Here is a 72089-nt window from a genome sequence, read left to right as displayed (position 1 = left end):
TATGTGATCGATTCGCTCAAAATTTACTGAACGGATTTTCATGCGGTTTCAACATTGTAGAGAGGACTCCACCATTGGCAAGAGGAAGGTTTACGGAACGGCTAAGCCGATTTTGATGAGAGTTTCACTGGAAGTTTGCCGGCAAAACTTTGTGACACACTAATTTCAACGCGGGCGAAGCCGCGGGCACAGCTAGTCTATAATATATATAAAAGCGAAAGGTCACTCACTCATCACGAAATCTCCGAAACTATAACACCTACAAACTTGAAATTTGGCAGGTAGGCTCCTTATAGGACGTAGACATCCGCTAAGAACGAATTTTACGAAACTCGACCCCTAAGGGGGTAAAACGGGGGTTGGAAGTTTGTATGAAAGTCCTATGTTTTTGAAGTAAGAGACCTGAAATTTAAAATGTATGCCCTATAGATGGTGAGAAAGTGTCCAAATAATGTATCTTTAGAAATCAACCCCTTTTTGGGGTTGAAACGGGGGATGGTACGTTGATTCACTGATCACGAAATCTCCGAAACTATAACACCTACAAACTTGAAATTTGGCAAGTAGGCTTCTTAAAGGACGTAGACATCCGCTAAGAACGGATTTTACGAAACTCGACCCCTAAGAGGGTAAAACGGGGGTTGGAAGTTTGTATGAACGTCCTATGTTTTTGAAGTAAGAGAGTTGAAATTTAAAATGTAAGCTCTATAGATGGTAAGAAGGTGTCTAAATAATGTATCTTTAGTAATCAACCCCCTCTTGGGGTTAAAACGGGGGATGGTACGTTGACTCGCTCATCACGAAATCTCCGAAACTATAACACTTACAAACTTGAAATTTGGCAGCTAGGCTTCTTAAAGGACGTAGACATCCACTAAGAACGGATTTTACGAAACTCGACCCCTAAGTGGGTAAAACGGGGGTTGGAAGTTTGTATGAACGTCCTATGTTTTTGAAGTAAGAGAGTTGAAATTTAAAAATGTATGCTCTATAGATGGTAAGAAGGTGTTTAAATAATGTATCTTAAGAAAACAAACCCCCTCTTGGGGTTAAAACGGGGGATGGTAGGTTGACTCGCTCATCACGAAATCTCCGAAACTGTAACACCTACAAACTTGAAATTTTGCAGCTAGGCTTCTTAAAGAACGTAGACATCCGTTAAGAACGGATTTTACGAAACTCGACCCCTAAGCGGGTAAAACGGGGGTTGGAAGTTTGTATGAACGTCCTATGTTTTTGAAGTAAGAAAGTTGAAATTTAAAAATGTATGCTCTATAGGTGGTGAGAAAGTGTCTAAATAATGTATCTTTAGAAATCAACTCCCTCTTGGGGTTAAAACAGGGGATGGTAGGTTGACTCACTCAGCACAAAATCTCCGAAACTATAACAGTTACAAACTTGAAATTTGGCAGATAGGTTCCTTCTAGGGCGTAGACATTCGCTAAGAACGGATTTTACGAAACTTAACCCCCAAGGGGATAAAACGGGGGTTGGAAGTTTGTATGAAAGTCCTATATTTTTGAAGTAAGAGACTTGAAATTAAAATGTATGCTCTATAGATGCTGAGGAGTTGTCCAAATAATGCATTGTAATATTATATATATAAGGGAAAGGTCACTGACTCACTCATCACGAGAACTCAAAAACCGCTAGATGGTCCCATCCAACCAGGATGGACAAAGACAGGTGAAATTGGGCAGGGAGGTAGATTATAGTTAGTAGACTTCCGCTAAGAACAGATTTTGTGATATTCCACCGCTAAGGGGGTTTAATTGGGGTTGATAGTTTGTATGACACATATACAGCAGCTATAAGTTCGCCTGATAGGCTATTTTTACTGCAGCCTGAAAATAAAACTAAAAATGTGGTGAATAGAGAGGTTTTTTAAAAATAACCATTAAAGCATACTAAATTGTGCCTTTTAAAAAGTTACTCAGTGTGATAAGCATTTCAAGTGACTGAAATAAAAAAATAATTTGCGTTAAACATCTTAAAAGTAATGCATATCTTCATATATATCATCTGCAACCACGCGGACGTAGTCGCGGGCAACAGTTAGTGTATTATAAAACAAAGTCCCTAAGAGTGTATGTGATCGGTTCCCTCAAAATCTACTGAACGGATTTTCATGCGGTTTCACCAATGGAGAGAGGGCTTCAAGAGGAAGCTAAGCCCATTTTGATGAGAGTTTCACTGGAAGTTTGTCGGCAAAACTTTGTGACACACTGATTACAACGCGGGCGAAGCCGCGGGCACAGCTAGTAATATATATAAACGCGAAAGGTCATTCATTACGAAATCTCCGAAACTATAACACCTACAAACTTGAAATTTGGCAAGTAGGCTCCTTATAAGACGTAGACATCCGCTAAGAACGGATTTTACGAAACTCAACCCCTAAGGGGGTAAAATGGGGGTTGGAAGTTTGTATGAGAGTCCCATGTTTTTGACGTAAGAGACTTGAAATTTAAAATGTAAGCTCTATAGATAGATGGTGAAAAGGTGTCCAAATAATGTATCTTTAGAAATCAACCCCTTTTTGGGTTAAAATGGGGGATAGTAGGTCGGCTCACTGATCACGAAATCTCCGAAACTATAACAGTTACAAACTTGAAATTTGGCAGAAAGGCTCCTTATAGGGCGTAGACATCCGCTAAGAACCAATTTTACAAAATTCGACCCTTAAGGGGGTAAAACGGGGGTTGCAAGTTTGTATGAAAGTCCCATGTTTTTGAAGTAAGAGACTTGAAATTTAAAATGTATACCTTATAGATGATGAGAAGGTGTTCAAATAATGAATCTTTAGAAATCAACTCCCTTTTGGGGTTAAAACGGGGGATGGTAGGTTTACTCACTCATCACGAAATCTCCGAAACTATAACACCTACAAACTTGAAATTTGGCAGATAGGCTTCTTATAGGGCGTAGACATTCGCTAAGAACGGGTTTTACAAAACTCGACCCCTAAGGGGGTAAAACGGGGTTTGGAAGTTTGTATGAAAGTCCTATGTTTTTGAAGTAAGAGACTTGAAATTTAAAATGTATGCTCTATAGATGGTGAGAAGGTGTCCAAATAATGTATATTTAGAAATCAACTCCCTTTTGGGGTTAAAACGGGGGATGGTAGGTTGATTCACTCATCACGAAATCTCTGAAACTATAACAGCTACAAACTTGAAATTTTGCAGATAGGTTCCTTATAGGGCGTAAACATCCGTTGAGAACGGATTTTACGAAACTCGATTCATAAGGGGATAAAACGGGGGTTGGAAGTTTATATGAAAGTCATATGTTATTAAGGTAAGAGACTTGAAATTTAAAATGTATGCTCTATAGATGGCGAGGAAGTGTCCAAATAATACATCGTAATCTATATATATAAAAGAGAAAGGTCACTGATTGACATCACGAGAACTCAAAAACCGCTGGATGGTCCATCCATCCAAGATGGACAAAGATGAAATTTGGCAGGGAGGTAGATTATAGTTAGTAGACGTCCGCTAAGAACGGATTTTGCGATATTCCATCGCTAAGGGGGTTTAATTGGGGTTGATAGTTTGTATGAAACATATACAGTAGCAACAAGTTCGCCTGATAGGTTATTCATACTGCAGCCTGAAAATAAAACTAAAAATGTGGTGTATAGAGAGCTTTTATAAAAATAACTATTAAATTATACTAAATTGTGCCTTTGAAAAAGTTACTCAGAGTGATAAGCATTTCAAGTGACTGAAATAAAAAAATAATTTGCGTTAAGCATCTTAATAGTAATGCATATCTTCATAACCACGCGGACGTAGTCGCGGGCAACAGTTAGTGTATTATAAAACAAAGTTCCCAAAAGCGTATGTGACCGATTCCCTCAAAATCTACTTAACGGATTTTCATGCGGTTTCACAAATGGAGAGAGGGCTTCAAGAGGAAGGTTTACGGAACGGCAAAGCCGATTTTGATGAGAGTTTCACTGGAAGTTTGCCGGGAAAACTTTGTGACAAACTGATTTCAACGCGGGCGAAGCCGCGGGCATAGCTAGTTATATATAATATTAATATTAAAACCCATGGTGAAAGACGTTACAATGAACATTCTTCTTCATTTTATTAATAATTATAATGTGTGTTTAATATTTCTTTGAATGTAAAACATAATAGTTGAGAGTCATGCATTTATTTATGCAGAACAAAACAAGAAGCATACAAGAACAAAGGGAATGAAGACCACACCGCGCCATGCGCGCAACCAATTTGCATTGTGACTCGGCTAGTAAACGCTTAAATTCTTATTTTGAATTTCGAACAGTTGGTCTTCTGCATAATAACATCCGTAAGGCAATGGCAATTGCTTGGCCAATAGCAGCGCTCAGCTCGTTTTCGTGGGCGTAGTGGCGGACTACGATTGGTCGGTTCGCGCGGGTTTATCACTCGATTTGTTCGGAGCACCGTCACCGCAGTCGCGCCGCACGATTGTCGATTGTCGCCATTGTGCTGAGCGGCGTACGAACGACGGTCGTATATTCGCGATACGTGTTTTTTTATCGATATCAAATAATAGAACTAATCGATTGTTAAATAATGAATAATAATAATAATAATAGAATGATAATTTTGAGTTCGTTTTGAATATCGAACAGTGTGTTACCGTGTGCAGTGCGGCGAACTATTCAGTTTTTTTATAGTTGTTTGTCGGCTACACCGTGGATCTGGAGCTCCATCAGCGTGCCAGCGGCCACTTGATGAGGTACGTACTTGAAGCATGTGTAAGAATCATTCAATTGCCTCTTAAAGCCACCTGATTGTTGCCTCCTTTTTAATTTAACCGGTGTCAATGAACTTTTAGTCATTATATATGTAATTTTTTGTTTCTTTTTTATATCCAAAACAATATAACAGCTACGGGACGTATTGGTTAAAAAAAGCCTGGTAAGTGTAAGTTAAACTCCCAAACAGTTATTTCTAACAAAAGTTATTTCTAAAAGATAAAAATCGTCGGCAAAATATTTTTTGTATGTAGTCATTGTAAATATATTATAGTTATATAAAGGTAAGGTAAGGTTTCCAATAATTAGCCATGTCAGACAGAAGAGAAGATTGATAGACATTGAGGCCCTCGTATTAATGTTCTATCGGAACCATTTTGCTACGAACCTTAAAAATGCATTAAAATTAATTTTGTTTAAAAGTGTCGATTTGTCAGTCGTTAAAGGTCAGTTCGTATCGTATTTTGATCTTGCAGTAAAGATCGTTTTTACGTAAATTTGTTCGAAAATAACGCGTGATAGTCGCAGTACGGAGCATGAGTACACTTGCCGCAGCACCGGAATTAAGGTAAAGTCAGAAATAACAAAAATTTAACCTCCGATAAAAAAATCTACCTATATTGTACATTATAGCCAAAGATACAGTACATAATCTGTTTAAAGTAATTGTTTTTTCATAAATTTATTATCCATGATAATTTTTAAGTATGTTAATAAGATTTTTATTTTTGTATTAACTTAGTACAATATTTGGAAGTTGGTAATGTTTTCAAAGGGGTGTAAGGAAGAGGGTAACTTTTCCCTATTTTCCGCACGCGAAAACAATGTTTCTGTTATATACCGTAAAATTCTAATAAGATTTTTGACACTTAAGTATTCGATACTTGAAGTTAGAATTTATTTCAGTTTTATATACGCTATTGAGCTCATTTATTATATAAACCATGATTCACGATTCATGATTCAGCCTGTAACTTCCGCTGGGCATAGGAATATTTCTCCATGTAGAAAAAGGATTCTAGCTTAATCGACCACGCTGCTCCACTGCGGGATACGTATGCCTTACCATGAGTAATGGATGCTATCAAGTATTTATGATAACAACTGGGACCGACAGCTTAACGTCCTCTCCGAGGCTTGGTTTAAAGCTACTCGCTATAATAAAACTAATTTACCCTAGTCCGTGGTAGATATGTTGCCGTAGTCATCACAACACTGAATGCGTAAGGTGGTAATAGTTCGATCTCCGTTCAACATTGTAGTATATCTACTGTTTGTCTTACTTTTCGTAACTTTTGACACGAGTTTATTATATATGTATATGTTTTACTATGTACCTAAGCTTTGCTGTCGGTAGTTATTACAGTTACTGTTAATTCTTATATGTTTTAATCTAACAAGAATTTCTTTTTATTAATATGTTTGCGTTTCCTTAACATCCTCCAGCCTGCTGTACTGACGATCTACGTATACGATTGCCGGTGGATGCTGGATGTAAATTGCGGAAAAACGCCACGTTTTGAGCGAACTTGGGGAAACCTATGTCCAGCAGTGGACGATAGGTTGAAGTGACGAACTAACTGAATAAGTCTAGTTGGAAAGATTACGTGAATGCCTAAGTAGTTAACACATATTATCTGTAATATGTAGTAGTGTATACCGTTATTTTGCTGAGGTACCTACATACCTACTAGGAAAAATTAATAACATTATCATCTGTAGGTACTTATCTATACGCTTTGGCGACAGGTATGTTTAACTGAGGTAGGGCACAGTAGGAAATGACGAAAAGTTGACCAACTGGGGAAGTATCTCGACCTTACAGAAGAACAGTTATATAATACTGCTTTCAAGCAGTGTTATGTTCTGTGGTGAGTAAATCATTTTACTTCCAGGAGCACTAGATGGGATAGGGTCGATAAAGCGTTTGCGATGCTTCTGGTGTTGCATGCGTCTATAAGCTACGGTAATAACGCTTACCATCTTACCGTCAACTTAGTTATATAAAAAAAAAACCAAAGTGCAGCAGTAATATCTAACTGTTTATTATGTTGAATATCGTAGGTTAGTTTTAATTCATGAAAAATAGATATGTGGGAGATCGTGTTTGTAACCCCAACAAAAGACATCGTTCCAATGTTCTGTATCATATAAAATACAGACCTATTATTTATTTTATAATAATTATTATTACAATGAAAATTAAAATAACCAGGTTCTCATTTAGGGCGTTACTTTACGAATTAGTTGAGTATAAGTAACAGGGCTACCAATAACGGGTTTCAAAACACAGGAAAGCACAGGTTCCAAAACCGTGTGACCAACACAAACGGGAATTGAACCTGCAACAGCTAGTTGCGGATATGAGCACGCACGCCATCTCGTGAATTATTTTGTTCAGATATAATTATGATTGTTAGTCTTATTAGCAAAAGTTTTAGCACCTCCTTGACGTGAAAACCACTAACTATAGGTACCTACATAACTTTTTAAAGTAAAAAGTTTTAAGTTTATTAATCTATACCTATGCTGTGTGGTTACGGCATCAAAGAATATAGCCAACCCCTCTCTTCCCGTGGGTGTCGTAAGAGGCGACTAAGGGATAACACAGTTGCTGACTGAAACACACTGCTACCTTGGAACTTAAAAAGACGACCGACGGCGGGATAACCATCCAACTGCTGGCTTTGAAATACACAGGCCGAAGACGGGCAGCAGCGTCTTCGTTGCTACAAAGCCAGCCCTACGGTCACCAACCCGCCTGCCCAGCGTGGTGACTATGGGCAAAACACACGAGTTCAAGCCATTTTTGGCCCGAACTTGTAGAGGCCATGTCCAGTAGTGGATGCGAAAGGCTGATGATGATGACTGATGAATCTATACCTATCTATAATTAAAATTGCAGTGTCTGTCTGTGATTTCAAAATAACTGTGTTTTTTCAAGTAAGTAAATATAAGTATTTACACGATACAAACAAACGATTTTAAAATTTTTGTCTGTCTGCCTGTTTTTCTCTTTCTGTCTGTCAGGGCTAATCTTCGAAACAGTAGAAGCCGATTTTTATGGAACTATCACTGGAAGATAGAGGACGTTGCGAAGTCAGATCTATATCTACTCTATCTATATATCTACTTTTTAGTCTGAATTCTCACAAAATCGCCATTTATAACCTATACACGGAAAAAAAAACTTTTTTTTATATAAAAATGTTTTCATATGATTATCTATACCTATGTCTGTTTATCTATTTCTCAAACGGCTAAAGTAAAATAAAGGAGGTCACATGGCACCATATACTTTTTATCCCATAATTCGCACGGGATCAGGACAACGCTGGAATAGAGATAATCCACGCGGAAGAAGTCGCGGGTACAGCTAGTTTAAAATATAAATCAAAGATTTATTGTGACCATAAATGTTATGGAAGGCGAAGTCACGTGGGCTTGTTTGTTTGTTAGTATAGTTTCTTTTACGTACCTACTCTTATATAAACTTGTAAATCTGAATGTAGCAGAGCAATATAGCTGCGATAGTATTAACATTCGCAGAGTGCTAATTTTACTACCATTGACTATCGTGTAGTGGCGCGACAAGTTGCTTTAACGCCGACGGTCACGGGTTCGATCTCCGTTCATAGCATAGCAAAAAAAAAATCTCGAATGGGTAAGTCTTTGCATATTTTTACCATAAAGGCGCCGAGACCCAGTCGTTATTAAGTATACCTATAATACTAGAAGGTAATAGTTAATCATAGTAAACTACCCGCCAACCCGCAGTAGATTTAAGTTGTGGTTTAATCTTTTTCCCAATGAAAAGGAAGTCTTCGCCCAGCAGATATGTTTACGGCCTGTATTATTTCCGTTTTACCATTGTAATCATGATAACTATTTGGCAATTAAGATAAAAACTAAATTTTTAAAAAAGTTTGTAAAAAGTTTTTTGTCTTCTTGTGGTGAGTATATAGTATAGTAGCAATAGTATACAACAATGAGATACAACGTAGATCGGCCAAAAAATATTCAAGTAAATACGCTTTATTAGATATAACTCAAAAATTTCTTGTCAGATTTCGATCAAATTTAAATGGAAGCATTGACAAGCACCGCTTTTCAATAAAATAAAATAAAACAATTATCAAAATCGTTCCACCAAGAAAGTTACAGTCGAATTGAGAACCGCCTTTTTTTGGATGTCGGTTAAAATTGGGTCTATTAAAGCATTACCAACGGATTATAATGTATATATTATATAACATTAACTTTAGTCATTAACTATAGGTAGGTATGATAATGGTGGTACATAATGTTGAACTTAATGTTTTGTTGCATTGTGTACCTATTTGTATCTTCTGAAACCATAAATTCTTTATGAAAATTTCTTCGTTTTAGAGAAACATGAACATACATACACTCATACATACATACGTAACTATTTGTGGAAAATAAATGCTGATAATACCACGAATATACTTCAACTATTTAATAAAACGACTGCTCTGGTGTAGTGATGCGAGTATAGCCTAAAACACCGACGGTTTACGGCTTCGATTCCCGCTCGGGATGGATATTTGTATTTTTACAAATATTTTTTCCTGGATTGGATGTCTGACCTTGTCTCACATCCCCACCGTGTCTCAGAGAACGACGTTAAGCCATCGCTCCCAGCTGTTATACGTTTTTACCTGATAACGATCGTTACTTATATTAGGGAACATATCCGCCAACCCATAGTGGAGAAACGTGGTGTATTAAGCTCCAATCCTTCTTCTACATGGATAAAGATGGCCATGCCCATCAGTGGGATGTTACAAGCAGAATGCGAATGCGATGCGATTTAATATAGATAACAACAATTGACATAAACTCGACGAGGGAATTGAATCCACTTTCCTATGGTATTGTGTAGTTTCAGTTATTATTACAGTATCTGTCTTCATTATCTGTTGTCTATAATAGTAACTAAAAGTTAAAGATTCCAATAAGATGGAATGTGAGTTAATTTAGTTGTTACCAAGAAAAGGTAATGGTGGTAGCTCAGATCTTTGTATGAGCAGAGCAGATCTATGATATGTCTTATCAGTTCCAGTTTTTTATTTCGCATTTAGCCTGTAGAATAACACTGCTGGGTATAGGCCTCTTCCTACATGTAGGAGGTTAGTATTTTATATATCAACTAGCTGTCCGGATACCCGACTAGAAATTTTTTCGTCTTCCTTAGAAGGACCGGACCAGGCATGCCTGATCAGGACAAGACAAGGCATGTAACGCAAATGATTGGTCTAGACCTGATCAGGATGAGATGAGATTTCCTGATCGGGTCCAGATCAGGAAATCTCATCTCATCCTGATCAGCCGGTTCGGTCCGGTCTTTTTAAAAAACACGAATGTATATTCTTGAAAAAATTGTTTAACAAAAAAAAAAAGCGAATTGATATTATAAATAATATGTTACTTAACATAATTACTATGATATTTATTTCCGTTTAATTTTTCCAATGTATTATTTATTTATGTTTTTACTTTAAATATTAATTATTTTTATTTATTTTTATGTAATTAATTAATTATTATTATTAATTAAATTTTATTTATTCACTTCTAATAATTAACTACTAATTAACTATTTCCTATTACTTACGACTGCTCCACTGTGTAGAAATGGACTCCCCGCTAGACTGTTCTGATAACTGTGTATATACTAAGTGCGCTTAAAAACATTAATAGCGCGATTCAGGCTCAGTTTGCATAATTTCCTTCAGGCTATCCTGATCTGGACCGGACCGGGTCCTGATCCAGTATGCCTTACCATATTTGATTATATTTTACATCAGGCTATCCTGATCTGGACCAGACCGGGTCCTGAGCCAGTATGCCTTACCATACTTGATTATATTTTACATTACAATTTTTGTTTACACATACCTAATTCTATTATGTCAGTGAATACCTAATATGTAATTGTCCTTTCATTTTTATTATTCTTGATTCACTTCAGTAATTTGTCTCCTAATAATTCGCGTAGGTATAAAATAATTTAAAATAATCTTAAGTCCAGCTGCACTGTAACACTAATGCATGAAAGGTGAAGTTGCAGGGAAACACTAGTTCATAAGCATCGTTATTAGCCGTAATACGGAACTCGGGCCATTAAATCGTAAATTCGGACAACTTAATTGAATACACTGAACTGTGGAATTTTGCACATTGTGAAGATGAACCCTGAACGCAGGTGTTATTTATTTTATTGTGACTGAAGGGCCGTATTTACACACGGTAGGCTTTATTACAGTATAAAACAAACTCTCCCATCGCGTCTTTGTATCTGTTTGTTCGTGATAAATTAAAAAACTATTGAACGGATTTTGATGTGCTGTTCATATTTAGACAGATTGATTCACACGGCTTAGGTATAAATTTGGTATTGATTTCTCATTATAGCCTATCACAATCCACTGCTGGACATGGGCCTCCACAAGTTCACGCCAAAAATGGCGTGAACTCCATGTGTTTTGCCTTCTACCTGTGTATTTCAAAACCAGCAGTTGGATCGTTATCCCGCTATCGGTTGGCTTTATAAGTTCCAAGGTGGTAGAGGGACATTTATCTCTTAGTCACCTCTTACGACACTCACGGGAAGAGAGGGGGTGGCTATATTCTTTACTGCCGTAGCCACACAACAGTTTTGTTATCTATAAATTTGTTTTTTTTGTGTAACTAGATCGGCAAACAAGGTGAACTGTATCACCTGATGGTAAGCGATTACCGTAGCTTATAGACGTCTGCAACACCAGAAGCATCGCAAGCGCGTTGCCGACCCCATCCCCAGTTCCCCCCAGGAAGCTTACTCATCAACAGGAACACAACACTGCTTGAAAACAGTATTATTTAGTATTGTTTTCTAAAAATTTGTTGTTTTTTTTTTTTGTAACTAAATCGGCAAACAAGGTGAACTGTATCACCTGATATTAAGCGAATACCGTAGCTTATAGACGTCTGCAACACCAGAAGCATCGCAAGCGCGTTGCCGATCCCATTCCCAGTTCCCCCCAGGAAGCTTACTCACCAACGGGAACACAACACTGCTAAAAACAGTATTATTGAGCTCTGATCTTCTGTAAGGTCGAGGTACTGCCCCTCCTGCTCAATATTTTGAGCAGGAAATTTCCTGCTGTGCCCTACCTCAGTTAATTTGTTGATGTTTGATGACAATCGTTGAATATTGAATAAATCAAGCCTGTGGGTTTTATTTTCAAAAAATATTATGAGTTTTATTAATTTAAAAAAATATAACCAACTTTAAAAAACTCTTTGGTGCCGCATAGCGGATTAAGCTCTTCTCTTTTAAAGTCATTTTTAGTAAACGTTAAATTAAGAGTCTGCTACAGTTCCACAGCTGTAACAGTAGGTACTGAGTTTGAATGAGTCATAATAGCAAAGCTTTTACCAATATCAAGTTGCATACTTTGTTTTAATAAGCAAACCATTCTCGCTTTGCCATGTTTTGTATTAGAGCGTATGTAATTTATTTCATTTCTCAAATTTAATTAAAAATTTAATAAAAAATTGTAATTAATTTTGTTTTCGCAAAGACAACTTTAATTCAATAGGCAAACAAATCTTCTAGCTTTGTATTATTTTATTCTAGGTGTACATAAAGATAACGATTATCGCTTTGTATTTGACAATTATTAATTTTCTATATAAACTCTTTTCTTATTAATATTGCAACTTATTGGTTAAACTCTTTTCTTATTAATAACTAATTTGTGTTCCAAATTCAAAAGTTAATTATAAATAAATACTATTCAATATGATAAACATTAAAGAAAAACAGCACCATTTGGTGTTTCAATATCAAAACAAAAAAAGGATCACACGAATCCAAATTGACCAATGTTTTATAAACCAATTAGGGTTCTTTGAAGGCACAATCGCTGCATATTTACAACAGCGTCATAAACGTTTATTATTTCTACACTTTTACAATGGCGAATGCACTTTGAAACACCGACGGTAACACTTTATTATTACTTATTTGGATTTAAGTTATTGACCCTACGAAAAAACTATCGCGTTGAAGTTCTAATAGTTTTTTATTTCAAGGAAGTTATTAATATGTATAATTAGTAATAATTTTTAATATCAAATTTGTCATAATAATCCCATCAAACATCTCACCAAATGCCTGATAACTAAAACTCCATACTAGCATGTGAATCCTATTTAGGGGATCCAGACTACGGCAAACAGCATTTACAAACATATTATCCGGGACCGCTAGTATAGTAGCATTAGCGTGTATTCTCGTTGCTCGTGACCACTACGCCACACGACATATCATATGTATACATACAGAGAAAATTTCAAAATTAAACAATTACTAAGACAAGTCTTAACAGGTTCAAACGTTAAAACAATCCGCCGCCTCTGTACTCGCCGACGACAAACATCGATCAGTATGCGTTTGCGCATCAGATTAACGTCCGCATACGATTTAACTTGAACCAGCTAATAGCATGTCGATATGATCTGTCATAACATTGATTGATTTGAGAATCCAGTCCAATTGGAATTGTTTTGTTAATCTTAATCCGCTTATTTACTAGACCTTTGAAGTTCCCATACCGTTTATTATTGAACCTATTTTGATACGCAAGTAGGTATTCAAATATTTTCTCACGGTATTAATAATCTACATCTAATTTTGCTTAAGCTATAGATTTGTAATACAACTGGTATGGAGTTTTTGTCCAAACTGTTTTTGAAGGTAGCAAAATAAAAGATAAGTAAAATATTTAGACCGACCACTACACTGGCCACTTGACATCAGAAATATAAAAATAAATTCTAAAACACGTGTAATCTTTAACATTCAATTGAGAATGTCATCTTCACCCCACCAATTAGTTTCCGTCTCTTCTTTATTATATGTGACGTCGGCGAAGTCATCTGTGAGCGGATCGGATGCATTTTTTTTTGTACTATTGAAATTCATTATTCTAAGTGTAGCATTTGCATATATTCAGTATGTGAATTCTGCTGTGTGGTTAAGGCAGTAAAGAATATAACCACCTCCTCTCTTCCTGTGGGTGTCGTAAGAGGCGATTAAGAGATAACAGTCCCTCTACCACCTTGGAACTTAAAAAACCGACCAATGGCGGGATAACTACCCCACTGCTGACTTTGAAATACACAGGCCGAAGACGGGCAGTAACGTCTTCGGTGCGATAAAGCCAGCCCTGCGGTCACCAACCTGCCTGCCCAGTGTGGTGACTATGGGCAAATCACACGAGTTCACGCCGTTTTTGGCTATCTTTACCATTGTTTTCAAAGAACTTCAATATAAAACTTAGTATAACGCGGCGAAACAGTAGTCACAAAGACAACGATGATGTCCACACTAACAGACGCTAACAAGCAAGATAAACGATATAAAAAAATTACGAATGTTTCGTATCCAGAGAAATATTTCGAAGTTGTTAATTTGTTGAACAAAGTAAGCGGTCGAGCGGCGTCGTCGACTATGTAACTGCGGTAGCTTGTTTGGTTAAGTCTTGCGACCATATTTAAATGTTCATACAAACCCACCTACTTTACCTTGTATGACTTTGTTTAGATGAGTTTGTATGACTCTAAATTGGAATTGTTTTCTTTTATCTTCAAAAGGTGAATACAATATTTCGAATGTTCTGTTACTATTATGTTCTGTTAAAATACAGTATCTGGAAGTAAATAAATAAATCAATACATATAATGAACATGTAATGAGCGCTGTCTGTACATTTAAGATATATGAGAAAAAATATTGGGACCTTTATCAACGCAGTTAGCACCCAAAACAATGACTGTCAGAATTTTTGTCTGTTTGTCAGTGCGTTTGTGCACGCTAATCTGATTTAGATGTGGTTTTTACTAATATATTGTGGCAAGCTTAGTTTAACATTTTGTGTTTGTTTCATGTCAATCGGTTCATAAATAAAAAAGTTATGCCAATTTAAAGAATCACATGAAAAAAAAGAATAAACATGAAAAGCTACTGTTCCGCGGACGAAGTCGCGAGAACAGCTAGTAATAAATAAATGTCTTATAACATTCACACACGATCGCCTGTTCCTAGGTAGGTAACACAAGCATTAAGGTAACTTAATGGTTGTAGGTAACAGCCGACTGATATAGCTATTTTTTTTTTCATAAATATACATAGAAATAGAGTCATATATAAATACCAATATTACACCCAGACTCAGGCGGGAATCGAACCCGCAACCCGCGGAACAGAAAGCAGGGCCACTACAAACTGCGCCAACGGGCTAGTCAATATCACCAACATAACGTTTTTCCATCAAACAGTTATTATGTGTAATTTCGGGCTTTATTGTATTTCAATTCTTAGTTTATGAGAACCAATTTTCATTTCGCACATTAAAAAAAACATTGCAATACAACTCTAGTTAGCGAGATTATATATATGATGACAATTATTTTTTTTTTTTATAAATTGTTTGTCTTAAATGTTTCATTTTGTAGGAGGTCGTTTATATTGACATTGCCTTATTTTATATTGGATAACTAATAAAACGATTACTCAAGTAAAGAAACACAAAACAGCAGTCAAGGTCATCAGCAAACGGTATTTTTTTAATGTATCTGATCCAGCAGCTTCGCTATTTTTTTCGCTAAATGTATCGATTATTTTCAAGTTTTCGTGTATACAAATCTTGTTACAAAAAAAAACAATTATTGAAGTGAAACTACTTTACGCACGCTTGACTTGGGGAGTAAGCTGGTGAATGTTTGAAGAGAGCATTACGAAAAATGTGATCGGGCGAGGCGAACGGAAGTTGAGAGGGAGATATAAATTAACGAAAATAGAAAGAGAGTTAGGGCAATTAAAGAAGTTTTACTTCAGTCGTGTGGTCTAAAGCACACTCGTTTTTTCTGTTTCGTGCAATCGTTAAGAAGCTATGCGCGTACATACATTTCTGCGTTCCAAGTTTATTTAATATATAGATTAATATCTTCTAATAATATCCTAAAAAGATTAGCCTCGTCTAAAGTATACGCGCGTCCTTGCGTCACTCTAGCGAATGTTTGCTCAGATATTCACGGACTACTGTGAAATCGTTACGTGCCTTGTTTTCAAACTTGGGGAATTTAGACGATCTTTTTTAGTCATCGCTTTTTGTTTTTGTTCCAGGGTTCCTTTGAATACTAATCCGTAGATATAAAAAATTAAGTCTTGGAAAATTTGGATTAGCTTTGTTTTGTATAATTGAGTTGGTTGTTATGTTCGTGAGGTGCACGAGATGAATAGTACACACGGATAATATGACGCAGAATGTTGAGCTTTTTATATAATCACTTAAGGTTTTCACTTAAAAGCCAAATGATGTTCAGGGATTTTAAGTTTTGAAGGAAACTCACGCAAAAATGTTTTGATGTTCTGTTTCTTTTTTGTATAATTATAAAAAAAAAACTTAGTAACGTTTAGTAATAAAACAGTTTCAGACATTATTTTCTTTATAAGCTCCTATGTACCTATATCTACCGACTTTAAATCGAGATGTGATATCTCTTGAAGGTATTAAAGTTATTCTAACTTATTTTCAATATCAACAAAATACCCCTAACATTACGGAAGGTAAATACTACGGAATCTAGTATAGTTACTTAATCCTCCCCGTATTCCTAAAACGAGACAGGGACGGAATCGCGCAGGAGGTAGGCGACAAATATTGACATATTCCGTGGACAAACAGAACCTTTTTGACCCAAATACATTATTCTCGGAAAAGTAAAACGAGTAGTAATAAAAAGAAAAGGAAAATTGTGGAGCAAACGACAAAACCTGATATTACCTACATATATTTTCGTTCACACAATTTCAGAATTTCTGTAATCTAATACCTACAGTATTATAATATAATTATATTGTAATGTACTAATGTTTGTAGCTACTTAAAAAATATTTAAGAATAATTAATTATTATCTGGGTCTTTGTGATGGCAATAGTTACTAAAACAATTATTTTTATAATTTGTATTTTTGTGTAACCATGTTCCAGGAAAGGGGGCATCCATTAATTACGTGAGCTATTTTTAGATCTGTTTAGACCACTCCCCACTTAGGTGAGATTTAGTGTGATTTTCCTGGAACCCCCCTCTCCCCCCTTACGTGAGATAGATGCTAAAAAATGTTTTAAACTAAATTTATTTTTATTATTCGGGAAAATATAATAATAAACCGTTCAGGTATACTATAATTTAAATTAAATAAAATTCAAAGACAAATCTGATAAATACAACACTTTTTTTAAATTTTTACTCATTATATGGAGACTCGTGTACTTGTTCGTGTAATATTTTGTATTTTTTGAAGTTGAGGTGATATTTTCGATTATCCCCTCGGGTTAAATGAGATTTAGTGAGATTACATTGGACCCCCCCCCATCTATTCTGTACTCACGTAATTAATGGATGTCACCAAAGCACAATATCAAGATCTGATGTACAAAATTGAATGTCGTTTTTGTACTCGTAATTGTAACCCTGAAAGTTTAAGGGGGTCTCTAACTTGAAACTCTGATACACCCCCCAGAACTAAAGTTATTAATTACTATGTAAACGATTGTAGTGAAAATGTAACGAAGTCTTCTCGAACACACATAGTGGGAAAAATCACAGGGTTAAGCTAGTTTTAAGCAAAAACTGTTCTATGGCATCCATACACCCAATAAAGGGTTCTAAGTTCTCATGGAAGAGGGAACTACCGACGTACCTATTGAATTTACTTCGCCACTCCGCTACGCCACGGGTTGACAAAAAATGACGTATTACAATAACTTAAGAGATAAAAACAGCATCAATCTATACATCTATGCAAATAAATAAATTGGAGTGTCTGTTTTGTAATATTAAAATAATCGCTTTTTAATAAATGCATGTGGATGTACGGTACATATACCAAAATAACATTTTTTCCTATTTTTGTTTTTCTGTTTGTCTGTTTGTCTGTTTGTTCCGGCTAATCTCTGAAACGGCCGGACCGGACTTTCACTGGCAGATAGCTGATGTAGTAAGGAGTAACTTAGGCTATTTTTATTTTAAAAATTTATTTATTTTATAACTCTACGAACTGAACAATAACTTTTTTGAAAAATTCCACGCGGACGAAGTCGCGGCCACAGCAAGTATTAAATATTAATACAGTGATTAAAAAGTGGAGTTTATGCAACTTTTTTGACTTATTTGATGTTGGCATAAAATTTTCTTTAACAGAAGTGATCATATGATTATCCATAATATAAACTTAATTTGGCAATTATTTTTATCTTCTATAAACTTAGTAAACAGAGAATTGACAAAACATTTCGATTAACTACATCTAAAAGCAGAAAACAAAACATATCGAGCGATTCCCTCGGAATGAGTAATTAGTTTGACTGAACCCTTCAAGGGTTCAATATTTATGCATGTTAATACATTTCGGTTGTTATGTAGCGCCTTCAACTCCCAAAAGGGATTTAGTCGAACACGGTTTGAACATTAATTTAGTTATTTACTTAACTATTTGATTTGTTAAGTTTTGTTAACTTAATTACTTTTAATATGTTTGACGGCTTCGGTATTCTAATGTGCTACTAATTTGCGGCGTGTGAATTTGAATTGGAGTTACGTTCAAGTTATCAGTTCACGTTTAAAACTTTCGTAAACTGTTAAGTAAATTGAAACCTTATATTGACAAGAACGAATTTGGACTGTTTATCTCGCTTTTTATATTTTGATGCTTTTTACATATATTTAATATTAATACATATATATTTTATATCACTAGGTCGGTAAACAAGCGTACGGCTCACCTGATGGTAAGAGATTACCGTAGCTTATAGAAGCCTGCAACACCAGAAAAATCGCAAGCGCGTTGCTGACCAAATCCCCAATCCCCCAGGAGCTCTGGTTACCTTACTCACCAACAGGAACACAATACTGCTTGAAATCAGTATTATTTAGCTGTGATCTTCTGTAAGGTCGAGGTACTACTCCAGTCGGGCTACTTACTTTACCACATACATATGTGTGAAATATAATTTATTCAAAGGATATCCTACAGATTGATTGGTTAATAAGAATAACATAGTTAGTATTACCTCATATTATTTAAGCAAACATTTCTTAGATAACTTTGAGTTCATTCTAAAATCATGAAATTTACCTTTTGCAACTTTTTATACAGATTGATAATGTAGAGATATTTAAATGCATTATTAAAAACAATTATTACTGATATCGTTTGAATGTTTTGAAGTACCTTTACATCATTCTTCTCGTTTTTATTTGCTCTTTTCATTAAATTAAATTACACTTTACTTTACCCTCGTAAAATCTAAAAATTCGACTTACTTAAAGGTATTAGGAGTCCCCAACAGGTAAATCATTAAAACGGCAGTCCGACCAATCAGAAACAAGTATTCCTCCCGTGTCATAAGCAGCCAATTTGTAAAGGGCCCTCTTTCTAATGCGTATGATATTAATATTTTCCACTTTTATGATCACAGTAATTGTCGTTGGAATATTAAAAGTTGCAATTGTTACGGCGCACGTGGTGTTTTGGCGTGTAGGGGTTTGGGGTAGCGACAATGGCGAAAACGTGTGCTGGTAGAGTAATGGATTATTAGTTTTTTAATCGTTTTAAAACCAGACAGAACAGAATCGAACTTTTGGCATGTGTTTGAACCTGTTTCATCTGGTTTGATCCAGTATCATCTGGTTTTTAAAAAATTCATGGCTTTTAAAACGTATGCTGATAGAGTAATGGATAATTAGTTTTTTAATCGTTTTAAAACCGGAACTGAATTTTTAGATAGTTTTCAACCTGTGTCGTCTGGTTTAATCTAGTTTCGTTTGCATCTTACGTTTTTTTAAAGCTTTATGATACTGTTACAGAATATTTTAAATAAGCTGGTTTATTAATATCAACACACTAGTTAAGTATATGTACATATTAATAAAGATATTTCTTTTCAACAGTGCCGCTGGTGCAATGTGCGACCGTGCTGGTTATGGGAGCACGATGGGTCACTTTCCTATGGGACACATGTCTGCTATGGGAGCCATTGGTACAATGGGGGCGATATCTGCAATGAATGGTCAGACACACCAGAAAAAATCTCAGGAAGAGCACATTAAGAGGCCTATGAACGCTTTCATGGTTTGGTCGAGACTGCAAAGGCGGAAAATAGCACAGGATAACCCTAAAATGCACAATTCAGAGATCTCAAAACGATTGGGTAAGTATTGAAAGTAATTTTATTGAGTTATAGCAAATTTAGCTTCGAAATTTTCAACTTATTGAATATACATTTTGAGTGCAAATGTTTTCTTAATTAATAAACTAAACACAAGTACCTAAGTAGAAGCATGGTCATACCAAGAACTTTGTAAAGGTGTGGCAAACCAAATAATTAAAAGCTCGATAAGTAGTAGAAAACGGTTCGCTTAAACCGAAAATAAAAATCATCATATCAAGAATTTTGCTCTGGCGGGTACATCGTTCCATAGCTTAATTGGCTAGAGCGCCGACACGGTCAGTCGGAGACGCGGGTTCGAATCCCGCTGGAGCGGTCAATTTTTGATATGATATTAAAAAAATGTTTAGAATCCCTAATGTGTGGGTAAACACAAAAATAAAATCGTACATATTAAAAGTATTTTAATTTATTGCAAACATTCATTTACCTTCACTATTTACACCATCTCAATAGTACGTTGCGGAGGTTTTGACTAAATCTAGCTAAAATTTACTTATTAAAATCTAAAATATTTGTAATTAACTTCGAGTCGGGGTGGGGCAAATGCCCCATCTTGCCCCACTGTGCCTACGTCCATAGGTACTAGTAGGAAGTAAGAGGTAGTCTTTGAAAGGTGTCTTCAAGTTAAGCTTACGATTATTTTGTATTCAAAAGCATTCTTTTCTCTTATATTGTAATGGGCTTGTAGCAGAAGAGCCTGTTCTTACCGTTTGTTTTTAAAGTTTATCTCGCAACGAAGTTATTGATAGGCTTTATCAAAAGGAAGTAAAAGGGGTCCTGACGTCCTGTTTCACCGAAACCAATAAATTATAACTTTTGAATTTAATGTGAATAAGAATATCTGACAACTGTCTACCAGTTAATTCAAATACATATATGAGTAGAGTTTTTAAAAAAGAAAACTACATCATATCTTTTTAATACCGTTGTAAATTGATTTATCAACAAACCAAAACTAACTCTCAAAGATGTAATAATAAATAAGTGCAGAAAAAATAATGAACAATACCATTGTGCCATTGCATATACTCGTATTCCCTAAATAAACGCTAATTATATTCAATAAATACCAATTATGGTATATATGTATATACGTGTTATACGAAAGACATATCCTCGTTTATTTGATCATACCTCACAGTAACCATTTTCAATATCGATGGTGATTCAAGCTATCGATCCTTTGATATCTCGGTTATATTCATAAATTGGTTTAATTTGATTGAACAACATCCTCAACTCGTAGTTTCTGAAGGCTTGATTTTGATTGCAAATTGATCATTCGCATCTCACCTTTATGATAAATTGGCCCTTAGGATACTGCCAATTCTATATAAGTCTACGTATTGTTTGATTGATAGAAACTCATAGGCGTATATAAAATACAGGGTAGGTATAGGTGAACAAACCCCTTAGCATACTGGATAAAATAAATATATTATTGTTTATCAGAAAGTTTTCTAAACTCAGGATAAAAGCTTTAAGAGTGTTTATAACATCGCTTCAGCCTGTAATATCCCACTACTGGGCATAGGCCTGTTTCCCCATGTAGGAGAAGGATCAGAGCTTAATCCACCACGCTGCTCCAATGCGGGTTGGCGGATATATTCCGACTATGAGTAACGATCGCTATCAGGTGTACATGATAATACTAGATAAGTTTAACAATGAACAGAAAATAACATTAATACACAAATAACTTGGGAATTGTTGCTTGTTGTTGGAATAGTTGCTATGGGCTAGCGCTAACTTTAACCCGCTCTTAAACTGTTTACACAGTGTACGCAGCGGAAGCTCTCAAAAGAACAAAAACCCGATTTTCAAACATTCTTCATTGGTGCTCCGCTCCTATTGGTCTTAGTGTGATGATATATGTATAGCATATTCCTCGATAAATGGGCTATCTAACACTAAAAGAATTTTTCAAATCGGAACACTAGTTTCTGAGATTAGTGCAATCAAGCAAACATACTCTTCAGCTTTGTAATATTAGTATCGATTTGAAAAAATTTGCTTAGTGTCCACGTGTGTTATACTATAATATATTTAGTCGTCTATACACTTTGAGTAAGAATCGATTATTGATTTGAGAATTGAAAATACTTGGATTTTCTTAATTTAACGATGCAATCGTTTTATTGATAATTTAATATTTTCACAGTTAATTGGAATGTACATCCCTATTAAAAGTATTGACTAAGAAATACTTTAAGAATGTCCCTTTTTATGCTTTTGCTTGCAAAGTTTTGTAGAAACTAGTTCACATATACCTATTTTTAGATCTACGATTTATAACTTTGAAAGAGCTGTAAATAACCAATGTAGTCTGACCTTAAACATAATAAATTTAAATTAAATTAAAGCCATAAACCCACTAACTACTTGATATTTTAAAGGAAAAAATAAACAATACCAAGTGAGTCAAACCAAGCCGCCGTGTCATTCCTGCGCACAGTTCAATAACTTTTACGATATAGTTGACCTTCATGCTTGAAACGACAGTATTTTTGTTAACTCAATGAATGCTTAAACGAACAGACGGCTGTAGACGTAAACAGTTGACAAATGTCTTCTAAAGTCGTGCTCAAAACACGAAGCGCAAAAAAAATTGCTCACCGTAAAAAAAAACGAAGGTGCAATCAACCGGCAGAAGCGACACAGCGGGGTACCGGCCACCGAATTAATCAACGACCAAAAGTAAGCAAAATCCAGTCTAACAGAGAATTTAAAAATGTTCAGAAAAGGGGAGACACGGGCGGAAGAGTATGGAAAAATAAAACCTACCGCGGCCGCCATTCTGGCGGTGACGGCGAGAGGAAACGCCATTTTCTATTTTTCTCTCCTTTTTCAACACTGCCTGCTCTTATGTAACATCATTTTCAAGGGAGTATATTTAAATACGGTTTCGCGTTATTAAAAAATTAGTATTAACTGGTTTTAATTTGATACATTTTCATATCAAAAGTATATTCTAATACAATCTTTTTTTAATTGATTTATAACTTATCGAAACAATGTCTAGCTCATGTAGTTAAAGGTAAATTTTTAATTAAATGTCAATTGATTCCACATAGACATTTTAGGGTTCAATAACCACAAGAATCATGCATCTAAAACTCCATTGCCTCAATTGTTTGTCGTAGGACTACGAGTGTAATAATATTCGGAATCTATAGACGTTAAACTTTAGAAATTGTAAAAAAATATGTATCACTATGCTATCATATTGGCGCTATAATATTAATTTCTAAGTAAGTTTTTTATGTTTTAAATCGATTCTAAAAAGTTTGTATAGTCAAACATTACAATGGTACGAAATCTGTGGTTCGTGGTCGACTCGCACTTAGCAGGTTCTATACACGTTGCATAGCAATACGTATTTACGACATTTTCTTCAGAATTATCCATGTTTGTATTGTCTTGCAAAAATACCCTGCGTTACGGGACATTGTGCTCTTTCTAACTGTAGTTGGAATGGGAGTATTGTGTTCCTTTAACGAACGGAGCTGGGGCGACAGCGCTTGTATTGTCCTGTTCAAACAGCGCATGTTTTATGCATACAATGTCTTTTGGGTACTGAATAGGGACGTTTGTTGGCAGAAATTACTTGTTTCTGCTGAAAGCTGGAGGGATGAGGCGAATTGGAAAAGTTTGTCCTAAAGAGTTTTTAACGGCAGATATGTGGACGATTGGCTTTTGCCCACTGTTGTGTGTTCGGGTATATAAACATTCTATAATAATATATATTAGCTGATATTCGTCAGTTTTACTGCCTTTCTTATAACAAAAAAGAAATCACAAACTTCCTACCTTTTTCTCTTCCTTCCTTATCTTGAAGATATCAACCCCAAATATATGTCTATTGCATTTTTATTATTAGGACATAGACACTCTAATTCTATCTAGTAGATTTTTCGTGATGCGGCGAATGTGAATGATGTCGGCGTGAAACGGCGAACCTCTATTTTTTTGGTGTATTGTGAAGTACGTAAGACCGTCGTTCCCGATTGATATCATAGGCATCGGATAGCGATAGTTATTCATTGTAGGGAAATTATCCGCTCACTCGCAATAAAGAAGAGAGGCTGATTAAGCTCCCAACTCATTTTATTTGGGAGGGACCATCGCATAGCTGTATAACATTACATGCTGTTTTACAGATTAAATATTGTTAATGTCACATATGAATGAAAAATTACTTTAACAATTATTTTTATACTTAGAATTCAATTAAGTTATTGAAATAGAACATGTTTTACAATTTTTTTTTGGTACCAGTAAGCTTAAAAGAAAATTTCTAATGAGAATGAATGTCAAACTTTAATAACATTCAGTCCTAATCCGAATCGTAAATTATTTCCGCGGATCTCTAAAATGATGTTGATTTTGATGTTTAAATTATACTTATATCTATCTCAGGTGCTTAGCGCTTCTTGTTAATGCTTCTTTAATCAAATCATTTAATAACGCTTCATTTTTTCGACTAAATAGTGTTGTTGAATCCGTTTACCGACAAATCGGTATCAAAAGGCGATTTGTTTTCTGACAAACGAGTTTAATTTTGTTTTACAGAGTTTTTTGTAATTAAAGTACGATTATTAATTTAAGATATCAGCCCCAATCTAATATTTCATCAGTGTAAAACATCCTAAACAAAACCGTCCTATTGTTCGCTACCTGTCAATAATCGCTCTCGTATCGCGTATTGCGTACCGTTCATTGTTTATCGGCATTAATAAATCGACGCATAAAACGCTTTTTGTTAACGAAACCAATCGAAATGTCGCCCGACAAATGTCGATGCGCCCAACAAAGGTATCGTTGTACAATGTGCTGCGTATCTTTTTACCGAGCACTTTTGTGACACATGGCTAGAGCGATTGGGGAACAAAATTATAACTTCTCTAAGAAATCAATACAATTCCATATGTTTTGCATGTGTTTTTTTTTTTTGTATTTTTCAAAGATAAATATTGACATATTGTACAACTTTATTCATACAACTTGATTTTTCAGCTGATTTTATAAAAACAATTAGCTGTTTCCTATAGCATTTTTAAGCAAGTTTAATGTCGCTTCATTTTTAATCTGCTTAATTGAATCCCCGCGTTGCATTGTAAGATAAAATGACAGTAAAGAAATTAACTTCGCAGTGGTGGCATTTTGAAAGTGCGTTTTTAACGTTTGTCCCTTTCTAAAAATCTAATTAATTGTTTTCTAAATGCTTGTAACTTTTCACCAACATAACATATTATACCTTAGTGTCGATCACGATTCAGCCTGTACATCCCACTGCTGGGCATAGTCCTCTTTCTATGTGTAGGAGAAGGATTGGAGCTTAATCCACCACGCTGCTTTATTGCGGGTCGGTGGATATATTCCCTACTATGAGTAACGATCGCCATCGTGTATTACTGGTGACAACCAGGACAGACAGCTTAACGTGCTCTTCGAGTCACGGTGTGGAAACCCACAAGGACAGACATCCAAACCGGAAAGGAATATTTGTATAAATACAAATATTCATTCCGAGCGCCAATAACTCATTAATTTACGTACCAAAATGCATTTGTAACTTCTCTAGTACTGTAAATTATTGTAAGCGGCAGTGGATCACTCATCAACGTAAATGCTCCGCCTGCCAATTTGATTCAAATTAGTTGTTACCTAAAAGTAGGAACACTCAACTTATCTTCTGTACTTAAATAAAAAATAAAAATAAACTAAATTTTCCCTCAAACAGTATAATTACGTAAATAAACAGACATTTTAAACTTTATAGTTTTGTTTCGTATATTGTGAAGAGAAAAGTTATCAAACATTTCGTTCGTAGAAGGTGCCGACCGTGCGTAGCGCTGTTTGTTTTCATTGCTGTCTGTTGCATTTACGTACCCTCAACGATTGTGCCGCCAACTGTTAGGGGCGTTACTCGTACGTCTGCTAGTTAATATTAATTAAGGCGAGGGCGTGATTGTTGTTCGTGTAATTGGTTTTCATTTATCGACACTGGCAACCCTTACATGTGAGATTGAGATTAATACTATCTTACGGTGTTTGAAAATCGACTGTGTTTAGTTAGGTACAGTTTATAGCTTGGTGAAGTTTGGAATTCGAAATTGAAAAAAGACTAATAATTTGTATATCCAAAATTTCGTTCTATTTTTAAATATCATTAATATGATACTATACATAATTGTGCGTCTATTATGCTGATATTACTGTAATATATACCTACTAAGTGCTCTTAGACTAAACTTTTACAGTATCATAGACGCTGTGACACCTTAAAAACGTGTATAGAATTATTTGTATTGAACAATGTTATTGTAAGCATTTTGTAACAATTAAAAACTGTGTATGATAAATAATTATTAATAAATCATTTATAAAAGTTTACGAATAAAAAAAAACTATTACATTATATAACAAAAGTTTCTAATCATTATAAAAGTTACATATTTACAAAATCATCTACACCCCAAACATACGTCGATTTCCAATTTACAACGATTTTCCTCGCTCTATGTAGCTTTTTATATCATATTTTTTTTCTATTGATTTTTTTTGTTTCAAACATTCTCAAAACGTTTTTACGTAACAGATGCAGTAATTAAACGTTGCCTTCTCAGACACCATTGGTTACCCGTCTCGGAGAGAAGGCATGTCCAATAGCGAACAAGTTTCTAATCGTATAAGACCCGTGAACATCTCTCAAAAGTCTCATTTTTTTCCCTAAAGAATCAACAGCCGACGTAAATAACTAGGCATTGTGTGTTTGGAATCTATTAAAACGCACTATGGCGAGTGTTCTGACAGAACTGAAGGTTTTGTTCGATTAGAACGGGAGCTGTTATCGATATAAACGAACTTTTATATCGATAACTGATACCGAATAAATTTTTAATCGATTTTTTTTTTAATTCGAAACTCGTCTAATCTTCGCTTGTATTAACTGAATGATGATGAAATGCGTAAATTGTTTATAGCCATTTAGTTTTTTCCATATAGTAGACGTTCTCTCTTTCTTCTTTTAGTTGAATTAAGTTTTTAATAAAGACTATCCTTGTCAGATTGGATTATGTAATTATTCCTTTACCGTTTTTTCAATGCTGAAAAATCGAAATAACTTAAGGTCTACTGATGTACGACTACTGTTTTTAATTTTTTTTTTATTATATTTTTTCAAAAACAGATTACCTACAAAAATAAAAGTAAACAAGTTTTTTTTTAATCTTTTATAAAACCAAGATTAGAAAATCGAAGTGTAATAAAATTAAAACGGAAACAAGTAATTGCTTTGAATTTGTTGATTCGATACGGATAAGAAAAATATGTCCAGGAAACTGACAATCATCAGCTGATGACGACGACTACAACAGATAAGACAAACCTTTGGAAGTGGTAAATACAGCAATCAGACTGACCTCTTAAATACTAATATCTCATCTAATCTAAATATGAGAAGTGCAATGGTTTTAAAGAAATACGATCACAGGATACTACAGAATAGAAATAACATAGAATACTGTCGAAAAATTGGTGATGGATCTTCCAAACACTACCATTATGAATCAAACTCGATTAATCGCAGCCTTCATAATTTTCGAATGGCAAATATAGATGAAATTTCTAAATTTAAATATCGACACAAGATTGCCTGGTTTTCGGTTTTGTATGAGATATATTTTGGAAAGTGTCGTCAGACGCTGTCTTTCTTCTTTCATCACTTTTCCACCACAGACTCACGTTCCGATGAGAAAAAGAAATGTTCTAAATTTAAACTTTCATAGACAAAACGACAATCTGAATATCTGCAACTGGGCATCTTTCTATTTAATTAATGTGTAAAAAATATTTTTGATAAAAACATCCAACTTAATGATATTTCCAGCTTTCACAAGTCCGTGGCAAGTGTTGTGAGTATAGTCACATTTCGCAACATAGGTACTCGACTAAGGGCGCCTTATCGTGCCGACGCAGGCTGTCAGGGGCACGCAACAAAAATACTGTTGTTTCCTTGTTGTTAAAAGGGGCGTTTGTTTGCCCTTGTTTAATTACTACAGCCTTTTGTACTCCCTTACATTGACGCCCGACTGCTAAAATGTGTATTGTGTTTAAATATTTTTCAGCCATTGTGCTCGTGAAATGTAGTTGATTATATTCATTCTGAAAGTTTGTTGTTTATTAATTCTTGTATGAATTTACTTTTACTTGAATTTGTTATTAAATGACGGTAGACTGAATTGTGTGATTTAAATTATACCAAAGAGGATTTTATGAACGGCTACTACCTCTTAGAATAAAATAAGTCAAAAACAGTTAGTAGAAAACTCCGGTTTTAATTTAAAAAAAAAAAATGTGATTGTAAAAGGGAAGGAAACTTGTATTTATGTATTATATTATTTAAATGAATAAAAATTAAAAGATCTCTTTATTATTTATTAGATTTATCATTAGAAAACTATCTCCTATGCAAGCAAAGTCGCGAACTATAACAAGATTTTAAAGTTAAAGGAAACTACTTAATCAAGTGATTAATCTTGTAAACTTAATAAAGCATATAATTGTATCTGGTTATATTTCTAATAGCAATACTGATTGCTATTCTAATATAATAACATTACAAAATTCCAATTTTTGACAGTAGGCCATCTTACCTATTTCAAATTTTTTTTTATTAGTGATAAATTTGTAACTGTGATTTTATTTCAAAATTCTATCTATAGTAAGAAAAATTAGAGATAGGTTACTGTAATCGTCCACTTCCGTTAAAATGCTAATTATGTTAGAGAAGCGACATCAATTTTTATCGAATGAGTTTGTATTATCTAATCGATAAATCACGTATTCAAAATCATTAGTAAAACATACATATGAAACGAAAATTAAAAATAATAATAATAACAACAAAAAACTATCCAACCCCCCAATATCATTTACCTAATTGAAATTACAAATCCATTACGTCACTAATGCAAAGCTCGATTCGTACACAATAACCCTCGATGAGCCGAAAAAAATCTATTAAGATTTAATAAAATCATGACCTAAATAACATCTTACCATTTCAATTTTCCGGACGAAAGGGTGGGCTCCTTCGTCTTTGTATACCTACCCCCCCTCCCTCTCCATTGTCGCACACAAGCTTTCAGCGTAATGAAGAGCATTTTCGTCCGATTCTGAACACAATGGTCGTTTTAATACAACGCTGAGAGGAAACTCCTTTGTCGCGATGTGTATTGTCATATACACGAGTGTGTTACACGCGTTGTTTTTTGTCTCGCGTTTTTGTTTTTACGATTGTCGTTAACAATACGTGATGTATAACTCGCTGTACTGGGTTTCCTTGATGAGTTTTAATGGTTATGGGACGCATTGCTGTCATTACATTATTTTTTGTAAGTAAAATAGTGGTGATGTAAAGATGAGTTAGACTAAACTAACTACCTACATTAAAGTTATTTTCTGATTACAGAGATTTTTAATAAGTCGTCTTGATTTGAAATATTCGCACCTTTTTTTTTATAATTGGAAGAATATCAAAATAGATTGGGTTCTATTTTTAAATTCGTTAAATCTGATTATTAGCTATATAAAAACTCATTTCAGTTCACTGGCCGTAATTGCTATGGTTGACAACTGTGCAAAAATAAAAAAAATAAAACATCTCAATGCCTGTTACTGTACTGCGATCAATGTTGCCTCGTTTCAATGTTTCCATTATTTATCGTAGAGGCGGGATGTAGGAAATAATTATTGTAGAGTGGCAACACTCGAGTCACGTGCCGCTTGGAATCGGTGATTGTTAATTAAATTAAAAATAATATTCTCTCATAAAGTCCGAATGCTTTACGTTCAACCGTACTTAGTAGGGGTCAAGTGTAATTTTGTTTCCGCGTGGGCGTTGGTTATATGCTACGGTTATGTAAAACATTGTGACGCTGAAATCTTTGTATATAACTTGGTAACTTTACATACTGTTCGGTAATGTATTTAATGTAAATTACACGCTATGAATGTCTAATTATGTCTTTGTATTTGACCTTCCTCCTCATCACAATTATCCTACCATCTGCCAACCCTCAGGAGAGCAGCGTGAGGAAGAAGCCAATGTCCTGCAGTGGGACGTTACAGGCTTAAATAGTATAAGACCTTAAGAGAAAACAAGTCCTTTAATAGATAATAGTAAACTATAATATATATACCTATAAATATAATACGTTGTTGTTAAATAAGTTTACGCTTCGCTTCAGCCTGCAACCCGAGTAGAAAAAAGGTCAGGCTCAACCAGATCATGTATCTGGACCGGATCAGGATAGGATAAGGTACGCCTGATCCGGCAAGCTCTATCAGGACCAGGTCCGGTCCAGACAAAGATAGCCTGATGTAAAATATAATCAAGTATGGTAAGGCATACTGGATCAGGACCAGGTCCGGTCCAGACAAGGATAGCCTGATGTAAAATATAATCAAGTATGGTAAGGCATACTGGATCAGGACCAGATCCGGTCCAGACAAGGATAGACCGATGTAAAATATAACCAAGTATGGTAAGGCATACTTCATCAGGACCAGGTCCGGTCCAGATCAGAATAGCCTGAAAGAAATTACGCGAACTGAGCCTGAATCGCGCTATTAAAGTTTTTAAGCGCACTTAGTATATATACAGTTATTAGGACAGTCTAGCAAGGAGTCCATTTCTACACAGTGGAGCAGTCGTAAGTAATAGGAAATAGTTAATTAGTAGTTAAATATTAGAAGTTAAGAAATAAAATTTAATTAATAATAATTAATTAATAACATAAAAATAAATATAAATAATTAATATCTAAAGTAAAAACATAAATAAATAATACATTGGAAAAAATAAACGGAAATAAATATCATAATAATTATGTTAAGTAACATTTATAATATCGTCGTTTTTTTTTTTTTTGTTAAACAATTTTTTCAAGAATATACATTCGTGTTTTTTAAAAGGACCGGACCGAACCGGCTGATCAGGATGAGATGAGATTTCTTGATCTGAACCTGATCAGGATGAGATAAGATTTCCTGATCGGGTCCAGACTAATCATCTGCGTTACATGCCTTATCTAATCCTGATCAGGCATGCCTGGTCCGGTCCTTCTCAGGAAGTCGAAAAAATTTCTACTCGGGAATATGCCACTGCTGGGCATAGGCCTCTTTCCCCATGTAGGAGAATGATCAGAGCTTAATCCACCACGCTGGCCCGATGCGGGTTGGAAGATATTCCTTAACGTATCAGTAACTATCGCTATCAGGTGTACATTATAACAACCGGGACCGACAGCTTAACGTGATGTCCGAGGCCTGGTGAGGACTAACCACCAGACCGCAAGTAAATATTTATATAAACAAAAATATCCACTCCGAGCGGGAATCGGACCCACGACCGTCGGTGTTTAGGCACCGCCGACACGCACCATTGCACCAGAGCGGTCGTCAAATAAGTTTACTCAGCTTAAAAACTGATGTAGGTATGTAGTTCATTTTTATTCAAATGTCGTTATACTTCAATGTTTTAACATGATTCTTAATTAAATCAAAAAGAAAAAATATACTAATAGTAAAATGTTCTAGAAAATAACCAAATTCAGAAAAAAAATATAGAATTAAAACAGAAGTAATAGTCACTGTAAAATAAAATGCATTAATATTGCTATAAGAGATAAGATTACAAAAAGAAACCCTAGACATAACAATAGGAAAAAAGCTTAACATAAGTTGTTTTCGTTTGTCCTAACGGACAATGAACATTTATGCCAGATAATAACTCCGAAATTCGCACGAGGCACAGACATGTATATAGTACACATGTAGTTATTCGATTGCTGGAAATTGTTGCTTATTAGTAGCGTAATATTGTTCGTAATTGAACCCAGACGTAATAACGTTTCATTCAATATCATTCGCTCAAATACGAGGAAAAGATAGAAAAGTTTAAAATAGAAATTTCATATAAATATTTATCTGATTCTGCTACATATGAACGTCATTGAAAGGAAATTACAAAGGATCTCCGCATCGCAGTATCATCGAGCAGCGTCTCGTTTGACGGAACGTATAATAAGTCGGCAAGTACACGATTCTTATCATGCCCGTCGACAAAAGCAACAGTACCCTACCCGAAGTATCGACAATAATGAGGAACCGGGAAAAACTTCTGTAGCGGAATGAAAAGCGCAAATTCGTCATTAGGCGGCGCTTTCCGCCATTGTTCTCGCCGTCCCGCTCGCTCTTGTCGCGATTCGGCCGTGCGCGAACAGGACGAAAGTTGGTCCTGCGACCGGATTGTTCCTTTCTATGTTGGCGACATTGTTTTCCCTTTTATACTCGGCTGAATCAGGATTGTCTTGTCTGTTTGAATGGTCGGTGGCACCCCTCCACGGTATCGATGCGATGAATACAGCCTTCTATAAATGGGGGGAGACAAAGGGTTGGTCTCTTGAATCGAGTTGGGAGACAGGTCGTTCGTGCTTTCGATTATATTGTATCGATCAAAGGCTTTGTCTCCGCAATGAGGGATGGTTAGAGCAAATTACTTTTCTCTTTTTGTCTCCCTGTCATAATAGTTGCGAGAGAATGGCGCATTCAGTTTGTTTGTCGCCGAAATGTTCGGGATAACATTCGGTGACAATGACGATAGTTCATTGTCACTTGTTATTCTCGCTTTAATCATATTACGTACACTAAACACTTTAAAAACACTGTAATAATATTTGAATGTGAATATGTGTTGATATATATTTTTTATATGTTTCAAATTAATCTGAAAATAAGGAACATTTTCTATACAAACAATAATCCCTGACTAATCCAAGCAATTCTTCAGACGTTCTCGAAAAGCTTAACCAAACAAAACATCATAAAAGTATCACTCGTGAAACTAATCAAAAATTACTATCCATACTAACTTTACTTATAATTATTTACAATTTCTATTTTATTTACTTACTAGCCGTGCCCGCGACTTCGTCCACGTGGAATTTAACAAAACAGTTATTGTTCTGTTCGCAGAGTTATAAAATAAATAAAATTCTAAAATAAAAGTAGCCTTAGTAACTTAATACTTTATTACATCAGCTGCCAGTGAAAGCCTCGTCAAAATCGGTCCAGCTGTCTCTGATATTAGCCGGAACAAATAGACAGATAAAAATTCTAAAAAAAAATGTTATTTTGGTAAATATAACGCGTATACATCCATATACATTTAGTAAATAACGGTTATATTAATATTACAAACACACTCCAATTTTATTTATTTGTATAGATTGTATTAACAATATTTTTCCGGTACAGGTGCAGAATGGAAGCTTTTAACAGAAGATGAAAAACGACCCTTCATCGATGAAGCAAAGAGGCTGAGGGCTATGCACATGAAGGAACATCCTGACTACAAATACCGGCCGAGGAGGAAACCCAAGACTTTAAGAAAGGAGGGCTATCCCTACTCGATTCCCTACCCCAGCGTGCCTATGGACGCCTTAAGAGCTGGTAAGCTAAATTTACTTGAATCATTCGTGTTCTAAATTTAAATCGTCTTAACTGGCTGAAATCCGAATTTTTTACTTCGATTTTTTATAATTAATACACGTAATATATTCTGACGTCATATTCGAACAGTTGATGATGCTTATAGATATACGTATATAGGATTAACTGAAGGTACAATTCTTGTAATCAGCTGTAGTGTTCAAACTTTGAAATTAATAAATAGATGATTCACATTCAAAGCCCCCGCAGTAAGATTTGAATTCTTTGCCGGGAGTTCGGAAAAGCACAACACAAGCCATTTGTCACGTGCGAGGATCAAACCTACTACTGTTAACGCATCAGCCAGTCGTTGTTACCACTGCGTCAACATGCCAAGCAATTCAATCTACTATAGACAAAGATTGGTTATCTATCAAATTAATATTCAATATCTCTTATACCGTTCTATATTTTACTGACCTTTTGTGAGACTATGTATTAGATAACATCAGTAGTACATTAAAAGCACAGATAATTGAAAATTTTGTATTGTTTTATAATGGTCTCATACAATGTTGACTCATACAAAGTGTATGCGAGCAACCTATTATTAGTTGCCGTAAACCCTTCGCGATGATGGCTTTATCCAATTGGTTGAAATAACATATATTTGTTGCCTCTTCCGGAAATTTAGGAGTAGTAAAATTTTGTTAATTTTTTTATTTAAATATTTGTTTTTGATTATAAAATAACAAATATTGGATAAACGTGTATGAAACTGTTTAAAGTAAGTGAGCCTTTTTCGTACAATTTCAAATCATTTTTTCTTCTAGCCTTTTCTTTTAATTTAAAAAAAACATTGTTAATATTAGAAATGCTGGTTGTGGAAATTATATAAACGGATGTTATAAAATTTAAATTAACAGCAATATGCTGTAACAATAAAATTAAAAATCCAAAATATGCCTAGCAAATACACTTCCAAATCATAACAATTAATGGCATTCAGGGTTTTGTATAATATTTTTATCTCTAATCAATTATAAAAATAACAAATACAATATAATTAATTAAAAATATGATATCTCGCGTTATTTTAACAAAAAGTAACCTAATATGTGTTTTTAATTATATTGTTTCTTGCTACATATCATTTTAAATAAAGGTTTGTTAATTTTTAATATAACTTGCAAAATAATAATCGCGAGCGAAATTTTTGTAGGTTCTTCTAAATTTGTAAGTAGATTTTTTGCCCCGCGTGCCATTTTTTGCTTGACGCCGCGTTAGCACAACGGTCACAGCACTAGTTTGTGGCTGTTGCGCTGGCGGTAGCGGGTTCGATCCTCGCACATGAAAAACATTTCTATCGACCATACAGATGTTTGCCATGGTCTGGGTGTTTGTGCAGTCCTTGTGGGTCCACTTGCCTCGGAGAGCACGTTAAGTCGTCGCTACCGGTTGCTATCATGTACACCCGATAGCGATTGTTACTCATAGTAGGAATATTTCCGTCAACCCACATTGGAACAGCGTGGTGGATTAACCCGAGTAGAAATTTTTTCGTCTTCCTTAGAAGGACCGGACCAGGCATGCCTGATCAGGACTAGATAAGGCATGTAACGCAGATGATTGGTCTGGACCTGATCAGGATGAGATGAGATTTCCTGATCTGGACCTGATCAGGAAATCTCATCTCATCCTGATCAGCGGGCTCGGTTCGGTCCTTTTAAAAAACACGAATGTACCTATATTTTTGAAATAATTGTTTAACAAAAAAAAAAGCGAATTGATATAAATATGTATTAACATAATTAAGTATTATAATATTTATTTCCGTTTATTTTTTCTAATGTATTATTTATTTATGTTTTTACTTTAAATATTAATTATTTTTATTTATTTTTATGTTATTAATTAATTATTATTAGTAATTAAACTTTATTTATTAACTTCTAATGATTAACTACTAACTACTATTTCCTATTACTTACGACTGCTCCACTGTGTAGAAATGGACTCCCTGCTAGATTGTCCTGATAACTGTATATATACTAAGTGCGCTTAAAAACATTAATAGCGCGATTCAGACTCAGTTCGCGTCATTTCTTTCAGGCCATCCTGATCTGGACCGGACCAGGTCCTGATCCAGTATGCCTAACCATACTTGGTAAGATTTTACATCAGGCTAGCCTTGTCTGGACCGGACCTGGTTCTGATCCACTATGCCTTACCATACTTGATTATATTTTATATCAGGCTATCCTTGTCTGGACCGGACCTGGTCCTGATAGAGCTTGCCGGATCAGGCATGCCTTATTCTATCCTGATCCGGTCCAGATACATGATCTGGTTGAGCCTGACCTTTTTTCTACTCGGGTAAGCTCTGATCCTTCTCTAACATGGTAAAAGAGGCCTATGCCCAGCTGTGGGACTCTACAGGCTGAAGCGTAGCGTAAGCGTAGGTTGTTTCACTATGTCAAATTAATAAAACACCAACTGAAATGGAATTCATTTTATGTGGAATGGTCAACCTTATTATTTTTCGCTAATAGACCATTGACCGCAACAATGGGAACAATTGTTGTTGAGTCTACAATCCACATGTGGTTAATTTACAACCGCTTAACTATACACTTAGACTCTTTCAATTTCTTATCCGAACGGCAATATGGTTTCAGGGCTAAAAGCAATAGTACTACTGCAATCGTAGATCTAATAACAACTATAAGACAAAATATAGATAAAAAACACATTGTAGTCGGTGTGTTTATTGATTTAAAAAAAGCCTTTGATACTATTAGTCACAAACTTTTATTACGAAAACTAGAAAACATTGGTATCAAAGGTAGTGTTCTCAAAATTTTAAAATCTTATCTGACAGATCGATGACAGATAGTGAAAATTAGTAACGAAGAAAGTGGTGCTTTACCTATTACTTGTGGAGTCCCACAGGGCTCAATTTTAGGACCCCTTCTCCTCCTAATATATATGAATGGTATCGCAAATTTGAAACTACATGGTCATCTAACGTTATATGCAGATGATACATGTTTATTTTATTTTGGAAACAGAATAAATGACATTATCAGTCACGCACAGGAAGATCTAGATCTTTTAAATGATTGGTTTCATCATAATTTATTAACTATAAATGCTTCCAAAACCTGTTATATTATCTTTAAACCAAAAAATAAAATTATTTCACAACACAATCCTCTAACAGTTCATAATACTCCAATTGAAGAAAAAACCTGTGAAAAGTACCTTGGCCTAAGATTGGATAACCAGTTAAGTTTTAATAACCATATAGATCATATTAAAAAAAAATGTCCTCTTTGATCATATGCCTAAAAAATATCTCTCAGTGCATTCCTCAAACATTACGCCATTCTATATACAACTCATTGGCTAAGTCGCATTTGTTATATTTGATTGAAGTATGGGGTAATTCCTCCAAAACAAAATTACAAGAGCTTCAAAGAAAACAAAACAAAATAATAAAAATACTATTTCGATATCCATATTACACATCTACAACTAAAATTTATAAAGAAACTAAAATCATGAACCTACGACAACTTTATATATATAATTCCTGTATTTTAATAAAAAAAAAATTATCAGTAAATCTATTCGTTCAAATTTGTCCTTTATAAAACGTATCACGAAGCGCAGCAATCGACGACTCAGCTTATTGGTTCTGCCTAAGACTAGGACGAAATTTGCCAAAAGGGATATCACATTCGAAGGAGCACAGCTTTACAACACTTTACCTTGTCTAATAAAAGATGTAAGCTCAGTTAACGAATTTAAATCTCGGCTTTCGCAATATATTCTCACTAACACTATATCGTTAGAAGAAACCATTTAAACTATTCGTTAACTGAGCACTAGGATTTATAAGACGACGATATGTATGTTATACTTTTATTGTAGTGTATTGTTCTCATGTAAGTGACATTGTCTTTTTGAGAATAAAGTTCTTTAACCTTAATTGTAGGCAAGGTCTAAATATTTACTTAATTAATTTTCCGCCTTTACGAGATCATGTTGAAACTAATGGTCAAGCTTTATTATTATTATTCAAATAATAAAATATAAATATAATATCATGACAATTATTTCGTGTCATTGATCTTAGATTCTATTTAACTGCGGAACTATGCGCCGGTCGTGCACTTATATAATCGGTCAAGGGCAGAGGTTAATACAGAAAAAACCACTGTGTTTGAATTTGCTTTCTTACAGTATTATTTATAATAAGTTATCAGATAACAGTTCTATTTGTTGAAGTCTTGACATAATATCACGATCTTAATAATTATAGCAGACTAGCTGTGCCCGCGACTTCGTCCGCGTGGAATTTATCAAAAGAGTTTATTGTTCAGTTTTCAGAGTTATGAAATAAATAAATTTCTAAAATAAAAGTAGCCTAAGTTACTCCTTATATCAGCTATCTGCCAGTGAAAGTCCCGTCAAAATCAACCCAGCCGTTTCAGAGATGAGTGGGAACAAACAGACAGATAGACTAGACTAAAATTCTAAAAAAATGGTATGTACCGTGTATACAACCATATTCATTTAGTAAAAAGCGGTTATTTTAATATTACAAACAGACACTCCAATTTTGCTTAACGATGTAACTAATATCGAAATTAGGATAGGTAGATCTTCAATGATATGTAATTCAGTTTTTTAATATAATAAATTTTATTTAAAATCAAAGGATACATATTTTTTATTCTGTAAATTATAAAAACAAAGTTGTTAATGTAGGTAATTTGCACTTTCGTGCAAAGTTTACGTTTTGCGTGATTTTTAACAATTTTACTTTGAATCGTACCAGAATATTACATATAGATACGTTTATTTTCATTCCACCACGCTTATTAAATAATAACAATATAAAAACAACTTTAATTTAATAAATTAATTATAAAATAGAAAGAACATTTTTTCTTTTAACAAACTAAAACTGATGAGGCAAAGTTAGGGTACAAAGCTTGTGAATTTTTGTTTAACAGTTTATATTACACGATTGTAGGTACATCATACATACATAACTCTGTAAACTGAGTACGTTGAGGTGAACTCAATTCAATTTGGTTAATATTTTTTATGTGATTTTTATTCACGGTACACTTCGCGGGTTCGAACTCTTTGTTATATTTTCAAGTGTATTCGAACCGCGGACACGTACTATGCTAGAACTAAAAAAACCCTGAAAACAATACACTGCCGGACAAAATGGCGGAGTGTTACGTAACAAATAAATGACACAAATTAACCGCCACTTTTACCGTAAAGAAACGTTCCCTGACATCATAGAATGAAATCGTTATGCTTCGTTTAAAACCCTTAAGGACGACCTATGTTCAAACAATGGACAGTAATTTATTAATTTCTCTTTTTTAATTGCAGATTGTCGTTATTCATTTGCCTGTATTTATTTGTGACTGTGTACCTATTTGTCTATCTGACTGTATTTACTTATTTGTGTTGTACTAATTACCCATCTTGAAAATAAAGAAGGGCATTTTTTTATGTCACTAGGTCGGCAAACAAGCGGACGGTTCACCTAATGGTGAGAGATTACCGGAACTTATAGACGCCTGTAACACCAGAAGCATCACAAGCGCGTTGCCGACCCTATCCCCAATTCCCCCAGGAGCTCTGGTCACCTTACTCACCTATAATAACACAATACTGCTTGAACACAGTATTATTTAGCTGTGATCTTCTGTAAGGTCGAGGTACTACCCCAGTCGGGCTGCTCCATACTTTAAGCAGGAAATTCCTGCTGTGCCCTACCTCACATAAAAGTTATGTCTTGTTCTTGATTATCTTCGAATAAAATATAAAAACAGCCGACAACTCTCTTGTAATTCTCCTGGTCTTGCAGGTGTTCATAGGCTACGATATCCGCTCACCATCATGCGAGTTTTAGGCTTGTTTGCCTCCATTGGAATATAAAGAAAATCTTGTTTTCCTTCTCAGTGGTAAGCAATAAATTATTATATTATCAGACTACGTCACAGAACTTTTATATCAATTGCATTTTAGATATTATTTAGTAGATTACGGTCCTAATTAAATGCAATTACGCTCCTTAGATCCATCGTTTATATTCTTTAAATCGTAGTAAACAAGTCAATACTAAGAGCAAAATATCGATATATAAACAGTATATATTACAAGTTAAAGAAGCAACAATTACATCGATATTACAGCGGTACTATCGACACTCGACTGAGCGTCGGCGTCGTGCTTCGTTTGATATTTTAGACCAGCGGTTCTTAAATGATGGTCCGCAGAGCACTCGGTCCCTGAAAGTACCCGAAGCGGTCCGCGTAAGTCAGGTGCAGTGATTTAGTCGTAATAATAATAATAATAATAATAAAGCCTTTTTTATTTCCATGCACATTACATAGGGTTCAAGTAAAAAAAAAAAAAAATATATAATAATAATAAAAAGATTTAGTCGTACTGGATTATAATAAATATTTAAATGGATACTCCAGATTTCTACCCCAAACAATTAGTGGTCTGTGACAAAACAGACATTTTGTCACACGATTCGTCATTACTAAGAGGTTTAAAATCACTGATTTAGACAATGCGGTAAGCGCTGGTTTTTATGTTTAATTAATTGATAGACTTTGTCTGCAATCAAAAATAAATTCTTTACATAAAACTAAATAATCTATTGTTGAAAATTAAAGAAAATCTGTTGTCGAAAGTTTAAAAATATGCACAATAAAAATAATTTCGTTTTTCGGCGCTATTATATTACAATACATGTTACTAATACGAGCATCTGCATGTTGTCGTCTTTTTTGGTTCATTATTGACACACATGAGTATGCGTTGCAAATCACATTTATAGTAACTTTTTACTCAAGAACTACAGTTGACATTTTTATTATACCTTGGAAGAAATTTATCATTAAATAAATACCTTATATGCGTTTTATGGTGTTTTTTTTTTTTTAATTTAAAACAACACAAACTAATATGGTTTTTTTAATTTAAAACAATCACTTAGGATTGTTTAGGTTTTTGTCACAACTTTGAATTAACATTTTGTAGTTTAAAAGTACATAAGATTAAAATTCTTCTACTACAATTACGTATAATTTGAAGCAAGTAGAACTTTATTTTTGTCCCAACTAATCATAATAAAGAGGGTTTCAAGTGGTGTTGATGTGTAAAGAGAGCACCGCGGTCACTAGCCTTGCGACAAAAACGCCCACGGTCACGATTTTTTTCCGTGACTTCTAAACTAAGAATTTGAATCAAGTTATAAAAAATCTCATTGTAATGAACGTTTATTATTATTGATATAAAAGCGAGCCTTTTCCCTATCGGACGTATTTACTAATAGGCTCGTGATTCGATTTGCGTCAAAGAGACTAGATTATGAAGGCGAACGGTTAAGTAACAAGTGTTGGCAATATCTCATTCTAATAATAGAATTAAGTTACGTTTGTTTTTGATAAAACTCGATTCTTTTTTTAAATGCAATTCGGAATTCGTGTCAACAGTTTTAATCGACATCGTGTTTGTATTAGAACATCATTCAATACCGAGATATTCTTCTCGATTCAGACAATCGATTATTCGGTTCAATTTCGGTTATAGATTTAAAAGTGTTCTAAAAATGAATCGGCCGAACGTTCTTAATAAAAGATTACCCCCCGTCGTTCACAAAAGACTCGAATATGAGACGTGTTCGAAAATAGAACGCATAGTTTAAAACCTCCTTGACTGCTTTTGACAGTTGACAGTTTTCACTGTCAAAGCGGAGGCGACAATAGGAAAAACTAACCCTTACTCCGGGGTGCGTCAAATTTCGCTCTTACGGGGGTTAGGCCTCTGACATGCGATTATGTTTATTGAAAGATGTTTTTAAGGGATGTTATTGAATTTTAAGGGATGTTCTGCGGTTGTACTATGGGGGTGTAAATAGTGCTCTGTGTGTAATCGTTCGAGTGTGCTGCGTGATGTTTAGGAGTATTAAAGTATTATGACAGCCTGAAAGGTTTTATAAAGGAGTTTAAAATGTGCGCGATTGATCATGTTTGGATTTTTTTGTATGTTACATTACATTTCCATTTTTTTTTATTAGCAACCTGAATGAGAAGTGGTTAGTAGTGACCACATTTTTTATACAACTAGGTCGGCAAGCAAGCGTACGGTTCCCCTGGTAGTAAGCGATTACCGAAGTCTGTAGACGTCTGCATCACCAGAATCATCGCACGGGCGTTGCCGACCCCACGCCCAATCTAACCCAGGAGGTCACCTTACTTTCTGTAAGGTCGAGGTACTGTTCCAGATTTTGAGTGTCCTGACACTGTCTATTGTGCCCTATCCCAGTAAATGGACATGTGAATATAAGAAAAACCCCGAGTGTCGTCCAATCTAGTACCTAAACAATTATTACCACTCATCAAGCTTCACACTCAAGCATTTAGTTTCATTCTGCGGTCTTAACGTAGGCGTGGTCGACACGTGTGTCTGCCCTTAACTAAGGGTCGCGACACACGGAACCAAATAGCTTTTAACGTAATTACTACCGCGAATTTATGGTGAAATTAAATTGGGGTGATTCGAACATGGTTTCAGATTATAAAATAGCTAAATTAGGTTTGATGAGTTTCATATTCTATTAGTTATATATAAATGTTATTTTATATATCACTAATTAAAACACAGTTTATATATTATTTTTCAAAAGAGTATCTGCGGAGTTTCTTGCCGATTCTTCTCTGCAGAATCTACATTCCGAATCGGTGAATAGCTTTCATCATCATCATTACAGCCTATACAGTCCACTGCTGGACATAGGCCTCCACAAGTTCACGCCAAAAATAACGTGAATTCGTGTGTTTTGCCCATAGTCACCACGCTGGGCAGGCGGGTTGGTGACCGCAGTACTGGCTTTGTCGCACCTAAGACGCTGCTGCCCGTCTTCGGCCTGTGTATTTCAAAGTCAGCAGTTGGATGGTTATCCCGCCATCGGTCGGCTTCTTAAGTTCCAAGGTGGTTGTGGAACCTTGTTATCCCTTAGTCGCCTCTTACGACACCCACGGGAAGAGAGGGGGTGGCTAAATTCTTTAGTGCCGTAGCCACACAGCACCCGTAGCCACACAGCACGAATAGCTTTACTTCTACAAATATAATAATTTATTTTTAAAGTTTTAATTTGTAAAATGACGACTCGAAAGTGCTCTTGGAGCCTATTTGAATAAAGCTGTTTTTGATTTTGATTTTGATTTCAATTGTATACCTGCTTACGTACTTACTTAATTTTATTAAATATCGTATAACTTCTTTTTTTCTATATAGGTATATCATTCACACACGGTCGTCTGTTCCTAGGGTAAGCAACTTAATGCTAGTGTTATAGGGAACAGCCGGATGATTTAGCTATTTTTTTTATAAATATACATGGAAATAATACATACAAATATATAAATACAAATATTACACCCAGAGTAAGGTGGGAATCGAATACACAACCCGCGGAGTAGAAAGCAGCCACGCGGCCACTACAATCTGCGTCATCGGGGTAGTCAAAGCTATTTTATTACAGATCAAATAACAAGAGATATATATTTATTTTGATTTGATAAACTTTATAAATATCTACACTAAACGAAACGAAATTATGAAAAACTTATTCCATAACAAACCGAACCATTATTACGATTAAAAAATGGTAAATCTATAAGTTCAAACACAAGAGGTCGTAAGAGGTCTACTAAAGGGCTCGCACACACGCCGGTCACGTGCCGGGGTTGCGACACACTCAACGTCTCCGCCCACCAATCGGTGACGACATTAATTTTGACTAATGACCCCATTTTAGTAAACGACTTATATTTTTTGTTTGGCATATTTGGCAAAGATTAATTTGTAACTTGAACTAAATTATTATCGTTATGGAATTTCTTAATACAATTAGGTCGGCAATGAAGCGCGCGACTCACCCGATGGTAACCGATTACCGTAGCTTACAGATGTCTAGCCTGCAACATCGGAAGCATCGCAAGCGCGTTCGCATCGCCACAGGAGTTCTGATTACCTTACTTACCACGAACATATCACTGTGTGAAAGCAGTAATATGTTGCTGTGATCTTCTGTAAGGTCGAGGTACTTCCCCAGACGGGGTGCTCCAGACATTGAGCAGGATGTTTCCATTGGGGGTGTGGTGGTGGGGTTATAGGTTAGATTCCCGCCTCAAGTCTGGGTGTAAAATGTGTACTTATTTATATTGTATTATTTGTATGTATTATATTGTATTATTTGTATGTATTTGTCAAAAAAAATCAGTTGTTACCTATAACACAACTGAATTGCTTACTCTAGGAACAGATGACCGTTTGTGTAGAAATGTTACAAAAAAAAGTGGTGAACTCCTATATGGCTAGAATGATTTAGGTTGGTTACTTTTTTTGGTACTTAATGATAAGGGTTAAATTTTACGTTGGTTTCAGTAGGGCTCTGGTAGACACCACACTTATTTATTTTCCGTTGACAATTATTTTTCTATAATCGTCTGAAAGAGTTTTTTATCTATACTCTATACAAATAAATAAAATTGGAGTGTCTGTTTGTAATATTAAAATAACCGCTTTTTACTCAATGCATATGGATGTATACAATGTACATATACCAAATTAACATTTTATTTTACTTTTTTTGTTTGTCTGTCTGTTTGTTTCGGCTAATCTCTTGAAATAGCTGGACCGATTTTGACGGGACTGGCAGATAGCTGATGTAATGAGTAACTTAGGCTACTTTTATTTTTGATATTTATTTATTTTATAGCTCTGCGAACTGAATAATTACTTTTTTGTTAAATTCCACACGAACGAAGTCGCGGGCACAGCTATTTATGAAATAAGACCGCTTGTACTTCTGTAGGTATATAGACTTCCATTATGTAAGTCGTGTTTATTTAATCAGTGTACGATAATAAATAATAAAGTAACAATACCAAAGTATGTAATTAAATAATTACGTTAATTATATTCAGGTTTCGATCAAATATTACAATAGTTTTAAACCACTTGTTAATAGCTAACTATGTCGCCTTTGAACAGATGATTAAACAATGAATGGAAAAACAAACAATTTCAATAGGGTTGGCGATATGGGAACTACTCGTATAATTATTTTACTATGAAAAATTGACACATATATTATAAAAATATTAATTTTATACATATATACTAGCAGACCTGGTCAACTTCGTATCGCCTTATTTTTTTTTTCTTAAATATCCTAATTACATATAACTAAAAAAAAAATATAGAACTTCGTATCGCCTTATTTTTTTTTTCTTAAATATCCTAATTACATGTAACTAAATAAAATATAGAACTTCGTATCGCCTTATTTTTTTTTTTCTTAAATATCCTAATTACATATAACTAAATAAAATATAGAACTTCGTATCGCCTTATTTTTTTTTTCTTAAATATCCTAATTACATGTAACTAAATAAAATATAGAACTTCGTATCGCCTTATTTTTTTTTTTCTTAAATATCCTAATTACCTATATCTAAATAAAATATAGCCTATCTTTCAATTTGGATCAAACTACACACGGTGTGCAAATCTGATTAAAATCTGTTAAGTAGGTTAAGAGTCCATCACGGCCAAACAATGTGACGATTTATACATATTAAAATTTGTATAAAATTAATACATACTCAGCTCACACCATACTCAGCGTTCAAACTCAAGTTTTTTTTAAAGAGTAAATGCGGAGTGTATTTATCTACATTCTGATTCGATGATAACTTCATTGTAACAAAAATTGATTTATTAAAACAAACATAATTTAAAGGACGATTCGAAAGCCTTCTATAATGAAGTAAATTTTGATTTTGAACTGTCCTAACACTAATCTTTTATATTTATAAACGTCTCGTGTCACTATATTTGTCCGGGCTAATCTCCGAAACTACTGGACCGATTTTGATGAAACTTTGCATAGGTATGTAACATTTTTCAACTTAAAATAAAGGCTATATTTTATTTCGACTGACGACCGCGATATTTTTATTGCATCGTTTAAAAAATATAGCAGTACGAAAAATCTTTTATATTTATAAACGTCTCGTGTCTCTATATTTGTCCGGGCTAATCTCCGAAACTACTGGACTGATTTTGATGAAACTTTGCAAAAGCTATATTATACTTCGACTGATGACCGCGATATTTCTATTGCAAAGTTTAAAAAATATGGCAGTACGAAAATAGCCTGGCCTAGCCTGGTCAGGTCGTTTATAATAATAAATAAACGTGTCATAGTCAACAGTCCCTAACATGATAGGAATTAGGCCGGGGTTCGAAAGTTGGGAAACCGGAAACACACCACAGAACACGCCCAGACACTGATCTATGACACCCAGACCCTGACAAAGATCAAATTAGTCATGTGATCGAATTCGTAAACCATGTATTTTGTTAAAACTTTTTTATAAATTAGCTATCAGGTGTCTATGATAATTACTTGATTATATCTTACATCAGGCTATCCTTATCTGGACCGGACCGGGTCCTGATCCAGTATGCCTTACCTATATTTTACATCAGGCTATCCTTGTCTGGACCAGACCTGGTCCTGATAGACCATGCAGGATCTAGCATGCCTCATTCTATCCTGACCCGGTCCAGATACATGATCTGGTTGATTCCGACTTTCTTCTAGTCGGGAATAACCCGGACCGGGGATTTACTTGCTCTACGAAGCAGAGACCCACTAGAATCGACCTTAAACATAAATAAATAAATTATAAGGTTAATTATTTCTCTTTTAGTGAGGCAGGTCACAGCAGGATTTCTCAAAATTTGGTGTAACCCTACAGGGGACCTCGATCTAACAGAAGATAAGAGCTAAATAATACTGCACTCAAGTTTCCTTGTCCCTTGGAGGTACGAAGATAGGGTTGGCAACTCGTTTGCAAAACCTACTTGTGTTGCAGTCGTCCATAAATTCCCACCTGTATGCTTATTTGCCGCCAATATATAATACAATCAAATTACCTGTACAATAACTTGTACGAATTAAAAAAAGTCTAGAATATTATGTTTATTACTGTTCACAGCAGAAGACGATTCAAAATAGATAAACCTTACTATTTAAAGCAAATAACAGCTAGGAAATGTATGTACAGTTGTACACACAAATGTACCGCAGACGGCGTAGTAACCCAATTGGGTAACTATTAAAAGAAACGCTTGAGTTCAATTATTATTATTTTTTTCCATAGTAACAAAATTAGAAAAGTTGTTAAAATTGTTTTTCAATTCTTATAGAGATTATACAAACCTTAACTATAATGATAGTATAAGTAAAAAATAGAAAAAAAATATTTAAAATGTTTTCACAATTATAAGAAAAGTGTGTGTGAAATTCACACACGGCAAAAGTCAAACTTCCGAAAAGTAGCGAAGGAGATTTTTTCACTGAGAATCCGAGAATATAAAATACTGTTTAATGTAATCTATCTCATTCTCTCCTATACATTTACGAGTCTGTTTCTTTATCGTGACACATTTTCATTTTCATCAACTTTCAAATCAACGATTCTACTGAAGTTTCACTTCAAAAAAGATAGCATAAAAAACATCATTATGGAAAAAAACAACAATTTAGTAATTTAAATTAAAAAGAAATGAGGTGAGCATTTTTTCAGGCAGAAGTAAATTACTTCATAAGTTTTTTATTCATTTATTATTATAGTTACTTTCGATTGTTGATTAATAGATTTAAATTGCCCGTAGAATGAAAAAACCACGGAGGTAGATGTGATCAAGATTACAACCAAAATTTTTAGGACCTTATATGTGTTAGATGTCTATGTTCTATGTAAACCTTAAATTGTAATAATAATTTTCCTTTGAAAATGTCAAAACTGAAGTCAATTTTGATAACATCATACTGCTATAATGATGTGACCCATATTTTACTAACACATGAAAGCAAAAAAAAAAATACACTACGAAAAATGTTTAATGTCAGCCGTTATCGTCCTAAATACATGGATATAATCCAATAAATCGCTGCATCACGATTAGCATATTATACCAGTAGTTTGTTACTGAACGGAAGTGACCAATCGCGTGCGCTGCCGGAAGCCCCACCCCTGCGCCGAACCGTTTCCGGTCGCGTGACGTCATTTACATGACAGTTGAGCGCGAGGTCTGCGAGAGAACAGGCGTCTGTTTAGTTGGATTAGGAAATGACTTTTAATGCGACTTTCCATGATACCTATTACTGTAGCATAAAATACTGTGTGTTATTTAATGATTATGTTGTTAAATAAAAAATATAATGATAGTAAGCAAAAAAGAAAGATGACCGCTCTGGTGTGATGGTTCGCGGGTTCGATTTCCGCCCGGAGTGGATGTTTGTGTTTATACAAATATTTATTTCCGGTCTGGTTGTTAGTCCTTGTTGATCTCTTCCATCGTGCTTCGGAGAGCACGTTAAACTGTCGGTCCCGGTTGCTATCATGTACACCTGATAGCGATCGTCACTAATTGTAGAGAAATATATCTGCCTACCCGCACTGGAGAATTTTTTCAATTTCATTTTACTACCTATTTATGTCACTATTATGTATATTATGTCATTAATTAACTGAGGTAGGGCACAGCAGGAATTTCCTGCTCAAAATATGGAGCAGCCCGACTGGGGTAGTACCTCGACCTTACAGAAGATCACAGCTAAATAATACAGCTCTCAAGCAGTATTGTGTTCCTGTGGTGAGTAAGGTGACCAGAGCTCCTGGGGGGATTGGGGATTGGGACGGCAACGCGCTTGCGATGCTTCTGGTGTTGCAGGCGTCTATAAGCTACGGTAATCTCTTACCATCAGGTGAGCCGTACGCTTGTTTGCCGAACTAGTGATATAATATACCGAATGTCGGTGTACATCCATCTACATAGACAAACAAAAAAGTCACTACCTAGTACAATATCCTTTCCGTTTCGAATTCGTTTCATAAACAAGTTCACATACTTCCCAATGATAACGCTCGCTATGTCGTTACAAGATCAATGTAATTACAATATTGTACCAAAAAACTAAGGGTCGGCAACCGTTCGAAGTAGGATACATGATTTGCCAAACTCGGCTAATCGATCAAGTTAACCACGGTTTGTTAGTTCAAACGTTCACGAGTGGGGTGTATCTATGATGTAGCGTAAATAACGCTATGTCATTATGTGTACTTTTTTGTGGTCGTACGCAATTATAACGTGTCTAATTTCGGATGTTAATTTCAAATCGATAAAATTAGATTATCGAATAAGACGTCACTAAAATATAACATTGTAATGTGCTTTTAACATATCTAATACTAAACGAGCAATTCTTGAACCTCGTATAATCTGAACCTCGGAAACGGCTCCACTGATTTTCAGAAATTTAGTATTCAGGGGATTCGGGGGCGATAAATCGATATAGCTAGGATTCATTTTTAGAAAATGTCGTTTTATCCCTGTTTTTAGGCAATGAAAAAAAGGATATCGTTAGAATACGAAGGTAAATTTCGCAAGACAGTGTTGATAAAGTTGTAATAGCTCAGGCGAGAAATCGGCTGGTCGGGATCGACCGAGAAGACCACGGTTCAAATCCCCATGTCTCCAGATCGATTATTTTTTCTTTTTTCTTTTCTCATGCACTAATTATTATTATTTTTTATTTAAATAACCAGTTCAAATTTTTAATTATTATGTCGATAAAATCGGAAAATATTATTCATATTTTATCAATATGTGATTCGTATTTAAATATGATTTCCGAAAAACACGATTTATTAAAAATACCGAGCTAAGCTCGTTCACCCAGGTACTGTATATAATAGGCAATGTGGTCTTACTCAAGCAATGGAATGTTACAGGCTAAATCGTGATGATTTTCCTAAGTCTTTACCTACAAGGTAAGGTTCTTCTTCAAAGTTTTAAAAGTTGTCCTACGGCGCTCAATTTGGAATAAATTATACGCTAAGGTATGCATGTCTCAGAAGTCTTCAGGATCATGAATCCTGAAATAAACTGTACTATACTGTCTATATTAGTGTTATAATCTAAAAAACTATTAAAATTATATTAATTATTCTTTACTGAAACGTAACATATACTTCAAGCATGAAAATAATCGGCTCTCGACTCTAATCGAATTTAAGTATAAAGGCGTGTAGAGCGTATATTGAACCCATATTCTGAAATAGCTATTATGATATATTAACTCATGTAATACTGACATAATAGTTAATATCAATACTGCAGCAACGCTCAACAATAAAATGTCTGAAGCCGTATCGACTCAGGTCAATCCCATCACCGCCGTACCAAAAATGGCGAACGCAGTTCACAATGCCAACAAGAAGTCAATTAATTCGCTCAGTAAAGGGTTATTTACTATAGACGATGCCGCAAAAATGCTACATCAAAGGATTTTAATTAAACGCTCGAGGTTTCGTAAGAACGATGGCAAGTTACTGTTTCGACTTCGTAAAGGGTCCGGGAGAGTGTTCGGTGAAAAGTTTTCCGAGTCAGTCTCATTTGGTCCGTGTTTTGATGGCTTTTTTAAGATTAAGTTTTCGGCTTTGATTTACGCTAGGCTAAACTTACCGGTGTCGTAATTGTGCTTCTTTCAACTTATTACCTCTAATGGCTTTGTGATTTTCAAAACGGTATTTTATTCCATAAAGTTTTACGCGAGTTGACGTTGGGGTTGAAGTTTTTCTAAAAGGTAAATTCTGATTTTAGAACGGCATTAACTTCTTCTGTATTCAAGTGACATTATGTGCGTTTAATTGTTTGCTAAAAACTAAGTTATTATAATTTAAAGAAGTAAGCTATTTAAAATATCTATTCAAGTTAACTTACTATCAAGTAAACTGATCTAATTTTTTTTATGACGTAAATTTAAACGTTTCACTTCACTTCAGCCTATCGCAGTCCACTGCTGGACATAGGCTTGTGTTGTACAAGTGCGTTGCCCATAGTAGAAGACGCTGCTGCCCGTCATCGCCCTGTGTATTTCAAAGCCAGCAGTTGGATGGTTATCCCGCCATCGGTCGGCTTTTTTAAGTTCCAAGGTGGTAGTGGAACTTTGTTATCCCTAAATCACCTCTTACAACACCCACGGGAAGAGAGAGGGTGGCTATATTCTTTACTGCCGCATAGCAACTTATAGCACAGCAGGATAGGTGGCGAATGCTAGGACGACCCCATCTCGCCCCACCCAGGCGGATGACTGCTTACACGTGGTGGTTTTTTTAGTCAGTAGGAGTCTGACATAATCCTCTGGCGCCCCCGCACTGGGAGGTATTCATAATGGATTTTCCCCACGTACAAAAAAAGGACACAGCAGGAAAGATCCCGCTTAAACTCTGAAACAGCCCGACTGTGGAAGTACCTCGAGCTCACAGAAGATCAAAATCTAAATAACACTGCTTTCAAGTGGTGTTGTGTTCCTCTGAGCTCTTGGGGTGGGTCAGAGGTAGTTTCGGCAATGCCCTTGCGATGCTTCTGGTGTTGCAGTTGTCTATAAGCTACGGTAATCGCTTACCATCAGGTGAGCCGTACGCTTGTTTGCCAACCTAGTTGTATAAAAACAAAATTAGTAAAAACGTTCATTTTATCTCTTCAAATTTTAAATATATACCCATTTATATTCTTGTTGGTAGGCTGAAATAGGCAAAAAAATTCAGACACAATACGCGATGAGTTAAAGCTTTAGGAAACATTTTTTCTATTACCTGCCGATACGCTTTTAGCATTAAACTCGAAATCACCATATGGTAACACCTGAAGGATAAAGAATGACTAGTTTTCCGTGAAATTTAACACATTGAAATATACAAAACGAGGGCCGAACGAAAATCCCTTCGTCGTGAACCTTTTTGAATCGATCTTGTATGCACAATACCTCGCTATATTCAGGTATTAATATATTTCGTGAGGTCATTATGGAGTTGAATGGGCTCCGGCGAAAATGGACGTATTGTAAGTGACTTAGGGTGGACGATGGATGAAATTACAGTTTATACTTTTTCAAAGATTTTTCGTTTCGTTTATTTACATCAGCTATTTGAATTGGATAGTCTTTTATATTGGTATTCGTTTTTTTTGAAACCATTTTTCGCTTCAGCCTGTAATATCCCACTGTTGGGCATAAGCCTCTTTCCCCGTGTAGGAGAAGGATCAGAGCTTAATCCACCACGCTGCTCCAATGCGGGTTGGCGGATATATTCCCTACTATGAGTAACGATCGCTATCAGGTGTACATGATAACAATCGGGACCGACGGCTTAACGTGCTCTCCGAGGCACGGTGGGGAGACCAAAAGGACTACACAAACACCCAGACCATGGCAAATGATGTATGTACGGCCAATACAAATGTATGTCATGTGCGGGGATCGAACCCGCAACCGCCAGCGCAACCAGCACAATCCATAGCTGTGAACGTTGCGCCAACGCGGCGTTTTGAAACCATATTGTTTATAAAAGTATAAAGCGCTCTGATGAGGTTTGACTGTTATGTTCGAAATGAAGGAACTTGGAACGTTCCGATTCAAAATTTTCTAAATTGGTTAGTGTATTTAACTAAACAAAGTCAAAGGCAATGAAATATGTCCACAGCCATTATCCAAGAAAGCAGTACCTAACTGTCAGTTCCATCCATTCATCCATTCAGTTATGGTCTAGATTTTTAGCTTTGTTATTAAATTTTTATTCATAGTTTTTCAATAGGGTTATAATGATAAACTGATTTTGTTTTTTGATATATTTTGAAAAAAGATCTAATGATACATACACATTATCCCACATTGTGTCATTTATAACGATATTAAACAACACCTAATTAATGCCGTTGGTTTGACTTATGAGTATATGTATGTGTAATGATGACGTGTACAGACATACAAATATAATTCTAAACATGTTTTTTAAATATCATATTAAAAGTCGACTGTTCTAGTGGGGATCGAACCTGCACCTCCGACTGATCGTCTCGGTGCTCTAGCCAGTTAAGCTATGGAACGATGTACCCGTTAGGTCGAAATTTTTTATATGATAATTTTATATTCGGTTCTAAGCGACGACTAAGACGAGCTATAATTTTATAAACCTGACAATCACGATATAATAATAAAAAAACAATAATCACCAAACAAATTTCCATTGACATCTATTCGCTTTCCCCGAACGAGTTTTCATTATTTAGGATACGGTGCTGTCATTCTTAAATAAAAATAAAATATTAAAAAAAAACACGAGTCGAGTGTGTGTTGAAAATTAATAAAACTCTTGAAAAAGTCCGGGGAGAAAATTTATCGTTATTCACGCCAATACCAGACGAAGACATCAGAATACGGCGAGAGATGACAACGAATTTAATTATAAATATAATAAAAAAAAATCTCCATCGGCCCTTCTAGCACCACGCTATTCCCACAAGGCCACAATAGACTATTAAGCGATTTTGAACGCAATCACATTACAATACGGCGCTTGTGAAATTATAAAGCTTTCGAATAAGATTTGCGTGCTTTATAATATGTTGTAGGTCCGATTGACGTCACAACAATGAGGGTGTCTCATATATTTTTTTTTTTATTTAAAATTGAAATCTTATCGAAGACATGGAGTGTTCACCACGATCCTGTCATAGATTGTGACGTCAACGCATCAATAACTCAAAAATTCAACCGTTATTCGATATTCAATTAAATTACATTCGTTATAAATATCGTCTATTATAATGAATGTGTTACTGATGCCTATTAATCAAAATTTTTAGATTATATTTTTCATAATCGCTATCCGGTAAAATATTAAAATTGATGTGTGTGTCTTTATTCATTGCGGATGTTATCTTAATTGGTATATTTCTCTGACCTTGTTTATGTACTTTATCAATTATTGTACAATAGATAGAAGCGATAAAAAATTAATCGTTTCACAAATACAAGTTACTAAAATCAAATATTTAAAACTACCCTTTTTATTTGTGTAATGTAGAACAACATAACTACATATTATATTTTCATTGAAGTATAGGCATGAATACCCTTATAGTATTATTGTTTGGTCGTCAGTTATTCCACAATGTAATTATTAATCTGTGGTATCTAGTTCATAATTCAGGATAGTTGAATAGATTCAAAATAGGTATTCACAAGTTAACACCTCAGTGTGCAAGTGGCCTTCGTAATGGACAGGGCTCCATTGAGTCCGGCTCCGCACATTCATAATGGCCGAGAACTCCGATTTGAGCACCAATTAATTATTTCATTGTGCCATGAATAATCCGACGGCCCTCGAGTGCTATTAACTGACCGTCAGTTCCTTAGAGGTGTTTATTAAATACGCCTTAGTTCGGGGTTAGTTACGGGATGGCGTTGAAATTATTTATGTGTCGAGTTAGTTCGCTTTGTTGTTGCGGCTTTCCTTCCGTTTCATTTTTTGTTGTGGGAAGATTTAGCCGAGCTATAACGGAAATAATGTGTCTAGTGATTCATTATTATTATTTTTAGATTTGGTTTAATATTCTATTCATCATCATCACTTCAGCCTATCGCAGTCCACTGCTGGGCATAAGCCTCCCCAAGTTCGCGCCAGACATCCCGGTTTTCCGCAATCTTCATTCAGCCTAAACCGGCAATTTTACGTAGATCATCGGTCCAACGGGCCGGAGGACGTTCCACATTGCGTTTGCCAAGAGGCGGTCTCCACCCTAGACCCGTCTACTCCAACGGCTATCGGTCCTGCGACACAGATGACCAGCCCACTGCCACTTCAACTTGCTAATTCTGTGGGCTATGTCGGTTACTTTCGTTCTCTCGCGGACAGTCTCATTTTCAGAAATCATATTAGAAAACTTTTTAAATTGCAGTGTATCAATGAGTAAGAGCTGGTCTGTTGTTCAGATCATCGTCTACACGTTCTTTCCTCTATAATTGCCTCTTAATCATTACACTCCAGAATAACATAAGTGCTGTTAGATTGTGTGGAACAAAATATCCGAAATTTCACCGATTTTTTTTTTTTTGTTTAGTTCCCATTTCCCATTCCAATAAAACAAGTTTTCTATTAAATAAAAATTGTATTATTAGTATCCATCTTTCAATGTTTAACAGTGAAACTAAATAATTCGAACCCTGTATTGTCGCCCAGGTATGGCCGGCGGTGGCATGACGCAAGCGATGGGCGGCTATTACGGCGCGGCTTACGGCCCGCTCGGGGCCAGCATGGCGGCCGCAGCGGCGGCTGCCGCGCAGCAGAACGCCATATCCGCTGCACTTACACCGAATGCTCAGGTAAATATAACACAATGATATTATGATAAAAAATAATAATGGTGGTAGGTATATGATAATAATCTAAGTAAAACATTGTACATATTACTCGTATTTACAATTCACAACTTAAGAACTAAACATTTACAGATAGTTGTGGTACAAATCATGTGATAATAATAATTATATAAATGATAGTTGATCTAGTTGGAATGGTAGACACATAGCTCTGGTGTAGTGGTGCGTATGCCATGTGCGCGTCTAAACATCGGCCGTTTCCGAGTTAAATTCCATGGATGTAGGCGAATTTACAAATGAACGTATGTTTGGTGGTATTTTAAGGAAGAGAAGAATACGTATTCTTCTGGGTTAATTTCAGAATGACATATTTCCCACTGACCAAGTGCCTGTGTAGCCGATAAAAAATCGTATACGATGTCGGATGTAGACGGAAGCAATAATCATGTTCTCATATAACATAACAACTTCATAACAGCCTAGTAATCACGAGAGGCAACACAATTTAACCGTGTAATAACCGAAAGGAAATCTCAATATCATCTTCATACCGTGGAAGGATAAACTGACAAATTGTTTTCGAAAGTTGAAAATGACCGCTAAAACCCCTAATTAAATTCAATTTATGTGTAAAAAAAAAAACATATTTAATAGGTCGTTCGAAATTTTAAAATTATTAAAGCATTAAAAATATGCGATCTAATACGTTCCAATTTCGAATTAAGCGCCGGTTAAAAAAAATAATATCCGTGTAATGAACCGGGAATGAGTTTACTCTTTGCATTAGCGAAACATGGCGTCGTATAAAAACTCGAACAATTCGTCACGCCTACCGTGAAGCCTAATACGAATTGTGTCCATATGTAGGTAGTTTGATTATTTTATTAAATTACTTTTTTTTCGCAGTGTATAACACAATTTAATTTTTTACCTGTTTAACCAAAATGGAATAATATCTTCTTTTTAACCGACTTCCAAAAAAGGAGGAGGTTCTCAACTCGACTGTATTTTTTTTTTTTTTTTTTTTATGCATGTTACTTCAGAACTTTTGACCGTGTGGACCGATTTCGACAATTTTTTTTTAATCGAAAGGTGGTGTATGCCAATTGGTCCTATTTAAATTTGAGATCTGACAACTACTTTTCGAGCTATATCTAATAATGCGTTTTTACTTGACGCTTTTTTCGTCGACCTACATTATATTATACCGCATAACTTTCTACTGGATGTACCGATTTTGATAATTCTTTTTTTAAACATTTTTGACTATCATATCAAAAATTGACCGCTCCAGCGGGGTTCGAACCCGCGTCTCCGACTTGCCGTGTCGGAATTCTTTTTTTGTTGGAAAGAAGATATCCCTAGTTTAGTACCATGATAAGGAAACCAGGATCTGATGATGGGGTCCCAGAGAAATCGAGGGAAACTCTTGAAAATCCGCAATAACTTTTTACTGGGTGTACCGATTTTAATTTAATCGAAAGCTGATGTTTGTCATGTGGTCACATATAAATTTTATTGAGATCTGATAACTACTTTTTGAGTAATCTTTGATAACGCGTAGTTACTTGACGATTTTTTCGTCGATCCACGTTGTATTACTCGTCGATGTAATTGAAGTCGGTTTTTTTTTCGTTTGCGAGCAAACACAATTATTAGAGGTCAGTTGTATTTTACACCGCACTGTGTTCGTTTCCAATACCTAATTGTATAAAGATGTTACAAAGCTTAACGCAAATAATTATCCAAATTAAACCATTTTGATCGCATTAGAACAAGTAGATATAGTTGCAGGTAACTTCTGAACATCTCTGTTCAGATGCGTGGCAACTGACAAGAAATAGAAAAACATTAGTGGCTTAAAATTTAGTGACTATTACCACTAACACATGAGTTCACGCTATTTTTGGCGTAAACTTATGGAGGCCTATGTCCAGCAGTGGACTGTGATAGGCTGTAATGATGATGATGATACCACTAATACTACTTTTTATACCAAATAATATTATAAAGCTGAAAAGTTCGTTTGTTTGTTTAAACGTGTTAATCTTAAATACTACTAGTTCCAATTGTGTTGAATAGCTCATTTACCGATGACGACTATAGCCAAGTTTTTTACTCAAACTAATGCGGACGAAACCGTGGGTCACAGCTATTTAGAATAAAAATACCTCAATCAATAGTTATTTGAAGACTGACGCTACAATGATAACTTATAACAATGTAATAATATAAAATTAAAAACTAAAGTAACGTTTTTATATTTGACAAATATCGGGCTTAAGACCTCTCTGCGTACATTTTTGTTCTGAATAGTTTTGGAATCATCATCAACGCCCTTTTGAAAATTCAAGTCGCGTATATTAATCCGTTTTAACATCAAGACACTAGCAAAATAATTAAATCTCACTATCCCCCATATTGTAAAACGTCTTCACACCAAAACGCGATGTTATCGAGGGTAGCATCCCCCGCTAATTATTTTGTGACGACTCACCGCTCCCGAGCGTAAACAATGGTAAGGGGTGAGATTACCGTTCGTCCATAGGGACACCATAACATGTTCGTATTGGTTTTATAGTTTTGTCAATTATTCTGATGGTAATTATAAATCTACAAATTAATAAAAACTGTGACATAGGGCTTGTTATATCTAAATTAATAATAACCTACGATTTTTAGATTAAAATAGCTGGCGAAGAGAAATGTCACACAAATAAAGTGGGTTTCGATGCTGAATAAGTTATCTGTTGGATACTGTCAGATCGCTTTCACGAGCACCGATGAAAAATGCTATAATTTCTAGTACTCTATAATAGATATATCTAATTTGAGTAGTTTACTAGTTTCTAATTTAATATTTAAACCAGTTTTCTTCATAATTACACTTGAATGATGACTGAAATTCACGTAAACATTAGACAACAATACATTTACTTATTTTATTTAAATACTACTGTACTGTGTGGCTACGGTACTGTACTGTGTGGCTACGGTACTAAAGAATTTAGCCACCCCCTCTCTTCCCGTGGGTGTCGTAAGAGGCGACTAAGGGATATCACAGTTTCGCTACCACCTTGGAACTTAAAAAGCCGACCGGTGGCGGGATAACCATCCAACTGCTGGCTTTGAAATGCACAGGCCGAAGACGGGCAGCAGCGTCTTCGGTGCGACAAAGCTAGTACTGCGGTCACCAACCCGCCTGCCCAGCGTGGTGACTATGGGCAAGACACATAAGTTCACGTTATTTTTGGCGTAAACTTGTTTATTTATTTATTTATTTACTCTTTATTGTACACCACAATATGCAAATACAAAATAATAATAATACAGACAACTTAAGAATGTGTAGTACAAGAGGCGGTCTTATGGCTAGTTAGCCATTTCTTCCAGACAACCCGAAATAGGATTGAATACTATTTATTTGAGGATCGGGTAGGTGGTGCAGTTATATTGTAATAAACTTACATACAAATATGTACACATTAATACTTACAAGCAATATATATATATACATTTGATTAATATAATAAAATAAACTAATAAATATAACAACAGTATCTCATAGCAGTTACAATCAATTTCGCCATAAATAAAAAAAAATAATAAAAATTAATAAATAAATAAATTTAATTGGAATCGCTCTCAGTATTAAGGTAATGTATTTTAACTAATCTTTTGAACGATGGGAGTGATTTGGCTTCTTTGATACATAATGGTAAGTCATTCCATAGTTTAATTGCCCGAATGGTGAAAGACTGACTGAAAAATGTTGTTTTATGAACAGGCATTTTTAACATTAGTCTCCTCGAAGATCTTAGGGAAGAAGGGTCCCCGAGAAATTCGAACTTATCTTTTAAATAAGACGGAGCCTTAGGATCAAACAACGCACAGTACAGAAGAGATAAAGTATGCAGGTTTCGGCGAGAACGTATTGGAAGCCACTTGAGCTTGGAACGAAATTCAGAAACATGGTCATATTTGCGAAGGCAGAATATAAACCGTATAGCAAAATTTTGAAGACGCTCAAGCCTATTAAGTTGGTCCTCTGTTAGATTAATATAGCTTACATCTGCATAGTTGAGAATCGATAGGAGGAGAGAATTCGCCAACATAATTTTGGTAGGAATTGGTAAAAAAGACTTGAGGCGCCGTAGGGAGCTCAGCACAGCGAAGGTTTTTCTTCTGACTTCTTTTAATTGTTCTGACCACGACAAAGTCCGATCGAGTTGTATACCAAGGTCCCTTACGGTGGCACAGTAAGGCAGACTAATACCATTATAAAAGATAGTAAGTAGTGTTGAGCTATCAACCCTTGCGATCAAGCTTGGACTACCAATAACTATAACCTGTGATTTGCTCGGGTTAACATTAAGTCCGTAGCGTCTGCTCCACTTGGAAATGTTAGCTAAATCTATGTTGATTAAATCAATTGTACTATGGAGATCTTGAAGCGTTGTGTGACGATAAATTTGGACATCGTCTGCATACATATGGTAGAGAGAAGAAATGGATTGAGTAATTGAATTTATGAAGATTGAGAAGAGCAATGGAGATAGAACGCCGCCTTGAGGTACGCCAGCTTGGACATCACACCATGAAGATGTGGCATCATCGTAGCGTATGCGCTGTCGTCGCCCTTTGAGGTAGCTCAGAAACCAGTCTGTCACCGAGTGAGACATGTTAAAAGCGCGCAACACACTCAATAAAATGTCGTGGTCAACACAGTTGAACGCGTTACTAAAGTCCAAAAGTATCAAAACAGTAAGTTGTTTATTATCCATAGCCATTCGGATGTCGTCGGTAACCTTGACCAGAGCGGAAGCCATACTATGACCAGAACGAAATCCAGATTGAAGAGGATTTAAGAGGGAATGTTTGTAAAGGAAACTATTTAATTGTTGGAAAACTAACTTTTCTAGGATTTTTGAGAGGAAAGGAAGAATAGAAATCGGCCGGAAATCGGATATACAGGTAGCACTAGTTTTTTTAGGAATAGGGATAATGTGTGCATCTTTCCAGGTTTTGGGAAACTTACTACACGTGAGAGAGTAATTAAGGATGTGTAACAAAATAGGAATAATTATATCTAGGATAGGGATGATCATATTACGGCTTAAGCAGTCGGCTCCGACGGCATTCGAAGCCACAGACAGCGCAACTCTTCTAACATCACTCCCGGTGACAGAGGAGAAAGTAAATGGTAAGATGTTAGAAGTTGATAGTGATGAAAGATAATTTAAGGTTTGTTGTTTATCAACATCATTGAGTATCGTGGAAGAGGAGAAATGCTTATTGAGAAGCTCAATGTCAATATTTAAAGAGTTTTTACGAGACGATTTACCAACTCCTAAGGTTTCGAGAAATTTCCATGTTCTAGCAATGTCGCCGTTTTCGACAAATTTATGGATGTGGCGTCGTTGAGCATCTCTACATAATGTATTGCAGCGATTACGGATTTTTTTATATTTATCGCGGTTACGGTCAGTATTATTAATTTTATATTTATACTTGGCTTTGTTTTTATCGGCAATTAAAGTTTTAAGCTCCTCAGATAGCCAGGGAGCCGGATGGTGCTTTAATCTCACAGGCCTTATAGGTGCGTGTATGTCATATAGCTGGATTATTCGCATATTAAACAGCTCCACCTTTTTATCTATAGAGTCAGCGTCATAAACCTCAGACCAGTCCATTCGACGGGCATCGTTACAGAGATGGTCTCTATCAATTCCGCCAAAATTACGTTGGAGAAGAGTTTTGGATTTGGATTTGGGAGGACGAATTTTGTATGAGAGAAAGATCAAGTCATGATAAGAAAACATATCAGCGGAATGTTGCCCATATTTGAAAACTGAATCTAGTGATGATACCATAATAAGGTCAAGAAGCGAGGGGGTACAGCCAGGAGAATGGTGTGTAGCTGATAGAGGTAGGATATGCAAATTACATGATTCTGTTATCTCTAACAGTTTTTTACTGTTTGTGTCGCCTTTCAGTAAGCAGGTGTTAAAATCTCCCATTATAACCACGTGGCTGTAGCTATGAACAAGGTTTTCTAGGATATCTTCAAAATTTGTGAAGTAGTTAAAAAGAGATGAAGGGTTGTAGAACACACCCAGAAGCATTTTAGAGTTGGAAAGATTTACTTCAATAAGTAAATGTTCGGCCATATCGGGTTGAGGAGGTTGAGTAGACGAACTTATGATGGTAAAAGGAATATGGGTACGTAAAAAGATCGCTACTCCTCCACCTCGCTTACCGATACGATCGTTACGAATCAGCTGAAAGCCCGGTATTGAGTATAAAGTGGAAGGCAAACAAGGCTTAAGCCATGATTCCGAAACAAGGATGGCGTGAATATTGCGCGAGTCAAAAGATGCAAGCATATCGAGATAGTGAGCCGGAACACTTTGAGCATTTATGTGGATAACATTAAAATTTTTCAGGCAGTCTGAGAAGTGTGAATCGAGGGCGACATTTAGAGTAGGAGAAGATGTACTGTGGTAACTATCATCACTGGACAATCCGTCAGATAAGGAGAAGGAAAAATATTGATCACTATGAGTACTCATTTCAAATAATACAATAGACTAAATAAACAATAAATAAAAAATATATAACAAAGCAGATATATATGCTATATAGTATATGTATAAATAATGAACTAACCGAATCTCAAATCATCAAATCACCCGCCAGCTATACCAAACGAAAATACACATTTTAAAACACATAATTCGTATAGAACTCAATGAAAAATTTTAACAACAATGTTTATTTACATTAATGATATATATAAGAGATAAAAATAAAAGGTTAAAAATCACAGGTAAAAAAAAAAGTATTTAAAAAAATTCAAAAAAAAAAATGATAATTAAAACTTGAAAGTAATTGCTGTAGGATCTAACTTTACATACAACAGAAATTAGTATTAATTTGAACGCAACCACATGTCATTCTTGACTGTCAGTGGTCATTGTCTATGTCAGTTGTCATTGTCTATGTCAAAAGTCATTGTCTCTGTCAGTTGTCATTGTCTCTGTCAGTTGTCATTGTCTCTGTCAGTTGTCATTGTCTCTGTCAGTGTCATTGTCACTTGACAATGACAGATGTCCCTGTCGTTTACCAGTAACAGATGTCAAAGTCATCTGTTTTCGTCAATGTCATCTGTCATTGTCTTAGTCACCACTGGCATCTATCAAAGTCATATGTCTTTGTCAATGTTACCTGTAATTGTCATAGTCAGTATGGCTGAGATTTTCAAGAAAGAGGGTACATTTCTATGTGGGTAAAAATAAAAAATATTAACAAAACAGTAATAAAATAACTACCCACAATAACATTCAATACAATATATAATAAATTACCCTCACCAACAGTTAAATCAATTACCCACAGCGAAAAGATCATGCTTAAACCAAACAAACAATGGAATGAAAACAACACTCGAAACACTTATTTTTTAACAGGTTTCTTCACTCTCGTTGTAGTTGTTTTAGTTTGTTTCCTGGTTTCTATGTGTGTAGCGACGCTTGGAACCCCGGTAGCGACCGAAACATCACTTGAGATTGCATCCAATTCTGTCATCGTTGTTACACGGTGTCTGTGTCCATTATCATCCAGTACGACAATAATGCTATCTCTGGTCCAACATTTTGCAACGCCAAAGTGCTGCCTAGCAGCCAAAAAGACCTTGTGTCGCTGTTTAGTTAGGAACTCAGATACAGTGTATCCAGTCCCTTTTAGCCTCGTCTTTGACGACCAAGCCTGAGATCTCAAAGAAATGTCTTTAAATTTAATCAAAATCGGCCGAGGTTTGCCTTGTGTAGGACGACCCAATCTGTGGTAGATACTGAGGGTGCTAGTAGTGACTTGTTGGAGCTTAAGATGTTCACTAAGTAGTTTCGTCGCACATGCTGTTGTGTCTTCTTCATCGGCCTCCGGAACTCCATGCAGCAGAAGAACTTTCCTCCGAGACCGTATCTCCAAATCTTCGTACTGTTTTGATAGATGTTCGACTTGTTGCTGGAGATTTTCTAATGCAACAAGGACGAAAGTACGGAAGGAATCGAATTGACTGCTGATACTGGAGGATGATGGGCTTGATGTGGCGACAGTACTACGTTTTAACTCCTTTTGGAAATCGTTCATCCTCGCATTGAATGTCTGCGCAAGCTCGTCAATGGTGTGCTTAATAGATTCCATTATTGGATCACGACACTTGGTTCTATATAAAATTCAGATGCTGGCAGGCAAATCAAAGTTATAGGTACATTAATTTAATGTTAATAATCAGATTTTCTATTTATAAACAATATTTATAACAGAGCAAAATATTTATGTTGCACGCTTCACGACTACCCGCTTCACGCTAAACTTGTGGAGGCCTATGTCCAGCAGTGGACTGTATAGGCTGTAATGATGATTTAAATACTAGCGATCATATAGCAATAAGTATAACTTATTAATTATTTTAAAATTATTGATAGTCATGATAGATAAAATTTTATAATATGTATAGTAAAAAAATGAATATTTTATAAATATAATTTTTTTATATATAATTAATATATTAATGTTATTTTAACGTTTTTAATTGCATGTTAAATCGAATAATATTCCAGCGTTTGAGTAAATTCTGGGTGGTGAAATATCAGTTGGTATTACAGAAATTACCTAAAAATGAAGGAAAATTAAGGAGAGACTTTTTTCGCGCAACTGTTGGTCCATGTTCGTTTATGTATGTATGACAGCCTTGCCCTGCTAGCAGTGCTATACAAAGAGGTCCTAAATTATTTTAATTTAATATTTATCGACCCTACTACTTTTACGGACTACTGTATCCTCTCTGTAACCTCTTTGTAAAGATAATCCATTTTTACACGAGCGTAGCCGCGGCCAACAGCTATTTTTTTTAATAAAATCGTCGTCAATCCATCATAGGTATGCAAAATACAATGATTTTAATACTAACAATTATCTATTACTTTGAATTTTTTTTGTGACGTAACTAAATTTTGGACCCCTTCCCACACCTTGTCAAGCAATGGCACTTCGTGGTTTCCACTAAACCCCTTAACTGACTAAGTGAATTGACCCTTAACTGATTTACTACGACTTAACAGAATCGTAGTTAATCAGTTAAGGATTTAAATCTCGTTAGATACCTATATTGTTATCAAACATTTCAAGAATTCTTTTAATATTTACATTTCAAATCATTCCACAACAGGAATTCCTCATCGATTCCTTTCAAATCATGCTGTATAAAGCCCTCTAAATTATCTAACACTTTTATGCCTAGTATTTCTTCCTCTTTGCCTTTAATATATAGATACGTACTTATTACATAATTATATTTTATCAAATGTCTGGTAAAGTAAGAATCCAACGATATAAATATTGATATATTATGCCGCTATTGTGACACGCTTAAAATCGACCTCTAGATCAGCTTGGAACGTATTAGGCTAGTGAATTGATTGAACTTTTATTGGACCCAGCTTAAAGTAAAACTCGACCGCTTATGTCTTTTAATTAATAATATCTTCTTGTTTTTACGTAATTCAAAAATGGACAAAGGAAAAAGAAACATCGCTTTCTTAGCCTGTCTGCAAAATGTATAAACGATATATCTTCAACAAAACTAAGATCTTTTTTATCGACTCCCGTACTCTCGAGTATTTAGCGCATCAACGTCATCCGCAGATTAAACGTCAGGGGAAGATCGAGGAGCACCGTGAGGATGGGGGAGTTAAATTGTACAAGTTTATGTGTCAAGTGATATAATCAATTACGATTTTATAGGATTTAGTTGTTACCAATTCAAATAATGAGGAGATTTTTCGAGATTTACATTTTTTGTTGTTAGAATGTATTGAATGCTACATATTTCTTGTGTTCTTCAATTATAATTATGTTAGTACCTAACTGTCTTACTTATAACAGGGTTACACTATGCAATTTGTATTAAACAGCTATAAAAATCAACGATTGAAAAGTTATTTAGGATGGCTGCTAACATTTTTTGATTTCAAATGACAGATATGGCTTCATATTAAAGGGCCATTTTCACCGGTTACTGACGTGAAGTTTATCTCACAACTAAGTTACTGATATAACAGCCACAATACAGCCTAGCTGGAGGTAAAGCGGGCCCTTAGGATCAGCTTCACCTTCCATTCCTTTAACTAATGAATTACAACTCTTATATTCAAAGTTTTTTTTTTATAAACTTATTTAATAGCAAATTCAATAACCTTAAAAATTAAAAAAGAACCCATACATTTACTTGTACACAAAACAACATAGTTTTATAATTAAATCAAGCAAAATCCGGAAATATAACTTCCTAAAATAACAAAACAAAAAAGTTAAATAATTTTAACTTCATATATATCATAACAATCTCCCTGAATGTACCGACTAGCTAGTCAATAGTAGGTATATTATCGGTAATAGACGGGCGATCCATCAGGATCATTGTGCTACCTTACAATCCCGAACTGACGAATGAAAAGCATTTTTTCGATTAACGTATCGAATCGTTCCTAAACTCGGTCGAAAACAATATAATCAGCTACCATTCAACGCGATATCAACGCGACTGTTTGATGTGCGCAGACATCAGGCGAGATACAAGAGAACAATTTTTATACGCATAAAATATTATTATTGAATTATGTCTAATACGATTATATTTTTATATGAAAAGCGTAGTTTCTTTTAATGCTTAAATGCTAATCTAAAGATGCTGTAGTTCGTTTTTTGAATTTTAATTGAATATTGATTGCATTAGAAATGGAATTTATTGAAGACGATACAACAACAACAACAACTCCGAACACAAACTCCGAAGCAAAGCAGCAGCAACCACAGACGTCATGTTGGTAAAACTTATTTTGTAAATAAGTGCAGTGTCCTTTTGTAACGAGAATAAGAAAGATATTTTCAAGTCTACCATAAACAAAATTTTAAATATACGCACAATATACAAAATAATTTCTAAGCCCAATTACCATAACAGTAATGGAAATACAACCAAACAGTTTTCTATTGAAGACAAACATAATCATTATTATTCTCTATAATTAAATAAAAGTAAACCAAATGTGAAAGCTATTTATGACAAATAAAACACTATATAAATATTCCTTTTATGAAATAAAAGCGACAGTATTGTCTGTTGTCTGCGTCGCTCCGGGTGATATTAAAGACGGTGATAGTGCGTTTTCGCGGGCAGGTATGGAAGCTTTTTAACGAACCATTGTGATTTTCGTATTTTATTATTTTGATCGATGATTTATATAGTTTATTGAGCTTTCACGGCTAATATACCGGTAATGTTTCGTTAAAGGAAGATAATCATTTGAAAATATTATACGAAAGTGGGATTGTATGATATTTTAAACTGTTGCTAGAGGTATTGACACAAGAAGATATAAGGATATTTTTTATTATTTTATAATACCCCTGAAAGAGATATAATTAAAATAAAATTAATAATCTATACTAATATTATAAAGAGGTAAAGTTTCTAACTTTGTTTGTATGTAGGGGGTAATCTTCGCAAATACTGATCTGATCACGAAAATTCTTTGACTAACAGAAAGCTACACTATTCAGGAGTGACATAGGCTATATTTTATTGTGATTGAACAAAAAAAAAATCTTATATAAAATTCTCGTGTTAGTTGAAACGGCTGGACTGATTTTTATGAAATTTTGTGTGCATATCGGGTAGGTCTGAGAATCGACCGACATCTATTTTTCATACAGCTAAGTACACAGTACAGGGGGGGGGGGGAGATTAAGGGGGTTAATCACATATATGGTAAAACAACGTTTGCGGGATCAGCTTGTTATAAATAATATTGTTAATATTAACATATTTTACCTGTAACGAGGTAATGACATCAAATAAAAAAATAAAGCATAGGTTCGGTGGATACTCTTTGCTTTTCTATTACAATTGTATTAATTCTCACTGATTTGTAGTAGAGATACTATGATAATGATAATTTATCACAGATAAATGAAAAGGTATTTCCTGAAAATGAGGATTAACAAAATATTACGTGTTACACGAAGAAAGCTAATTTTTATAACGTTTAAGTAGACTATTTATGGAATTGTAATATCAAGAGTGTTCGAATGATTGTGGATAAAGTTTATCCTGCAAACAAGTTACGAATAGACTTAAACAACAGGATGTGAATAGGTCATTAGGACCTGTTTCGACCGAATGTATAAACAACAACTTTAAGCTTAACAATTGCAAATTGAAATATCTCATTAATAAAGTGGAATTCGGTAGTAACAAAGAATTATACCTAAAAGAAAAAAAAAAAAAAAAACGCGGATACCGTCATCTGTGAAATAGTGTTATCGAAAACTGGTGATACAAGCCCCAAATTTATTATTTTTATATATTAAGTAAATGCAAATCATATGACTACATATTTTAAAATTATTATCCACGTATTAAAAGGAAATAAGAAAGATAACGTAATAATGTTAGGTAAGTGATAAACTTGAATATATAATAAAATTCTTTTTTAACACACCTCGTTTACTTACAAATATTCTTCAATCATATAAATTTCAATATAATTGATATCATCAATATAAATATAAATAATAAAAAAGCGACAATACTTTAAAAGTTATTTATATACAATTCAATATATCATAGAGTATTTACCGAGAGTATTGGAGGTTTTCTTACAAGTGTAATAAAATACGATGGTTGTGTGGAGCGGGGTCGTAAAGCGCTAGCTTGATGTCGCGTTGTCCGGCTAATCCTGATTTAGCGTGTAGCCGGCTATGCTTACACGGACACAGGGGACTGTGGAACGAAGAACAGGGTACATTTATTATTAATATACATATTTTTAGAAAAAAAAAATTCCCTTTTATAAAATACTTTTTGTAAATAGTTTTTTTGTTAATTATTTATCAGTCTGTATATTATGATACTTTGGTTTGTATTAAGTTTTATAATTTACCTCGCTTCACACAATATTCTTATTTATTTATATTACTAAACATATAATTTCATTAAAATTTAGTTTAAAGAGTTTGGGAGATTTTGTGTGTAGGCGTGTACTTAGTATACGCAACACTACACCAGAACGGTGCTAAAAGAAAATTGGTACGTGTTAAATTTTAATTTTATTATAAAATCATTGAATATTTCTATAATTATCGTACCATTACATGCCGCTTTTTTGGTTTTCCAGCATAAAACAAATTCTAGTTCTTGTATCATTTATAGTATGCTAAAACTCAAAACGGGTCCTTTAAAAACACAAGAAAAAACTTATAACTTATATATATTATTTTAATAGAGTGCAAACATGTACCTTATGTGTTATTATGTGTTGTTATTAACACGATGACGGTAAAGATTAAAAAAAATGTGTGTGTATAGACATGTACGCGCGCAACAAGTTATACTTCATCACCTAGCTAACTTCACGTTGTTAACTTCTTCTTCGTTGACTAACCTAACTTCAGGGTGTCGGTTTTTTTGTGATGGTGTGCGCGCGCATCGTAAAGAATTACTTTCATAATTATTCCCTAACGCGTCATAAGAAGGTATAACTCAAAAATTGTATAAGTACGCTATGTATAAAATTGATAGCAAAATAAATATGTCGCGTCCAAAGCTATATAGTCGTAAGAGCCGTGTGTATCGTGTCGAAGCGTATTTTCTTCACAATATTGTGTACGGCTCACTTCATTAAAAAATTTAAAACTCCGAGCATTATACGGACGCTTTGTTACGTTAGATTTGTGTGTCTGCCCGTGTGAAGCACAATACGGTTTTCACGACCGAACATATCACATACAATATTAACTTTTATACCAAAGTGTTAAAGTCTAATTTTATATGTACAATGACGTCATAGTACATGATAAAGTGTACTCAATTTTCAGTGATTCGATTTATTTGTGGATGTATTACAAATATTATAATCGGCTTACGAAATCAATAGAGGTGCTGATTTGTCAATGTTTTGACTTTCGATGTTTTTAGTTGAAACGTAGGTATTAATTGTTTCGTTAAATATTGCCAACGCATTTGCTACGCTGAGTTTAAATTTACGTAACTAACGTTCTTGATCGTCTTCAGATGTATTATTAGTGTACATAGAATTAGCGTAACTAGTCCCGTTTGGCGGTTTTGGTTAAAATTAAGGAAAACATTATAGAGATTATTCTATGAATTTATGAAATATAAAAGTACTTTTATATTATCAGTCATCTATTTCACCTCATCCGATGGAGTTTTGCGAAAACTCTATTCTGGAATGGGAATAGTTATCTGCATACCAATTTTGATTGGTTTGATTTTCTTGATTACAGAGTATATAGAAGTGTGTGTGTACTTATGTACGCACGTAAGAAGTTATAATTAATTGGCTAAATAACTTTACGTTGCTAATTTCTTCTTAGTTGACCTGCTAATTTCTGGGTGTCGGTTTTATGTGACGGTGTGCGCGTTTACTCTCATCTCATCTCATCATTTTTCCCTAACACGCCAAAAGAAGTGTGAATTCAAAATATTAATTAATTAATTTATTTATTTATATACTTTACTATATTTTATACTTTATTGTACACCACAAATATATTACAAACAAAGCATAAAGATAGTTACTGACAGTGAAGTACAATGGGCGGACTTGTGGCTAATTAGCCATTTCTTCCAGACAACCCATACATAGAAAGGAAACTTATTATCTAAATTGGGTAGGTGGTGTAGATGTTTAATAAACTTTCATACAAATTTCTACATTCAAATACTTATAATAAAATAAAGAATTTATTATTATCATTAGTACTATCATAAAAGTATATAATAAATTAAAAATAGTAAATTTCATTTTGAAAACGTTACAATCTTATAATAGATAAATACTAACCCATTATCAATAATCAATTTTAAGCAATGTAATGTAAACTCAATCTAAATATTATAATTTTAGCATATAAATGTTTGGTGTCGCGTAAGCCTTTATATATATATATATAGTGAGTAGGCGTATACCGCTTAAGATCTCATTCTGATATATTACTGTTATGAATAAATTATCAGTAAGTTAGTAAATAATTACTAACATTTACTCATTGCGTCTACTTTAGTAAATATTGTTTGACAAATTAGCGCAGTTGTCATAGCAATAACTGATGTGCTACAAACATTTGTATAATCGATAGAAATATTTTTTGCAGATGTTTGTGTTGGTATATTTGTTAATATTTCCACTTACATGTGACTGTGGTTCTCTTTGAGAGTCACATTCAAACACTGCCAACTCTGACCATTAGCGTCTACAAAGTCGCTGAAATGTCAGTAATTCCGATATGACGCTCGCTGCTAGTCCCGTGTCATCATTATCATCATCATTACAGCCTATACAGTCCACTGCTGGGCATAGGCCTCCACAAGTTTGCGCCAAAAATAGCGAAAACTCATGTGTTTTGCCCATAGTCACCACGCTGGGCAGGCGGGTTGGTGACCGCAGGTCCCGTAGGCAGTCCCGTGTAAATGAAAGTAACTCTATCAAGCCCCGTGTCAGTAAAAGTGATAGGTAATGACCATGACAATACCACGAAAGCTAAAAAACTTACACTTTTGTGTTATGTGTATTTCCGGAGCCCCGACACAGTATTTTATCCTACTGGGGTTTGTTGAATGTGAAGCAGAAATGTGAGGGTAGTTGAAAAGTGTTTTTGATTCTCAAATGTTGTAGGTATTTAGGAATAACTTGCTAACAATTGATCACGTCTTCGCGCCATATTTACTAAATAGCTAACCAATCCTCTCTATTACAGGTGGGACCAACGATGGACATGTCAAAGTATTCAATTGAAGACAAATACAGGAGCTACGGCATGTATCCTGACCCATCGCGAGGGTATCTGGACTCCGCAGCGCTTTCCAAGGCTTACATGTATATGGACCAGCAACAGCAACGCTCCTATCCGATGGACATCAGCAAGATGTACTCTGACGCATCAGTCGCTATGGCGGGTCTGACTTCAACGGTAAATTCCGCGTCCAGCCTATCCCCACGATCCCCAGCCGAATCTCCGGACACACAAAAGACTCAGGAACGCGCCGAAGGCAGTTCTTCTTCCGGCTCTAACCCGTCCCCATCTCTACCTTATTACCAGTCCTCGACCAGTCTCCTAATGCCCCAATATCCGGGCCAATATCCCCAAAACACGCAAGGGGGTCCAGAATTTCGGAGACCGTTGACTGTTATATTCTGACCTGATGTGTAGTCGGTGATTCGATTTTAAATCGTTGGTTTCTTTTTCTGTAAATAAACAGTAGCATTGCTGCCTATTATTTCTTTTTCCGGTACAAGAAACCGATTATATTCTCATATTGAGTTACTATTTGACATCGAGAATTTTATTTGCCAACGCCTTCTTGTGTTCAAGATTGATGACCTTTTCTAAAGTTCCTTATTTCATTTGTAGATTTATATTATAATATTGTAGTTTGAGAACATAATTAATAATTATTTTTTATTGTAAATTGTTGTGTAAATATACAAAAATATGATTATAAGTGTATATGACATTTGAAAATGGTTATGATTGTATGGAAGCGTAAAACGCTAGTGCGTTTATCCGAACGACTTTTGTCTGTCATAAACACTAATAATTAATTGCCTCCTAAAAAGTCCCATGTTACAACGACTAAGAATACGTATATAATTATTATAATTTAAATACTGTATATAGATGAATATTATAGATGTTAAGGTTCATAGGATTTTTTTTTTTGTTAAATTTAAAAGAAATGTTATAATTTTTTAATGTTTTTTTGTCGACTGCTCATATATAGAACTTTTAGAACAGACTGATTGTTTTGTATAATATTTGACGAATTTTCGTTCTGTTCATTTTTTTTTTTTCATAATGAAACGTATAGGTATTAATTTGAAAATAGAAAAAAAATGTAATTTATATGTATATTTAAAAATAAATCATCCAAATTTATGTGCGCACATAACTTAATAAAGACTACCGCCAATTGGATATTTTGGTGTGTCAATTATAAACAGGACTAGTTTGTACATAAGAAAATGTAAACAATTCTACATATTCACGAAAAAATTGGTGGTATGAAATTCTCAACTTCAAATAATTT

General features: G+C 34.9%; 1 protein-coding gene across 1 annotated transcript; it reads left to right on the top strand.

Annotated features, from left to right (window-relative positions):
• The first annotated feature begins 19787 nt into the window (after positions 1-19787).
• Positions 19788-71200, top strand: LOC123669644 (transcription factor SOX-21-like). The gene is made up of 4 exons (XM_045603240.1): positions 19788-20043; positions 33388-33582; positions 54777-54919; positions 70760-71200. Exons 1-4 carry the CDS (start codon positions 19797-19799, stop codon positions 71198-71200), a joined length of 1026 nt encoding a protein of 341 aa, XP_045459196.1. The 5' UTR covers positions 19788-19796.
• The last annotated feature ends 889 nt before the right edge of the window (positions 71201-72089 follow it).

This window comes from Melitaea cinxia, chromosome 3 (genome assembly GCF_905220565.1).
Source record: "Melitaea cinxia chromosome 3, ilMelCinx1.1, whole genome shotgun sequence".
NCBI lineage: Eukaryota > Metazoa > Arthropoda > Insecta > Lepidoptera > Nymphalidae > Melitaea > Melitaea cinxia.
This window is presented reverse-complemented; position numbering and strand designations above follow the sequence as displayed.

Coding starts and splice junctions, on each gene's coding strand:
- LOC123669644 (XM_045603240.1), top strand. CDS start 19,797: ATGTGCGACCGTGCTGGTTATGGGAGCACGATGGGTCACTTTCCTATG. Junction 20,044..33,387: donor AGAGATCTCAAAACGATTGG/GTAAGTATTGAA, acceptor TTTCCGGTACAG/GTGCAGAATGGAAGCTTTTA. Junction 33,583..54,776: donor TATGGACGCCTTAAGAGCTG/GTAAGCTAAATT, acceptor ATTGTCGCCCAG/GTATGGCCGGCGGTGGCATG.